Source organism: Rhinolophus sinicus, chromosome 1 (genome assembly GCF_057876585.1).
Source record: "Rhinolophus sinicus isolate RSI-liver-muscle chromosome 1, RSI-T2T, whole genome shotgun sequence".
In the NCBI taxonomy this organism is placed as follows: Eukaryota; Metazoa; Chordata; class Mammalia; order Chiroptera; family Rhinolophidae; genus Rhinolophus; species Rhinolophus sinicus.
The window spans coordinates 129,302,401-129,374,489 of NC_142501.1; the positions used below are offsets into that span (position 1 = coordinate 129,302,401).

Below are 72,089 nucleotides of genomic sequence, written 5' to 3' on the forward strand. Positions count from 1 at the left end.
ACAACGGCAGATAGAAAGGCTACTGGAAACAAAAGTCAATTTCCCGCTTTGGAGGAAACAAAACAAAACAAAATAAACACCTAAAAAAAAAGGCAGCAAGGAAAGTACAAATGGATCCCAAACCCCACATGAGATTAGCCTTCGTTATCAATAGAGACAAGCCTGTGAAGGAAAGATAGTGCCTGAGCCAGCCATGAAGGCTAATCTCTCCAGGAATTACAGCTTCATTAACTTGTTTGCAGCATTTCTTGGAAAGAATGAACAGAATTTGAACTCTGACCATTTGAATATTATTTCTCCTTATCTCTAAGGAAAACACACACACACACACAATTTACCTATATACAGTGACAACACTGACTGATAACTTGGATCTTGTCATTTATTGGCGACTGCCTTTTGTATCAACTTCAAGTCCATTCCTATCCACTTTTAGGGCAGACACAGTTTTCTCTGTTCTACTTCCACCCACAACGTTCCCTTTTCCCCCTTTATTTGCTCTTTAAAGGGATCACTGGTGAAGAAAGGGTCACTAGGAAGCACCCCTTTTTCTCCTCTCTGATTCTCTTGTCTGGCCCCCAGCATTCCAGGGACAGGGCTATTGCTGCCACCTCTGGAGATGGGATTGTTCTGGGGGGCTCACCCTTGATGATGGTGCCATAGGAAGGAAAGCAGAGGCTGGAGGATTCTCAGCAACCTCAAAGCTCTTTCCAAAGCAAAAGTGAATTTCCTGGACCGTGTGTGTGTGTGTGTGTGTGTGTGTGTGTGTGTGTGTGTGTGTTGATCTGGGGAGGAATGAGGTCAGGTAAGGACCACAAGAGAAGCAAAAACCACACTTTCCACATTCACCCCTTCCACAGAGCCTCCCTTAGGCAAGGTTCCTTAGCCCAGGGGTTTCAGTTTGTAATTTCAGGAACTCCCCCTTTCTAACATCCCACTTCAAGCTTTTGAAAACGTCTAAAGTCTGACAGTGCACAGAGTGGAAAGAGCATGGAATTTGGGGTTGGGAACTAGGTTCCACTACCCATGCTCCTTCTGTGGATGTTAAGACCTTCGGTGAGGGGATCACCTGTGGCGCAACGTCAGGGAGCCTTGGACCCACGGGCAGGATCGTTGTAAGGGGTCCAGAACTCCTGGTGCACAGGGGTACGCACTGAATGCTTGGGGTTTGGGAGAGGGGTGAAGATGCGAAGGGGAGAAGACTGAAGGCTTTTCCCCATTCAAAAGCAGGTAGGTACCCTGGGGAAAAATACTGCTCAGTTATCCATCCCTGAGATTGTTTGATTGGCACTTTCCTCCTCCCAACACGCTGAGAGCTGAGAAGAAGTGGAGGAAGGAGTATACTCATTTTCTAGAGCTGAGTAACAAATTCCCACAAGCTGTGACTTAAAACAACACACATTTTTTTATCTCACAGTCTCGGTGGGTCACAGATACTGGACACAGCTTATCTAGTCCTCTGCTCAGGGTCGCCCTAGGTTGAAATCCAGGTGTCCACAGGGGCCATGATCTTTTCCAGGCTCACGGTCCTCTTCCAGGCTCACCTGTTGTTGGCAGAAACCAGTTCCTTGCAGTGGTAGGACTGAGGTCCTACTTTCTTCTTGGCTGTCGGTGGGGGTCACTCCCAGCTTTTAGTGGTGACCCTGAGGTTCTAACCACTGAATCTCTTGCAACATGGATGCTTAAAGCCAGCAGGAGAATGGCTCTCTCTCCAAATCTCCTGTCAGTCAGCTAGGAAGGGTGTTTATACACTGTAACCAAAGTGACCTATCACTTTGCCAGTACAATGTAACCTGCTCCAGACCATAGCTATCTATTATATTCACTGACCCCACCCCACACTCAGGGATGAAGATTACACAGGGTGTGAACACCAGGGGCAGGACTCTTGGTGCCATCTTCGAATTCTTAGAATTCAGCTAACCCCTGGGAGAAATCAGGTCTGCAAGGGGGGAAACGGGAGGGAGGCCCACACTCCGCATGCAGCATGGATGCCTCCCAGCTTCTACATGTTCCTTTAAAATGAGAAGGAACTTAGAAGGGGATTGGGCCTTCTATATTCAGAGTGGGCCCAGCCAGCTTTATTCCCTGACTTTCCTTTAGAATCATGAATGTTTTAGTGATTTTCAAAGATAGACTACATTGAAGAGGTATTGGGGAGGGGTGTTGCTTTGTTGGTTCTTCTCTGAATAATGTGAGCCCAGGCCTATCTCTGAGACATGTGGCATTATCTGTCAGTCAGGAATCAAGAAGCTGGACACATATCAAAATCCTACCGGCCCGCGGAGAAGTTATCCCTTCCTTAAAGACCTCCTTATCCTTAAAAACCTCCTTAGGAAGAGACTCCTCAAGTTGCTGCGGGCCCCCGTTGCGTGGGTTGGCATCTCTCACTGGCAGGACACACTCTTGTGTTTGACTGAAATCCTTCAAGCTGAAGTTTCTTCTTTTTGTACCCTTGGTGAAGGCAGAGAAAACGAGTCATCAAACTGCAGAGGGAGAGAGAGAAAGAGGCAGAAAGAGATGAAGAAACAGAGAGAGACAGACTTGTAAACCATCCACCCCTCATTTTAAAGGCTGAGAAAATCTCCGGCTTGGGTTTGGACATGTCCGGAGACAAAGATTCAAGCCAGGCTCATTTTCCTAGTGCCAGGGGACAATTGAAGCAGGGAAGCAGAAATTAAGGTTGGTGGTGAGGCTTTCAGGCAAATGCTCACCCCTTCCGAACAGCAGCGCACTCAGCCCTCCTGAACCTTGCAGTTCTGTCCCGGGCTGTTCAAAGCCTTTCTCATCCACATATTGAGTAGGGTTGCTTGGAGTAAAACTATTCTGTGGGAGCTATTATCTGCATGCTTAAAATGTGCTAGACTCTGTGGGAATCCAATAAAAGGCCAGACATAAACCTGTGAAAAATTAAATGGCAGGACCAAATGCAAAGAAGATTAGACAGGAGATACCAGGGGGAAGCTAGTGATTAATTGCCAGATGGTGAAGATTAAACCTTTTACAGAGTTCAGAAGAAGCAGTGATAGCCTCCTGCTGGGGTGCTGAGTCAGAGGCCGACTTGATTAAAAAATTTTTGCATGGGTTCAGCCCTAACTAATTTTTTTTCCTTAACGCCTTCCATTCCCCTTCCCCCAGGTCTTCTGGATGTTGAAAAGTACAGGTACTTTCCAAGCAGAGTTCTAAGAAGAGTTGCTAGTTGGGGGCTCAACCTAAATTGGCTTTCAAAGGACAGCAGAAAGCGCAAAGAAGTAGCAAGTTTTTCAGTTTTATTATACAGAGGGTGCCAAAAAAATGTATACACATTTTAAGAAAGGAAAACTATTAAAATTATGAGTCAATATATACTGATAACAAAAGATGAATACAAGTCACGTTTGACTTCTGCAATTACAAGATGTGCTCAAAGTGGTTACCATTAGTGTCCAGACACTTCTGATTACAGCAAACTACTGCTTGAGCAATGTTGACCAAAGAGTCCACCTGTATACATTTTTTGGCACCCCTGAGATATATATATATATATATATATATATATATATATATATATATATATATATATATATATTGTGGGGACAGAGCCCCAAAGAGCAGTTTCCAGGCTCTCGGCCTCATATAGAGGGGTGCTGGCTCGGGTGGTAGATGGCTGTCAGCTGTGGCTGGTTGGCTGTCAGCTGTAACCATTGAGCCATTGGCCACTAATATAACTGCTGCGGCTACGGAGGAGAGTCGAGGAGAGTGGAGGAAAGTCGTCGGTCGGTTGGGAGAAAAGAGGACAGCAGGTCGCATGTCCAGTGAACCCAGCCTCCAGTGAGACTAAAGTGGTATGACTCCCCTACCTATAGCTCCGTGGGTGTTCCTTTTTGGCCTCACCATGTCCTGCATTCTTGTGTGGGGAGAGGGAGCTGAGACCCCGCAGGCCGCCCCGCAGGACACTTGTGTTTTTGTGCAGGGAGCGGGAGCAAAGACCCCGCCTGACACACCGCACGACATATATACCGTGTTTCCCTGAAAATAAGACCTACCCCAAAAATAGGCCTCAGTTAAGATCATCAGCCAGACGGATGCATTTAGTACGTTATGACGATGTTCCAGAAGATGACATGACTATGTTTGAATAAATGTAGATTGTTGTACATTAAAAAATAAGACATGCCCTGAAAATATGCCCTAATGAAGCAAAAATTAATATAAGACCTGGTCTTATTTTCGGGGAAACACATATATATATATTCAATAATATATACACACATACATACATACATATGTATGTATATACATATGTATACAATTTTTTTACTTGATGTGGTATCTTAGTTTCAGCAGGAGATACAGAAAATTGTACATTGCTAACTTTCCTTTCATTAATGACTTCCTTGTGTGTAAAATCAAAGCGCTTAATCACTCCCTGTTAAATGCAAGCTGATCATGGGTTGGCAATGCTGTTGAGTCTGACCTAACCTAAAGATACTTGAAAAGTCATTCAAAAAGTATTTAGTAAGCCCCTACTTAGAACAAGGCGGACCCTGAACTTGTCATCCTAGAACTTTATTGGCAGAGAGAAGAGTAATAGGTAATTACAATACAGTATATTTTGATTATCCATTGCAGTGTAAAAACCTATCTTGAAACACAGTGGCTTAAAAACCAATGACTTTTGTTTCTCACAGTTCTCTGGTAGACTGAGCTCAGCTGGGGTTTCTGCCTCCTGTGCTGTAGCAGCTGCATTTAGCTGGGAACTGGGGGGAGTGGTCGGGGGCTGGGAGGTCCAACATGGCTGCTCATCCTTCAGGGTCTCTCATCATCCAGTAGCCTCACCTGGGCTTCTTGAGAGTATGATGGCTGGCTTTCAAGAGGGTGTGTTCCAAGAGCATAAGCCCCAGTGTGCAAGTCCTAGCCATTATTTGTTTGTATCACTCTGACCCACAGTCACAGCAAGTCACAACCAAGACCTCAATGTGGGAGGGACCACATAAGGTTATGAAAACCAGGAGATGTGGTTTTTGGGGGGACCACCAACGTAACCATCATCCACACAATGTGATAAATACTACTAGAGCAGTACTAACAGTACCCATGGGAGGTGCCCTTAACCCAGACTTAAAGATCAAAGGGGACTTCCTAGAGGAACAGACATTAACTGGAGACTAAAGAATGGGTAGTCATGTCAGGGACATCTATACTTTTGTCTGTTGAGCAACCACACAACTTGTTATTTCTTGGAATGCCATTTGTAGGATTTGTATTAGGTATACAATGCACATCAAGCATTTTTTTGAATTTTGCAAGATTTACTCAACTGTTAGAAAACAGAGCCATGAATACACTTTTCACCTGGCCAAAGCTACGAGCAAGGCTGACTGATTGCCACCACTTCTCTCCCACTTGCTCCTAAGTTCCCAGCAATATTGACTCTAACTTTGATTCTACGTGTCCGCATTTCCTGCTCTTGCTTTCAACTTGATGGCAGTGGATTCCTTCAGACTAACCACGTCCTTGTGTTGATGGTTAAGCTTCCATTCTTGTAAGATTATAACTTCCTGATTTCTTCACTGATCTTCCTTGGGATTCGGAAACACATGTAATTTCCCCAAGAGTGGCTGAGAAGGAATTCTTGCACAGGAAAACATTGCTATTGTGGCTGGAAAAAAAAAAAGAGCAAAAGGGGGAGAGAGCATCAAAGTGAGGTAGAATTGCTAGGCGCCAAAAGAAGGAGGGTCTCATAAGTCATTTTAAGTTAGAGCTTTATCCTAACAGATATAAGAAATCACTGAAAAGTTTTAAAAACGGGAGTGACATGATCAGAACGGCATTTTAGAAAGACCTCCAAGGCTGAAATATGAACAATGGATTGGAGTCAGGAAATCTACTTAAAAGGCTGATGAAATCCAAGAGGGAGATAATGTTGGTTTGAACTTGGGTAGGAGCCATGGTGATGGGGATAAGTGGACAGCTTTGAGAAATACTTAGAAATAACATTTGATAAGCCTTCGTGATTGATTGGATGTAGGACATACGGAATTGGGTAAGTTTTTTGCAATCAGACTTTGGTCTCATGTATAATGACCTGCTCAAGAAGATACTACAAGTCCTGAATGTTGAAAGAGAGCAGAGGTAAATACCACTTATTTTTGTAGACGCTCCTTAAGTTATTTCATTTTGTGCACTCTCTCCCTCCCTCCTTATACAGTATCTGTCTTAACCTTGGAGTTTCTTAAAGAAAAGTTGTCTTTAAATATATGATTTTCTACCATAATACTCAAGTATCTCTCAGAGACACCTTTGTTCCATCATGTCTATTTTAGATTTTAAAAGCACTTTATCTCATTCTTCCAGCAAGACCAAGCCAAGACAAATCCAGAATGGAATTCCAAACTAAATAAAAACAATACAGAAGAAGTCTTTGCATAGGGCCACTGCTAGCCTATATGACACCATTGTGCATCTGAAAAAGGCACTAATTCTGCTTGGCTGATGCAGCCCCAGGTGGTTTAGTTTTTGTGGATTGATTTGCTGATTGATTTGCTGATTATTTGATGGGATGGGGCAGTGAACAGCATATTCATGATCTCCGCCCTCTGTTGGGAGACAGTCTTCCATGATCTCACACATTTCTGTACCTCTTTCCAGCAGAAGCACTATCTTTTCAAGGATGTTTATATAGCAAATAGCCTGGACGATAAAGACAGTGTCTTCTTCCAGAGAAAAGGGTAATTTGTTTACTCTGCAGTATAATAGAGCTAACTCCTTCCAAGCCCAAAGTCAGGTTTGCTTGCATCTCATTATAAAAAAACTAGGGCTCCTTAAGCACAGGGTTTCTCAGCTGTGAGGTGTGGCATATGTGGCATCCATCTAGACATCTCCATCTGGACTTGAGGAGCAAGGGGAACTGATGCACAAGCATGAAGCTCATGCAGCTTCCTGTGCTGTAAAGTCCTTTGTCAGACCCAGGAGTCTCCTGTCCTCTGCTGGCATCCACTAAACTATGGTAGGCCAGCTCGTTAGCTTGTAAGTAGAGTAAAATCTCAAATCCTTCGACATTCTGCACTCTCATGGAGCTTACATTCTAAAAGGGGAAGAAAAAAACATGGAAAAAAGCAAAGTAATGGTAAATTGTCAAAGTAACTAGAAACAGATTAGGGTTAAAGTAGAGAATGTGGGGTACAGCAGGGAGTATAGACAGGATAGTGAGGGAAGAGTTCTCAAAAGTGGTGCCATTTAAACCAAGGAGAGGTACCATTTCAAGTGTCTAATAACGGAGGAGTTAGGCAGAACCAGCCACGTAAGAGGCAGGCCCAAGTACTCCAGCCAGAAGAAATTACGGGCACATGCTGAGGCATATGGGGAACAGGAAAAAGACCAATGTGTCTGCAGGAAGGCAGTGAAAGAGAACTGTGGTCTGCGATGAGGTAGGGGAAGTGAGCATGGCAAAATTATGCACAAACCTTGTGTGGTGTGGACTGGAGTTTGAATTTTCCCAAAGCTTTTGAGCAGGGAGTGAATTGACCTCGTTGTGTGTGGAGCTCAGAATGACCTGGGAGAGGAGTGGAGACAGGGACAGCCAAAGAAACACTAGGGGAGAGAACGTAAATAATGCATATTAGTATCTGTGTGGCGGGAGGAATACCAGTGTCAAGGAGCTGGTCATCAAACATTGAAGACACGTCAGAAATGCTGTAGTTTTTAGAAATGGGCCTGCCTCTTTGGAAGAAATTCAGGTTGTAGAAAAACATCTATAGATGCATTATATAAAACTAAGATTTCCCCAATGACTTAGTTCATTCAGCAATGACTTTATTTTCATTGTTTGATTTTTCTCTTGGCAATGCTCCCAAACACTTTTCTCTGACCACGTTTCCCTTCTTTGTCAATAACTAGTGACTTATAAATAAAAACTTTACCCTGGAGAAGTTGCTATTTAAGAGAACTCAGGAAATGAAGAATTCTCTACGTTGTTTCATAAGCTTTAATAGCAATGCCCTTAGGATGAAAGTGTATGTATTGGTTAGGTTAAGACTAGATGCAACAGTGTTAAATCTAAGACATGAGTAATGCGGGCTAACAGGGCACTCGGCTCCACATGAGCATTCAGGGCCTGATGGATGAAGGCTCAAGCTCTTGCAGCTGCACCATCAGGAATACATGCTCTCTGGGAAGGGAAGAAAGAGGGGGATGAAGCACCCTGGTTTTTAATTGTCTCAGCTCAGAAATGGCATATATCACTTCCATTTATTGTCTATTGGCCTAAATTAGTGATCTTGCCTTAACTCAACAGCAAGAAAGACTGGGAAAGATAGAAAACATGTGGAGTGTTTGGTGAGCACTGTTTCTGCCACAGTATATCTATAAAACATTTAGGAACCAAAAGGGAGAGGAAATTACATGGAATTTATTAAGTGCTTTCTTAGTGTCAGGGATTTTGACTTTTGTCCCCATATTCGTTTTTTATTGCTGCATAACAAATCACCACAGACTTAATGGCTTAAAACAACAGCTCTCAGTTCTGTAGGTCAGAAGTCGGGGTGGGCTCAACTGGGTTCTCTGCTCAAGGTCTCACAGCTGAAATGAAAGGGTCACCAGTCTGAACTTTTTCCAGGGCCTCTGGGAAGCATCTGCTTCCAAGCTTATTCAGGTTGCTGGCAGAAATAAGGTCCTTTCCAGCGGAGGACTGAGGGTTCACTCTGGTCCTCGTACATAGCTCCTCCATCTTCAAAGCAAACAACTGCACATGGAATCCTCCTCATGTTTCAAATCTCTCTGGCTTCTCCTGCTCTCAGCCACAGAAAACTCCTTTTTTTTTTTTTTTTTTTTTAATACAGGAGAAGTTATGATATTGTTAGACCCTGGTAGGTCTCAGAAAGCTGGGGGGAATCTGGCCCCCTGCTTCCCCGGCAGAACACTCAGGAGCAGAGTAACTGGCTGGCTGGGCAGTAGGTCTAGCCCGGGCTTTGTCATACCTTAGAGCTGTCTGAGATCCTGCGTGGAGCAGAGACAGCAGCACTGTATCTGCATCTTTGAGTGATGTGGAAGTGACAGAGCCACCAGAACTCAGGGGTTTACAGAGGGGAACAAAGGATCTCATCACCGGTACCTGCATGGATGAAGGACAAAGTCCCAGATGAGGTGCCATGCATTCTAGGAGGTCTCTACATGAGCAGATGACAGTCTGGGCCAGAAGCTGCCCACCCATTGACTCATTGGTATAGCATAAGGTCCCTGAAATTTGGTGTGATATAAGCCACACCCTCAGAGAAAAGGGTAAGTTTCCATCATCCTAACTGGATGTGATCTGGAAACAGAAACCAAGCTGAGATGCAGATAAATGGAAGATGCTGTATTTTTTGAACAACTTACTTTTTGCGTGGTTGGTACATGCTTCATCCCTGGGAATTGTTAGATTGTGGTCCACCCTGGAAGACCAAGGTCATCTCAAGCCCACAGTGTACTCCCTCCTACAATGTCATCTTTCTCCACTGCAGGGAGAAAAGGGGGCTTTAACTTAATGGGATGTGTTTATTCAACAACTATTTATTCATCTGCTAGGCAGTATTCTAAGCACTGGAGATATTGCAAGGAATCAATCAGCCGTGGAGTTTACATTTTAACGTTGGGGGAAGACACATGATAAACAAGTAAAATACATAGATTTAGATTGTGTGAATGCTACAGAGGAAAATTAAGCGGGGCAAGGAGATTGGGAGCAGAGGAGTGGATGTGCAATTTCAGATAGGTGGCTAGGGAGGCCCCACCAAGAAGAGGACATTTGAATGGGACCTGAGGAAGTGCAGGAGGGAGCCTTGCAGATATCTGGGAGAAGGACCTTCAGGGAGAGGACACGACAAGAGCAAAGGATCTGAGAGGGTGCACACCTGCTATTTGGGGACAGCAAGAGGACTAAGGGTGTAGAGCAGAGTGGGCCATGGGGAAAACTGTAGAGGATATGCTCAGAGAAGCACCAGGACCCAGCCCTTTGCAGGCCCCTATGAGGATGTGGCATTCAATCAGAGTGATACGGGGACTCCATTAAGATTTGATCTTTGGAAGTAAGAGAGGAAGGAACTGGGAGAAAACAAGAAGACTAGGGAACATCTCCATGAGTAGCATCCTGAGGTGCTTAGAGAATTAAGGGAGCATTTAAGACTGTTCCTAAGACAGTAATCTCAATGTTTTGCGATACTTCTCCATTTTCCCTTCAGGAGATCATGTTGATGACCAGAAAAGTTACCGCATGTCAGCCCTTAGCAAACCAAAATGGCCTCCTGCTGGCCTTCAGTGGTGGCAGCAGGCCAGGCATTTGTCTTTGGCCCAAGGATAGCCTCACTCACAGGAGGGTTGGAAGTGGGGCAGGGTTCTATTTCTTCCCATTTGATTCCTTCCCCCAAAGGCAGCAACCCTCACAGGTGAGTCCAGGTGAATGTCTTTGACAGCTAACTTTAGGTAGCGCCTCACAGGGTCCCTCACTGGCTTCTCCTCAGATTTCCCATGCGGGAAGCTGTCAGGTCACCGCTACTGCCCTGGGAGGGCATTAGGAAGAGCCCAGTGCTTTTCTCTCCTCAAGAGTCATTGGACCTCCTACCATGTGTCCCCACCCACTTGTCATCTCATCCCTGTATCACTGTGTGGGCCGTGTCCATGGTCCTGAGTGGCTCCATCTTGGCATGCTGCTGCAGCCACATGGAAACACCCACATTCACGGGAGTGGGTGTCTTATATGGGTTGTGCTGTGCTGGTGTGTGAGTTCAGGAACACCTGTGTGCCTATTCGAGAGTATCTGGTGGAAGTTGCTACTTTATACCTGTTATAGACTGGATTGTTTTCTCTCAAAATTCATATGTTGAAGCCCTAGCCCCCAATCTGACTATCTGGAGAAAGGAACTTTAAGGAGGTAATTATGGTTAAATGAAGTCATAAAGGTAGGGTCCTAATCCAACAGGACTAGAATCCTTATAAGAAGAGGAAGAGACACAAGGGAGGTGCCTGCACAGAGAAAAGGCCATGTGAACACACAACGAGAAGGCAGCCATCTGCAAGCCAAGAAAAGAGAAACCAAACCACTAAAGAAACCAAACCTATTGACACCTTGATCTTGAACTTCTAATCTGCAGAAACTGAGAAAATAAGTTTCTGTTGTTTAAGCCTCCCAGTCTGTGGTACTTTGTTATAACAGTCTTAGCAAATGGATAAAATATCCCTGCATTTTTATGATGGGATATTGAAAAATGGTATGAGAAAGGCATTCTATTTTGACATTCTAATTTACAGTGAGACAGAGAGAGGCTGGATTGGGAATGAAAAACAGGAAATAGGTAGGACAGGGACAAATGCTGTTCAATTTTGTCCTGATCCCACAGGATCTCCAACCTATGGGTTGCATTCTGTGTCCTTTCCCTAATGATCATTAGGAGGCTACAGCAGGGCCAGGTGTTCTCGCATGGCCTCTCCTTTGCCAAGATGTCGTTAGCTAGGAGCTTATGCAGTTCCCGTTGCAGCTAGAATTGTCCCTAGGCCTCAGGCAAGCATTTGTGGTTGAACACCGACTTCTCATTTAAGTTGAAGATGTTGGCATCCCAGACAGGCATGCGTTATGCTGGGACTAGGCACAAATAGCTCTCTGCATTGTTCAGCTACAGTACAGCACCATGTGCCTTTCAAAAATAGTAGTGCTGTGTTTGAAATTTTCAACAGAAGACATGTAAGGTGTGTATATACACGTGTCGGCCACGCCCTCCTCTATCTTCATTCTAAGGAGATACTGAATTAGAACAGTTTGGAAGGGAAGGGGAAGGAAAGACCATTAACATGCAGACACACCCACACACAGCCCCGCCATGTCACTTCCCAGTGACATCCTCACAGTTCACACCACCCAGAGACGGGGCTTCAGTAAGAAGGTGTATTCTCGAAGCCACTAGGATTAATCCACAGAGGAATTTGTCTGAAAATACATGGGTAGGCCTGAAACTCAGCCTTATTGGTTGAGATCAGCTGAAGAAAACTACACTGGGTCTGAGATTGAAACAGGAAGAGAGGGGAGTGATTTTTCTAATCGACCAGATATGCCTTTCAAAGGCAGAATGTCACCTATCCAAGCTACCTTCTTGGAGGGGAACAGGGAGGAGGATGCTGACTGCTGGAGCAGGTTCACCCCCCAACCCCCACCTTTCCACAGACTTGACTCAGTTCAGGGGTACAGACTCAGAGTGAAAGAGGACTCCAGGCGTTCCGACCCTTGTTAGGGAAAATAGTGGTACTTGGAAGTGACAGCTGGGATAGCTGGAATTGTTATGAGAAATTCCAAGAGGGCCAGACGCTTCTAGGGGAGCCTGTGAGTTGAGATGGGAACGAATGTTCCATCTAGGGAAAGAAAAATGTTTAAAGAACCCTGTCACTCCCAACCGTCAGCTCCAAGTTCCAAACAGAAAAAATGCTATTTGCCTTGGAGCAAGAAAGTAGAGGCACAACTTCAAACACTCTGCATCCGGGAGGTGGTTGGCATGACTCCTACAACGGCTCTGAGACCTTTTCACGACTCAAGCTACCTTGTTGCTATACTATCAGCATCACCACAACTGCTTTTGGGATCAGTTCTCCTCACGCCCTGGCTGCTCCAAAAGAAAGTTGTCTTCTGCTATGGTTAACCACATGCAAATATTTTACCCGAGGCTAAGGGTTCATTCCCGTATCTACTCTGCAGATATTTTTGCCAGTTTCCTTCCCCTTCCTCACTACTATTCTGTTTCCTGCTGTTTTCTTCCTTCTGCTTTCTAAGCAGAGTCCATTTTGAAGTGCTTATTGTATACTAGATACTGTGTTAGGAACTGTGCAGACTTTCTCTCATTTGATCATAAAAGTCACCCAGAAGGAGACAAATTATCCTCAATTGACAGAGGAATAAATGCAGGCACAGAGAGCTTGTCTACCTTGACTGAGGCTGAACAGCCAAGTGTCAAGGTCAAGAATGGAGCCCAGCCCTGTCTGGCCTCCCAGCCCTATGCTTCTCTAGGCCTGCACTGCTCCCCACAACTTTTCTAGGTCTGCCTGTGGCATCAGGGCCATGCAGAAAGGACTTTGGCAGAGTGTCCGGTAGTGGCTTCATGAGTCCCAGGCAAGCCTCTATTCCCAGATCCCAAACCTTCCCTTGTGGACTTTTGCCCCTGTACCAGAGTTTGGGACTCAATGCCCAGCCTAGGGCCCTGCTGTCCTGGGGCTCTGGTCAGTCACCACTACAGCAAACTGGAAGATTTTTGCAAAGTGAATAGTAACTTCTCTGAAAGAAAGGTTAGGGTCGGGACCCAAACCCAGGCACAAAGGTGAAAGTAGCCCCAGAAAGAAGGGGAATGGTGACTTCTAACAAGGTCAGAGAGAAAGTTGACTCTTTAAGTACATTAAAAAAAAAAAAGAAATCTTAGCAGGACCGGCCAGCTCCCACGTGGGAGGAAAACACCTGGAGCTGCTCCAAGTCTCAGACACACTTCTCACGTCCACACTGAGTTCCTTCATCAACACTCAGTCCTGCAACGGCCGAGGGTCACAGGCCCCTGGACATGGGAGGGCAGTGGTGGCCCCGGCCAGGAAGGGCTCTCCACTAACAACCCGCCATGGCAGTGCTCAGTTAATGATGGATCAGAGCCTGGAGTCAAATATTAGGAGGAATCTGGGTCCAGGTTGGGTCCTGACCAGAGTTCGTGCGTGAATCTTTGTACACTGAGTCTCACATGTACCCAAACTCTGTAATATTCAGCTCCCCCAAAGCACAGTGTCTCCTCTAAACAAACCTTCATTTGTACACTTCCTTTACCCTCAGCCTAGTCTCTAGTCTTGCCTATCATCTTCTTAAAATAAGTGAAAAATGATTTGGGCAACTTCCCTAATTAGATAGGAGTTAAGCCCAGGGAGGGAATGCCAATTAACTGTGGGATTAGTGTTACAGTTAGATCCTGTGGGAAACAAATTGATTTTCTGTGCACGGGTTGCAAACAAGCGCTCTCTCGTTACAGGTGAGCACTTGGTGCAGCCTCTGGCTGCGCTGAGAGTTAAGGATTCAGACCCAAAGAAATGCACAGACTGGAACAGGCTATGGAGCGCCTAGGGAGTCCAGTTTGGAAACGATAATGAGGCTTAAAGACCTGGAGATGGTAACCTCAAGGTTCTGGAGGAGAAAAGGGAAGAGAGAAGGTGTACATGGAGGGAGGGATAGAGAGAGGAAGAAGAGGGAGGCTGGAGGAAGGAAGAGAACAGAAAAGGTTGGGAGAGAGGAAGGAGGAGAAGAGGGGAATGAGAGACTGAATCTTGCTCTTGAATCCACTGGTTTTCAGCATTCATTCCAACAACAGCAGCTTTTACCAGCCAGCAGGAGGCAGTTACAGATGTATAAGGCAGGGGCAGCATGTGGGAAGGTCCAGCCCCGGGATGTATTTGTTCAGGTGCCCGTTATATCCCTCAAGACAATGCCCGGTCACACATGGTTATCAGCTGGCTGGAGGATTGCCTCCGTGGAAAGTGGCAGCTGCTCCTGATTAGACTTTGCTTGAGTTTCTTGGGTAGGGAACCTAGATGTCAAATGTAATGAGTGTCTCTTTGGCTCACCAGGTGAGACAGAAAATGGAGAGCTTGTGAGTGAAGAGGAAGCTGATTGAAGCAAATAAACCCATTTCTTTAGGAAAGGCATCAGCTGTGAGGATGATCTACTGTCTGGGTGAAGAGCAAGACTGCTTGTTAAATCTGTGTGCTAACCTTGACCCGGAGAAGTAGTCGGATCTTCACAGCTGTGGCTGATTCAGACATTTTTCAGTGACATGGTCCACGTGATTTGCTGAAATGTGGTGAAGTGGTTCAAGAAGCACTAAAGACTTGCCTTTCTGGGGAGCTGCAATAGTGCTTCTGACGTTTCATATACGATATTGGAATATATGCATAGAAATTTAAAACCTTGTAGAATGTTTTAAAATTTAAAGAAAGGCTTAAGAAATGTCACTGTGAAATTGTGATGTGAAGGTTGATAGCACAATCGCATTAAGAAAAACAGGATTGCCTTATCTAAAGCTTCACTACTTCCTTTCCAAACCATTACTAAAACCCGAAACAAAACGGGACTCCCTGTGACTTTGGCCTTCCTGAAGTGTAAACTTGGCCAATCTGTCCAGCAAATAACACGCAGTTTTTGTTTGCTTTTGGCTGAGTGTTACTGGGCAAATATCACAGAAATATGACACTTGTTCCTAGGATGCAAGGCCTTCTGTGCTAAAACCAGACAGTCCTGGGCAAAGCAGGATGGTTGGCCAGCATTTGTATAATGCACAATGGCCATCCCTAGGCTCTCCACTCTGCCTATGATCAAGGCTGAGTCAAATCTTTCCATCCTCAATACCTGAATCTCAGGGCTTTCCCCTCGGAGGATCTCCGTGGTCCCAAGGTCTATCTAAATGCCCTCCTAGTGAGCACTGTGACATGCTGTGCACTTGTGCTCACTATTCCACGTATGTCCACAGACTACAGCATCAGTGTTGCCTGGGAGCCCTGTTAGAAACACATAATCCCAGCCCCAACCCCCAAATCTGCACTTGCTAACAAAATCCCGGGAGAATGGTGTCCAAGTCTGAGACACAATCCTCTCTTCTCCTCCACTTGGTTTCAGAGGTAGACTTGTTTCTCCCAATCAGGGTATAAATGTCCTCACAAAATGAGTGGACACTCAAGCACTTTTAATTATTGTTTTGCATAGAAGTATCTGAAAGGTGAGTGAACTCGCTATGTGCTGTGCGGGTATCCCATTTCCTCTATTTTCTTCTCCAGTCTTAATCATGATGCTTCCTTCGTGTCCTGTTGTCAGTTGACTCTTCTTAGCCTCCTCTTCCTGGGGACATCCTTCTGCTTCCTGAAGGAGTTAATAGACCAAACAACACAGGCACATAAAGACAGTGCTGCAGTATCTGGTTAAGGAGTGTGGACATTTCCCATTCTTCTTGGCAACTTTGCATCTGAGCCCCTTCCCGTGTGAGAAGAATCCCCCCACCTTGAATCTTAGGGGGAGGCAGACAATGCCAGATTTATGTTTTCCTTCGTGGAGCATACTATGAGTAGTGGGATCCTAGAGTAAAACATGTCATCAAGGACTCACTAGGAGTGTGGGCACCTGACCTTGGCTTCACCCTTCATACATTCACCATGCTGGGCCTTGAAAACAGAGCTGGTTCTGCAAAGACTAGGAGCCCAGCCAACCCCTCTCCCTAGAGGTGGGGGTAGGTGAGCAAGATTCCAGGGCAGGGGGGCACTGATGCAGCTGGTGCGGCAGAGCAAGGTGCAGGCTTCAGACCAACAAGAGAGATGGTGGTTCTTTCTCTGGGCTATTCCATGGTGAGGTGCTTTTTTGTGGAAATGAGGTTCCTGAACCTGGTTCTCAGATTTTCCAATTCTTTCAGCTATTCCATATACATTCAATAAATTCCATTTCTGCTTATAAGGGTTCTTTTAGAACTGACTTAAAACAGGAGATAGATGCTCATTTGTGAAGGTAACAGCCTCCCTTCCTAGATAAGGAGGGCTACAGATATCAACCAACGTGGTTCAGAAAGACTGCTTAGTACCAGAGGATTGAATCACAGAAATGATATTTTCTGCTTTCTTACTACAGTCTCTAAGTGTGGACCAGTCAACGATTTGATTACATTGGAAGATATTCAGGCAAGTCCCAAGGACCTTTGGAATATCGTACACATTGTACTTTTTAACACAGGAAGAGAAAGAGCCACAATCATTTTTTTTCACTTTGGAAACTGCTTGATCTGGCACAAGAGAACTTAGTCAATCCATCAAAAACGATGCATTGAACACCTACCATATGGAGACTTGGCTAAAACTTTGCCCAGTCTGCTTGGCAGGGAATATCCAAGCCTAGACTAACATCAACCCACAACTGGAATCAGTTAGACTAATTTGTAGTCTGCTTTGGAAATTTTTGGAAAGTTAAATATCTTTGCAAACCTTTCATTCACCCTGCAGTTCTTTGTGCTTCTTGTTGGGTGACTTGAGAAGCAAGAGATGGAAGGAAATAGTGTCCCCTAAAAAATCTATTCATTATGACCAGAGGTTCATTGTTAAAAGCAAAACAAAACAAAAGCCACAGAGAAAATAATTATCCTCTATTGCCCAGAATTAGCTACAATTAGCTTTTCCAGTGGAAATATGACTCATTGGCAACAGGCATCTGATGTCCACAATAGGAGAAATTCCCTCTGGTCCTGCACTTGGCTTGTTTGGGCCTGGAACATACTTAGAAAACCTCATAGGAATGGAATCAACCCATTGGTGGAACAGATACTATTGGGGAACTTACAGGAGGATAGTATGACAACACCTAGTCCACAGTGGGAGTCAAAGGACATCTAAGATCTGACAACAAAACGGGCGTGCTTTACCCCTTTCTAGACAAAACTAGATTTTCCTTCCTATAAAACAATGTCAGCTCATCTCAACAAATACTTTCTGAACTCATTCAGTTGAATACAGCCTTAAGCAATGGAAGTGGCATGTCTTCTGTCTTTTTCACACCGGGGACTGGCTGTTCATAGAGTTTGCATCTTCGTGGTACTGAGACACTAGTTACAATGGAGAGTAAAAAGGTTTATCAAAAAGATTCTTTTTTTGGAGCCCACTGGAAAGACAGAACTGATGAATAATTTGAGAAGTTTTGGTAAATATTGTATTTGGCTATTGTTGAATAACATACAATTATTTTTGTAACCTTTGAAACAATCAGTTTTGGGATTCTGCTTCCTGTGTGGAAATTCTGCTGTAATGTTTGGCACTCTAGCAGCCATCTTATAACCTTGAGGATGGAAGCTTCAGGCTGAGGATGGTGCAGCAGAAAGACAGAAGGAATTTGTGTCCCTAATGACTTCATGGAGCTGTTCACATCTGGAGTTCCTCTATAGGAAAGAATAACCCCTGTGTGTTTAAGCTACTGTGACCAGGTTTTTAGCTGAGTACAATTCTTAACTGATAAAGGCTTTTCATGATGGCATTGTTCAAAGGAGAAAAAAAGAATACGTAAATATCTAACAATAAAGGGTTGACTACGTTGCAGTAATACACAGTTGGCTCTTCATTCAACACTCATTCATTCATTTATAAATTAAGTATCTACTGTATGCCAGGAGCATGGGGATACAATGATAAATAAACAGATATGATCCCTGCCTTCACGGAATTGTAGAAAACCGTGAAGTGGCACAGAAAGATGTTCCTTACAGACTGTGATCATGTTACACTGTGCTTCCAATGTCTGTCCTTTGGGTAAGGCAACTTGAGTGGCCACCCTACACCCCTCCATTGTGAAGACATGTAGGGCCATTTCTTTTTCTTCTCTGAACTTCATTAAAATTCAGTGTTAAAATTTGTCTCTGATAATATCGCACGGAACCTGTGAAAGATGCTTCCAATGCATGTGTTCTTTCAGGTGTGCTCGTATGGGCCACATCTTAACACAAGGTGTAGAATGGATTGGATTTGGAGCAAAACGGGGCATGGCTGCCGTCGCCAAGGCTACTGTAATCGTCGGAGTGAAAAAGAATTACCTGATGCAGTGTAAGTGGGAATGAAGAGAAGGGGACAGATGTACAAAATGTTACAGAGAAGGAATGTAGAGACGGCATAGACCTTTGATGTGGGTGGCGAGGTGAAGGGAAGATTTGAAGACAATTTCAAGTCTCCGGTCTGAAAGACAGGAGAGCAGTGCCAGGTTTTGGAACAGGGAATACGAGAGAGGTGCAGTTTGTTGGGATGAAGATGAATTATCAATGGAGAAAGAATGGTGCAAAACCACAGCGAAACAAAACCAATTCAATTGGCAAGCACCCTGTGAGTACCTGCTCTGTGCTTAGCATGATTTTATAACCTCACTAGGAAACACTGTTGGGAAATAAGCCATCTACATTCCCCCTCTGCAAGCGATTTCTCTTTCAGATAATCAACTTTTGTTCATTTTAACTATTTTCGATGGAAAATGTCCAAGCTGGATTATAGACTTCCTAACTTGTTGTAAGATCCATTAAAACAGTCCTCTTGTTCACTTACATAATCCCCACCTGGTTCACAATGCTTTGAATGTGGAAGTGCTCTGATTGAATGAAGGGATTTAGCCTTTCAGACGAACTTGGGGACATTGGTACACACATGGATTATGTCCCTGTGATGCTTTAAAACTTCGCCAAGTGTGCACAGTGAATTCTGCAGATACACATCTGCGGTGCTGGCTCTGTCCTCCCTGGGTGCTTCTCTTGGCCAATATGTAGGGTCCCAAGCCCATGCTTTGTAATAGGGCTTTGCTAATTCATGGAACCCTTTCAGTCAGCCTCTTTTCTTTCCTCCTCCTTCTCCTCTCTCTCTCTCTCTCTCTCCCCCTCCCTCTTTCATCTTCATTTATTTTGACATCCAAGGTTTTATTTCATACACACAAGTCTTCCAAGGTTTTATTTCATAGACACAAGTTTGCCAGAAGTCCAATCTTCAGATAAGTTATTTCTAGATGGTTTTATATTTGCCCTCAAGTAGTTTAATATTTGGTTGAAGACTTTGGGCACAAAATACAATGTGAGAACTGTAGAAGATAATCTAACTCAGTCAATTGCATGTATTAAAGTGTTCGTCAGTCTTTCGTCCCCATCACAATCTGTCTTCATTCCCATTGCCCATTACTTTAGCCTTTGGGGCTCTATGTCTAGTCTCAATGGGTTTTAACGTTTGTACTCTTTCTTTCCTGGAATGTCTTTCCCTTGCATCTCTGTCCATCAGAAATTATATTTAGTCTTGAAGAAATTATATTTAGTCACAATCCAGGTGACACCTTCTTCAAGGTGGCTTTCCAAGCTCCAGCTCCAGCACCCTTCTCTGTGTTCCTTTTCTACTCAATTGGATCTCTCCATATGGATCTTTTCCTTGGTTGTCTTCTTTGGAGTGTGTGATGCTGTGTTTCTCTCCCACTAGATTATACCCGAGAGGCAAGAGCCATGTCCCCAACCCTTCCCTGAGTAGACGGGTACTAGTGCTGCTGTGGTGGTCTGCTAGCTGAAATCTTCATATGGGAAGAGACTATGTCTGTTAGCATAATCGTGCAGAACATCGAACACAAACAATGCAGCATGGCGGAATTTTGTTCACTCTTGCTCTCCAATGTCACGACCAGTAAGAAATTGTTTCCAGCAGGATAAGCCTTGGACGTACTAAATTAAGTTGAATTTCTTTTGTCCTATTCCTACTACAATAGGCAAAAATAGTGTGACATTTTGATTCTCCTCAGTAAAGTTCAAGATGTTTTACAATTTAAATGAGAAAGCCTTCAAAATCATTTTAGTGGGACATTATGCATCTTGCTTTAATCTAATACAATATTCAGTGTAAGTGACTTTTTGGCTTCTTTGCTTGAGAATATGGCCTACAACAAAAATTATAATACAGGTCAACAAAGTAAATTGGTGGCTGTATTTAAAGATTTGTGGGACATTGCCCAAGAAATCTTAGCGGTAATGGTGCCAATATTTTTAAGGCTGCCCAATCAGTATGGGAAAGGTCAGCAAGCAGATCTCTCATAATTTGCACTGAAAATAATCTTCACGTCTTTTTTCACAATGACTACCACCTATTCGATAATATGGACTGAAAACATACCTCAGTAAAAACTTGCAAAGGTTGGCTGTCTGTTATTTACTTAATTAACTCTAATATTTATCGAAGCTTACTAGAATTACAGGCATAATTCTAGGCACTTGGGATACAGTAATATACAAAACGGATAAAAATATCTGCCTCATGCATCTCTTTTGAATGGATCACCCAAGCACTGTGCTGGACATGTTCACGTTCCCATAAGGTACATTTTATTGTGTGCATTTTATCAATGATAAACTGAAGCAGGGTAGGTAGCTTGAGCAAGATTAAACAGTAGTCAATAGGCAAGTCTGAATCCACATCAGCTCTTCTGGTTGGAAGTGTTACCTCTGCTGTGTCACATTTCCCAAACTTGTATCCCGCAACTATTTCTCCAGGAGGTTAGTGTTTCATAAAAATTAATATTCCAATATGTTAGGGAAATTCTTTTTGTCACAGGTTGGGTTCTCCTCGAAGCAGCTGCTGAGATACAGTTTTTCATGGAAGAGAATTCTTAAAGCATGTTCTTAAGATCAACACCTGGGGCAGGGAAGGGAAGGGAGGCAAGGGAGTAGATTAGACAGGGAGAAGGGGAGGTGCACTGCAATCTTAGGGGCAGCCTCAGCTGATGCTGCAGAAATTCTGAAGCTGAGATGACCCTGCAAAGCTATACTGAGTTGGGCCAAGACAACGAGGCTTCTATATCCCCATGCCAATCAGCTTTTGGATGTGGTCTGTTCCCAGAAAGGAGCATGACCTTGGACAAGGTAGCTCTATTCAGCTGAGCCAATCCCCAAAGGGAGCCAAGAGCTAAGGGAGTGGCTCCTTGGGTCATTGTCAGCAGCTGGGGCCATAAGTCCTTCATTCCTGGAGGAGCACCTGGGACTTAAATCACAGCACCCACCAGACTGTGGTATTTGTAAGCACGAGATTAAACAACTAAAAGTTTCTTTAGCTGTCTATCTAGATAGAGCCTTTAGTGGTCAAACATGTACTGTGAACTTTCAAGAGGGTAATTTACTATGCAGACTTTCTCTAATTTAGTTAAGCTCCAATTACTTTCTTTTTTGGGGGGGTCCATATTTATTAACATTCTCTGAAAAAATATACTTAGGATGAGTGTGTACCAGAAATCATAATGCAATTGGAAAAGTGAAAAAAGAGGAAGATACAAAATGAAGTAGTAGAGTACAAATATTGACTCAAAATGGATCATAGACCTAAAACTATAAAACTCTTAAAAGAAGGCATAGTGTAAATACTTGTGACCTTGGATTAGGCAATGGTTCCTTAGATATAATACCAAAAGCAAAAGTGACAAAAGAAAAATAAATAAACTGGACTTAATGAAAATTTAAAATTTTGTCTTTCATGGAACACTATGAAGAAAGTTAAAAAAGCAACCTACAGAATAGGATAACATATTTGCAAATCATATATCTGACAAGAGACTTGTATCCAGAATACATGAAGAACAATTACAACCCAACAATAAAAAGACAACTCAATTTAAAAATGGTCAAAGAATTAAATTAGACATTTAAAAAAAAAATTACAAATGGCCAATAAACACATGAAAAGATGCTCAACATCATCAGCCATCAGGGAAATGCAAATTAAAACCACAATGAGATACCACTTCACGGCCACTAGGATGACATAATAATAAACACAGAGAATAACAAGTGTTGGTGAGGATGTGGAGAAATTTGAACCCTCCTACACTGCTGGTGGGAATGTAAAATGATGCTGCCACTTTGGAAAATAGTTTGGCAGTTCCTCAAAAGATTAAACATAGAGTTACCAACATGACTTGGCAATTTCACACTTAGATATATGCCTAAGAAAATTGAAAACATATGTCCACACAATAATTTGTACACAAATATGCATAAAAGCATTATTAACAGCGCAAAAGTAGAAATCACTGAAATGTCCATCCACTGATAAATAGGTAATGAAAATGTGGAATATTACTAGTCTATGAAAAAGATTGACATAATGTACAACATGGATGAATTTTGAAAACGTCATGCTAAATGAAAAAAGCCAGACACAAAAGGTGAATATTGTATGATTTCATTTGTATGAAATGTCTAGAATAGGCAAATCCATACAGTAGATTAGTGGTTGCCAGGGGAAGTGATGGGGAATGATTGCTAATACGTATGGGGTTGCTTTTGGGGATATTGAAATGTTCTAAAATTAAATAGTGGTGATAGTTACACAACTCTATGAACATAGTAAAAACTGAATTATACTCAAAATGGTGAAGTATATGATATATGATAATATCTCAACATAGCAGTGGGAACATAAATGAGAGGACCATGAACTTTATCTAGGAGTACTGGGGAAGTTATCAGAGCTCTCTTGCTTGCAGATTAAAAAAAAAAAAATCTCAAAATATATTAAGAAAACTTTCAAAGAAGGGAGAGAAGGAATTTATTGACTAGCATATCTGGGAAATCCAGAGGTGCCGTTTACTTTGTGGTTTCACCAGAGGAGACAAAAATGGCACCTGACAACCACAGACTCTCCCCCTCAGTGTTTAGCAAATCCAGCAGAAAGACAGCTATTCTCTTCCAATATCCTTAGAGAAATCATAGGGAAGAATTTGATTGGTGCTGCTTGGGACACAGATTTATTCCTGAACCACTCAGTGGATAAAAGAAGGTTGGGGTATTCCAATTGGCTACCCTAGGTCATGTACCTTTCCCTGTGGGTGGTTGTTTGAGGGAAGTGTTAGTGATTTACAGTCTTCCACGTGAACGACAATGCAAGCTGGATATAAAAGGAGGAATGAGTTTGCAGATCAAATAGATTATAGAAAAAAAAATGTAAAGAAAGAAAACTCTAGTAGAAGGATTACTATGGCATCCTTTCTTTACCTTTGATTTTTAATGTCATTTTCCCCTTACCATAGGCTTCTGCCTAGAGGATTAATCATATTGACATTAATATAACAGTGCCACAGTAATTTTATGTTCTACAGTGAAGATTAAGCAACCATATTCTAATAGGCAATTATTGGTATTAATGAAGAATTAATACAGACTCCAGTTTAGAACTTAAGCCTTACTCAGAATTTACTCCCTTCTGTATAATTTTGTTCAGCTAGCCTAGTCTACTCCATCTCAAGATCTCTTTTCTGACTTTCTTTTCATAGCCTCCCTCCTTGGTCATCAAAGAAATAGGCAGCTTTTCCCCATAAATCTGCTTTCCGAGTCTCAGTGGGTAGGGTGAAAATTCTTCCAGTTACTCCAGGCAGAAAGTTGAAATGACCATTAACTCCTTCCTCAACATCCAATCATCAATTATTGGCAATATTGCCTTTTCACTGCCTTGAACATTGTCCTTTCATCTCTGTTCCAATGTCAAGGCAGCAATTTACCTTTTCATAATTCCTCACTGGGCTTACCATAATAGCCTCTCCCAGTCTCCAAACTCCAGCTGCTCAATCCATCCTTCACACTGTGGCCATAGTGAACTTGTAAAAATGCAAATGGCTCCACCCAGGCTTGAAATTCTTTCCTCGAGATAGAATCGATTGTCAATTCCATTGGATATACATTACCAAGTCTTCTGAACCAATGAAGTCACCCAACCTTTGGTATGTGAATAAAAATGTCTCAAGCCCCCTTCTCACAGTGATGGAAACCCAGTGTTCTCATTTCTCTTCTTCATCTTAGAAACCTGACTCAGACCAGGACCTAACCTCACCGTAATTTACCAGTTTCTTATTGGGTCCAAATGCCTTCAATTTAATTATTTAGTATATTAAATTGGAAGGTTTGATTGACTCACCAACATACATTAAACATTTTCCAAGTGAAACAGATATCTTTGTAGGACTTGTAAAAAGAATTAACCAAAATCTGGTTAAACTCTCAAGACCCTCCCTCACTCTGAGGTGATTAAATAAGTCAAAAGTGGATTTGAAGAGGAAAGATTTGTGAGAACAATTTCCATGGAGAGAGCTGTGCTAGGAGCCCGCCCTCCTCCAGTCTGTGCCATCACCTTGAGTAGAAAGCAGGTGGCCCAGGAAACTACTCAAGAAACTTTAATAGGTGTCCCTTGATTTTGGGGGTTAGGGAACACAGCAGAGTAGACTGGTATCTGACTATTAAGAAATCTAAATAGATGAGACAGGCTGGCTAGCTGCTGAGGGGCAGTTCTGAACAGAAGTGAAGGCTCTGGGATCAGCTCACATCTCTGGATTTTTTTGAAATAGATGAAATGAGAGGCTTGCCATGGACTTGATGTGGGTAAGCTAGAGATGTCATCTTAGAAGAAGTTATGAAAGCCTCATTTTAGGGGCTGCAAAAGGAGTAAAGGACTATTGAACCAGAGAAACATCCACTCACATAAGAGATCTCTGGGGCAGGATGGGGTGTCTTTATAACTCACAAAAGTGTCCCACCAGAGAAAGAGTTTTCAATAACTGCCAACATTCAGGAAGCACAAAGCCATATTTTGGCAGTGTCAGTTAAGGAAAACTTTCTTACTCCTGTGACATGTCCTTCACACTCCCACCCCTGAGCCTGCACTAGCCTCAAAATGACAAAAGCTGGGGGAGCGAGCGAGACAGAAGAAACCATTTCCCAAGAAGCAGGCAACCAGCAGGAAGGGAATTAACACTGAATGAGGCTGGAAGTTTTTACTATTCCATGGTATTGGGCACCGAGAATGGGGACCATATGTTATAACTTAAAATTACTATAGGAATTTTATAATTTAAGAATAATTTTTAAAAAGTCATGGCACCGCTCAAGTTTTTAATTCAGCAACAGAATAACTTCCCCCACTGAATAAATCTTAAAATAAGATTGTACTGTGGTTATATCCCATAATCCCACTTGTTAAATGTATGAGTTACATTGAGTGGGTGTGGCTGTTTTCTAACGTAAGTTCATTTACAAAAACAGGTGGAGGGCTGGACTGAGCCAGCAGTCCAGAGCTTGGGAAACCCTGCCCTAGACTGTAGGCTGCTTGAAAGCAGGAAGTTTGCTTGGTTATTATTTAATCTGAAATACTCTGCACATTGTAGATAATAATGACTGGATGAAAAAATAGCAGGAGTTCCTCTATTACCCATTATGCAGAACCAGTTTAACTCAAATAATTCCTTTTGTTATCTTTTCAAAAAGTCCCAAGAGAAAAGAGTGAGTCTCCTTAGGGAAAAGAACCTGAACTAAAAGGCATTTGATTACAATCAAAAGAACTTCTACAAAGGTGAGCCACATGGTATAGGAGCACCTCCAAGCAGGTAAACTTATACAGGTTACAAAAAAGACACATTCTAGCATGTCAAATTCTACACATAGGCTTGTAACTACTCGTATGTCACTAAAATGTAAGCTTCCCATTGGACACTCCTCAACTTCTTTATCTTTTAAGATTGACCTAGCATGATGTCCTGTACATGGGGGACAAAGATAAATGAAGAAGAATAAAAGAAGAATGATTCTATTCATAAACAGCCAAAAGGATACTCAGAAATGCATGCATAATTGAAGACAGGTCTTTACCAAGAAAATTCTGTTTACTAGAAGGTGTGGTAGTGGAAGAAGGAATACAGAAGTTGGGATCCAGCTAGCATAAAGAAGCACCACCTGAGGCCCAAGAGGTAGTTTTATCATTTGAAGGTTAACTGAATTTATTTTAGTCTGGGTGGAACAGCACAATATTTTGTTAACGATGTATATTTTTTGTGTGTGTAGTATTTTCATTGACCATGTTGATAGTACAGATATTATTGGTACTGACCTCCAAAGGTCTCTGGGCTGTATAGAAATGCTAGGTTTGTGCTTGAATATTTTAGATCCAATTAAAATTAATTGAATACCTACTATGTGTCAAATATTGTGTAAGATATTTCCACACACATCATCTGGGCAGGGAACACAGCATAGCACCTGGAAACACAGTCCTAAAGCCAGATAACTGGGATTTGACCACTTGTTCCGTCACTTACTAACTGTGAGACCTTGAGCAAGTAACTTAATCTCTCTGTGCCTCAGTCTCCCTATCTGTAGGATGGTGAAGAAAAACAGTTTCTACATTCAAGTTTGTGGTGAGGATTAAAATAATAGAATGTGTGTTAAGTGCTTAACACTGTGCCCGGCACATAGTAAGCTCTCAAAAAATATTAGCTATTACTGTGTTTCCCAGGAAATAAGATCTAGTTCTAACCACCAGTTCTAATGTGTCTTTTGGAGCAAAAATCAATATAAGACCCAGTCTTATATTATTTAAGACCCGGTATCATATTATATTATATTATATTATATTATATTATATTATATTATATATTATATTATATATTATATTATATTATATTATATTATATTATATTATATTATATTATATTATATAAGGCCTGGTCTTATATTATAGTAAAATAAGACCAGGTCTTATATAATTTTTTGCTCCAAAAGACACATTAGAGCTGATTGTCCGGCTAGGTCTTATTTTCAGGGAAACACAGTATTATCATCATATTCAATTAATCCTCAGAGCGTTGCGGTGAGTTTGGCGTGATTACCCCATCTTACCACAGAGGGAGCTGAAGCTCAAGCTGTAACTTCCTCTAGGTGCCGAGGGGCCAGAAGTCTAGGACAGCTGGGTCAAGTTTATTACACCAGGAGGACGGACTGGGTCGAACAAAAGCTGTCATACGTGCATCTCTAGCCTTGGTTCCAAATGTACTTTGGAAACTAATCCAATCTCTGCATGGCACCATTCTCATCTCAAAAAGTTAAAATTGTGTTTGTAAGGACCTCCAAGTAGAGGTTCCATAGAAGTGTTAGATTTTTCCTCTATAACAACAACGACAACAAAAACGTAGTTTTCAAAAATAGCATCGCTTTGTTAGGACGTATAACAGTCATCTTTTTATGTAGTGTCCCTGGCTACTATTCAAAGCCAAGCCCACTATCCTTTCATTGTTTTTTTTTTTTTCTTTAGATCAGGAAAGACCTGAAATTTGGCTCTGAAAATTTCCTTAATTTGTAAGAAGAAATATTCCCCTGGAAGTCCAGCTGTTATGACCAAGAAGGAAAAACAAAGCACTAACAAGAAATGACCAGGCATTGAAACCACGGGGTTTTCAGAATTAAATTGTTGAATTTATGTCACATCCTTTCTTGGCCACTCTCTAGCTCTATCTGCCAAAAGTAACACAAATTGTTGCTCCAAGCAGAAATCTTCATAGGTAGTGACACTGATAATGTCTCCCCATGCAGAGCCTCGCGGAAGCATCTGGCTGAGGCGTAAAGGCAGGGATGTGCTGAATCATCCCCCGGGGAAGGGATTTCTTTAAAGCCCTTTCAGACAGAAGAATAGTCACCCTCTGACCTCTGAACAGCTTTCTCTGGCAATTTCCACAAAGGCTGCTTCCAGAAACATTTCTTCCTTTGTTTCATTCCCATCAAAAAGCACTTATAAGAGACTGATTCACCTCTAGGGAAACTTCAAAGATGCAGGGGAAAAGTCATACATATGGTCCATATAGTCTTGGGATCTTATAATTAAGACACAAACACATGTAAAAAAGATACATAGACAAGGAGAGGTATTATATCAACAAATGGCCAGACAGTAAATTACAGTATTTATATCTTATCTATCTAAACAACTTATTCTTTTCCAACTTTCTATGATATATACAATAGTAAGCAAAGATAGATATACACATATACATATGTATGTGTATGTATAAGTGCATGCACACATATGCACACATGTATACACATACATGTAGACCTGATTATGCAATTTGCAAGGCTCAGTGCAAAACAATAATGTGGGTCTCTTGTTAAAAAGTTATATATATATTTTATCATATAATTATATATGCATATATTACACATATATGCATATATTTCTGATTAATATTTATTTTTAAAGATGATATTCTAATCTAGGTCTAGGTATGACTTTGGTTGAATAATTATTTTGCCTAATTATAGTCTGGTAAAAAGGAGCCCAGATATTTAAAATATAGACCAGTGTTTCAACAGTCTATCTAAACTTAAAGCTTTTTCAGGTATCCAAAAATTGTCCATTAATTACCTTAATTTAATGTTAATCCAAGGATTTAATTTAACTAAGGATTTTGAGAATTATATTTGAGCTGATACACTATAGAATATAGCAATAGTTGATATAAAAATTGTAAGAACTGTAATTCAAATTAGATGGACACATAATTTTACACTTTTTAAAATTTTTAACATTACACAGAAGTAATGCTAGCTTATCTAATCAGTAAACCTGAAAAAAACGCTCAGAAAGTTTACATTATAATTAGTGTCTTTATGAGGAAACAAATCCAAATTCTTTTTCTAATTGAAATTTATTGGGGTGACCATGGTATACAGAACTACATAGGTTTCAAGTGTACAATTCTATAATACATCATCTATATATTGCATTATGTGTTCACCCAGAGTCAGTTCTCCTTCCATCACCATATGTTTGACCCCCTTTACTCTCTTCTACCACCCCACTCCCCACTCAGGTAACCACTAAACTGTTGTCTGTGTCTATGAGTTTTTATTTCTTTATTTGTGACTTCACTCATATGTGGGATATAAAACTGAAGGTAACAAAGGAACAAGACAAACAAACAAATCCAAATCTTAAAGTAAAATGCATACTTGTATTATATTCTACACTTACAAAATCAGGAAAAATTCCTGTAGCTGTTTTTTAAACCAAAATTATTAAACCAGTTTGATTTATTGAGCAATTTATCTTGCTTATGCACAGTTGAATTCTTAATTACAAGATTGCTGAACTAGCAGTTTCTATGAGAAAGCTTTTTTGTTGTTTTTTCCTTAAAAGACCAGCACATCTAAAGCATTAGAAGTTCAGTTTCTTTAAAGAAAGAACTATTCAGGGACTATTAGATACAGCAAGTGTTAATAATTCTCTATAAGCCAATCTTCAGGGAACTCCTTCAAGATAGTATATCATCTAACTTATCAATATTCTCCAGAGGATGGAATATATTTCACACAGACACAATGAGACATATTCGGTTGGTGCAAAAATAATTGTGGTTTAAAAGGTTAAAAATAATTGCAAAAACCACAATTACTTTTGCACCAATGTAATAGAAGTTCTCAATTACATACTCACAGACCCACCAAGAGCCTGCAGATGCATTTCTACAGTCCAAGCTACAGGTCATAATAAAACTTACCCATTCAGATCTCAAAGAGATGTTCTCCTTTCCAGTGGGCAGGAATTTTTTTCATTGATTTGACTGCAAACAGTTAAACAACAGCAAAAAAGACTAACAAGTAGAGTCTCCCATCATCCACCCAACCCAACAGGCCATGGCGAGTCACCAAGCAGTTAACCCATAAAGACAGATTCCCAACCCCTGCTCTCACCAAGGGGGCTCTGAACAGACTCACAGACACACAGGGGGCTCTTTCGATGCAGGGGAGACCAGCTAGTGACCAGATACCCACCAGGCTTGAAGACATGTGGCCCAGATCATGAGTTTCCTGATGCCCAGGGTGACTCTCTAGTCTTTGCCAAGGCCAGCTAGTGATTCAAGACAAGAAACATACCCACGGGTCACTGGATCCTACTGTGAAAAGAGACTGTAAGTTGTACAGACTAACAGAGTTGGCCAAGATCCAAAAACAAAAGCAAAATCAGAGAATCAGAATTTTAAAAGAAGCAAACAAAAAACCCAGAAATCCTGAAAATCAGGGAGTGAACAGAGATATAGTTCTTTTGCTGCTGGAAACTCATTTTGGGAACTAGGACAGGTTGTTCCACGAGACTCTTCTCAGGCAACATCATTTAATTGGCTCCACCAATTAAACTGTGTTTCTATGGACTAATGTCTAAAACTGTCAAATTTCCAAAATGTTAAAAACATGAATGCATAAAAAACGCATAAAGATGAGTCGAAGAATTATCTAACTCATTAAAGAAGAAACAAGCAGATAAACAAGCAGATTCTGAGAACATTTGAAGGACAGTATTTTCAGCCATTGAAGAAAGAATGCAGAATAAGACAGTTATTAGATTAGATTTTTAAAAATTGGTTTATGTCCCTCCATAACCATACCCTTTGGGGTTATCTTTTCTACCAGAAAGAAATAATTTGTATTGCTTTCTGGCATGAAACTCCAAGTAACTTCGGTGGATCTAGGTTCTAACCAATAGTAAATGGTGAGCCAAGCAAAAGATGGTGCAAATAGGATGAGGAGGATTTGAGCCGGTGAGCCTGGTACGAGAAGGAAGATGGCTGAGAGGGCACAGACATAAAATGGAATGTTCTCATAAGACAGTTGACACTAAATAGGGATTTGCAAGGCCAAGGGTAGTACGGTGTCCTGAAAGAGGAATTGGGCTGTCAGGGCTGAAAACGAAATGGTTGTATCTTGACCTAGAAGCTGATGAGCACAGAGGCCCTCACACAGGACACTCAGAATGGCCTGCAGATTTTATTTCCTCCGACCTCCCCTCTTGCCTGAGCAACTGACACAGGTTTACAGCAAATGGACTTCTAATGTGTGGTCTAGAAAAGGCATTCACCACACCATGCTCCATCACTCACGGTGAAAGGACACCAAACTGCTGCCTCCTCAGTGGTACCCCATGAGCCTTCCCTGCCTCGAGGCTCTCTCATGGCACAGTGAGTTTGCTTCCTGCTTATTCCATACCTCTACTCTCACTGCAATACCTGGTATCAACCAATACTCTGCAGTTCAAATTCACCAGCTGTCATGCAGAGTGTCAGGCACCCCGTCTCTGGTCCCGCTCCCCACATAAGAACACAAGATATAGTGAAGCCAAAAAGAAACACCCACAGAGCCATAGATAGGGGAGTCATACTACCATATTTTTGCTGGTGGCTGGGTTGGAGACACAGGAAGCAGGAGCCACACTATCCACAACCTGTCATCCACTTGTCTCTGCCAACCAACCTCACTTGCTAGCTGCAATCCCCCGTCCTAACTGCAATCCGCTCTTCCTAGCTCAGCCACCATCTTCTTGCTAGCCCCCATTTTCTGCTAACGTAGCTATGGCAGTTATATTAGTGGCCAATGGCTCACTGGTTACAACTGACGGCCAACTAGCCACATCTGATGGCCATCCAATCACAGTTGATGGCCATTTACTACCTGAGCCAGCACCTTTCCACGTGAGGCCGAGAGTCTGGAAACTGCCCTCCTGGCTGTATCCCCACACCAGCACTGTGCTGTTGGGACAGAGTCCCAGAGAGCAGTTTCCAGGCTCTCGGCCTCACGTGGAAAGGTGCTACCTCGGGTAGTAGATGGCCATCAGCTGTAACCAGTTAGCCTTTGGCCACTGATATAACCACCGTGGCTGAGCTAGCAAGCGCGGATTGTAGTTAGCACAGCCGATTGCAGTTAGCAAGTGAGGTTGGTTGACAAGGAAGCGGATGGTGGGTTGTGGATCGTTTGGATCCTGCTTCCTGTATCTCCAACCCAGACGCCAGCGAGAATATAATGGTGTGACTCCCCTATCTACAGCTCTGTGGGTGTTCCTTTTTGGCCTCACTATATCCTGAGTCCTTATGTGGGGAGCGGGAGCTGAGACACTGCCTAACGCCCTGCATGACACATGGTACAGCGAGCAGGGTACGGTGCTGGCCAGTACTCTCCGAACGGTGGAGCAGTTTGTGCGTATGAACACTCAGGAAGCCCGTGAGGAGCAGTGCCTGGAACAGGAGGCACAGTCTGCTTGGGAGAAACTTGACCCCTCAGTGAATTGGTGGTCCTCTCGAGCCTCTGGATGGCATGCCGCCCTATTGGCCATAGCAGGCGTCACCTGCCATTTGGTGGTCTGCTGCTGCTGTGGCTCCTAGAGTTATGGACGTCTTGCACCGAGGCCTCCACCCAGTCGGACACCTGGAGCGGCGAGCAGGATTCCGGCCAGGTAGGAATGGTGTCTGACTCTGGGCAGGAGGACAAGTGGCCTCCACACAGTGTATGGGGCCCGGTGGCCACTGTTTTTGGGAGCTGGACCCCCGTAGAGGGGTGGGAGGATGTGCACCATTCTCCAACCAGCATGGCCCGGAGAGGGCAAGGGTTGTTGCGGCCGTGTGGGCTGGAAGGTGTTTGCTGAGACAGCCCAGATGTGAGACTTATAGTCCCAGGAGGGAACGCTTGCTGAGTCCTTGGTGGAGGATGCGGGTGAGGTCAAGGTCATCTCTCACCCCCAGGTTGGGGAGGACTTGGAGCCCTCGCCCTGAGGAGAGGGTACACGTTGTGAGGCCAATGCGCAGCCCTGGCAAATGACTGTGGTTTATGGGGAATTGCCTTCCATCCCTGATTTGATAGACCGCTTGACTGTTTACTTGGGAACATACCACCATGTAGTGGAACTGGAGGATGTTTGCTTCCTGTGTCTCGCCAGGCCGCCTGCGAGACTGGTGCAGGAAGACCCCTGGTTGGGGTACAGGCAGATGTTTGCTTCCTGTGTCTCCACCGGTCGCTGTTGAGAATATGTGAGAGCCCTGGCTGTGCCTGGGAAGTTTGGCTGTGCCCAGAAAGACTGGTGGTACCCTGAGAAAGCCTGGCTGTGCCCAGCATGTTGCATCCACCTCCAGGTTTCTAACACAGAGCCCCTCGCCGAAGATGCTTGTCGCATAGATTGTGAGGTGAGACCCTGTAGGGGAAGATTGTGGGGACAGTCCCAGAGAGTAGTTTCCAGGCTCTTGGCCTCATGTGGAAAGGTGCTGCCTCAGGTAGTAGATGGCCATCAGCTGTAACCAGTTAGCTATTGGCCACTGATATAACTGCCGTGTCTGAGCTAGCAAGGGCGGATTGCATTTGGCACGGCGGATTGCTGTTAGCAAGTGAGATTGGTTGATGGAGAAGTGGATGGCAGGTTGTGGATCGTGTGGCTCCTGCTTCCTGTGTCTGCAACCCAGCCACCAGCGAGAATCTAGTGGTATGACTCCCCTATCTATGGCTCCGTGGGTGTTCCTTTTTGGCCTCACCATGTCCTGCATCCTTATGCGGGGAGTGGGAGCTGAGACCCCGCATAGCACCCTGCATGACGGTGCCCAAGAGGCGATGCCCTGCTGCTCCCCACCTCACCCCATTGTGTCCATGGCCCTCTCTCTGTCTGCTTGTCTGATGCTTTCTGTCATATCTCAGTCCACAGTCCCTGCCCTTGTTAGCCTCTTCCTAACACTTCTCAACCTGTCCCTTTCTCTCCCAAGTACACTCAGCTGCTTTCCACATCACCAGGTATCTCCTGGCTCTGGGTACCTCCTGCTCCCACTAACTGCCCACTCAGTGTAATCCCACATCCCGTATGTACATCCCAGGTGTAATGCAGGGACTCAGCTCCTGTTCTGGCAGGTGAGCGCAGGATATGGTGAGGCCATAAAGGAACACCCACAGAGCCATAGATAGGAGAGTCATACCACTACATTCTTGATGGCAGCTGGTCGAGACACAAAAGCAAACATCTACCAGTACCCCAACAGGGGGTCTTCATGCACCTCAGTCTCACTGGCGGCTGGGTGAGACACGGAAGTAGGATCTACACGATCCACAATCCACCATCCACACTTGCTAACCCCACTTGCTAGCCACAATCCGCAGTCCACTTCCCTGCCAAACCACCCAACCCCCCAGCGTCACCACGGTAGTTATATTAGTGGCTAAAGCCTAACCGGTAACAGCCGATGGCCACCCAGCCACAGCTGATGGCCATCTAACAACCAAGCCAGCATCTTTCCACATGAGGCTGAGAGCCTGGAAACTGCTCTCTGGGACTCAGTCCCCACACCAGTATCCCGGAGTACTCTGTTTTCAGCTTCTCTGTGTTCTAAATCCTCCTCAACCCTAAGCCTGAAGGCCTGCCCCCGACTCTGCTTTATGACCACACCTGGTTCTTAAAGTGTTCAAACACTCAGCAGGTAGCCTGTGGATTGGACCTATCCCTGGGGTTATTCAGGACTTTGGACCATATTTAGATTGTCTCCATAGCTACAGCTTTCCCAGGGTGGTTTTAAGACCCATACATGACCCAAGGCTGGGGGTGGGTGGCAGGGACTAAATATGAACCCCTCTCTGGGCTCCATGTCCAGCTGCATCTCAGGGCCCTGGGGCTGGATCTCTGGAATCAGCTCATCCGCTCAGGTTCACAGACTCACAGAACAACCCTACATGAACCTCAAGACAGCTTGAAAATTGATCCAGGTTTATTTAATCTGCCTTTCCAGTTGTTTGAAAAGCCTAACATATAATTAGGGGAGGTCTTTGTGCCCCTCCAAAGCCTTTAGAAAACCCCACACAAGCCAGAAATCTGTTCACTGCTTAGCAGGGCCAACAGGTAAACCTGAGGGAAAAGTGGATAATTTTGTGTCCTCCCTTCCACGGCCTCCGCCGACTTTTCAAGCTGCTAAGGGAACCCTCAGGGGGCATGAGCTCCCACTTTCCTTTAACTTTGGCTCTGGGCAAATGGCAAGCCAAGTACCGATGACCTGGGAGCCTTTCGTCTGATTCTGCCCTAACAAATCCAGAGGCCCTGGCGCCTCCTTCCAGTTTTTCCCCAGGAAGGGCAGCCACCGATTCACAAGGAGTTGCTGGGTTCTTCTGAAGAAGGGGACAAAAACTTACAGCCAGCTGACCGGGGTCTGAGTCCCAGCTCTGCATCTGCTGCTTTTCTGAATTTGAGCAATTCATGCTTATCTTATCCATAGTGTGTATAATATTAAGGTCCATCATACATCTCATAGAGGTTTTCTGAGGACCATAGGTGATTTAAATAACTCTGCACACAATAAAGCATTAGATAAATGTTAATAAATAAAATATTAAAATTTGGGTGCATCATTAATACATCTAATTGCAATACCACTGTGGGGACAGAGCCAGGAGGGCAGTTTCCAGGCTCTCGGCCTCACATGGAAAGGTGCTGTCTCGGGTAGTAGATGACCATCAACTGTGATTGCATGGCCATCAGCTGTGGCTAGTTGGCCGTCAGCTGTAACCAGTGAGCCATTGTCCACTAATATAACTGCCGTGGCAACGCTAGCAGTAAATGGGGGCCTAGCAAGAAGATGGTGGCTGAGCTAGCAAGAGCGGATTGCAGTTAGCAAGTGAGGTTGGTTGGCAGGCAGAGAAGTGAATGGCGGGTTGCAGATCGTGTGGCTACTACTGCGTGTGTCTCGTCCGGCCGCCAGTGAGACTATAGTGGTATGACTCCCCTGCCTATGGCTCCGTGGGTGTTCCTTTTTGGCCTCACCATGTCCTGCGTTCTTATGTGGGGAGCGGGAGCTGGGACCCTGCAGGCCACCCTGCACGACAACCACCTATTCCATTAACACCTGCCATGATGACACATATCTCTTAACAGGGTCTCAGTTTCCCCATAGACTACCTTTTCTTAACCTCACAGAGTGGGACACTTGTTTACCTACTTCTTTTGCCTGTGCAAGACATGCATTTCTTCCTGAGGATTTTTTTTGTCCCTTCTGTCCCCTTCCTAAAATGTCCTCCACAGAGTCGCGCCTTGGACTGCAGGGCACAGTTCGGTAGCACCGAGTGCACCTCCCCCCACCCCACATCATCCTCCACCTGAGGCAGGTCCCTCCTCAACCAGCTGGCCCTCAGCTCAGTTCCAGCGTCGCCTGCAGCACACTGTCCCATGGCGCACAGGCGTTTCACCAACAAGGGTTCTGTGATCCAGTAGATTTGGGAAAAGCCGGGCAAAGTTAATATGGTTTTGGTTTGCTTTTTCAATGGTGAGACTTTTCAGACTTTAATATGCTAACGGACACCACCTATTTCCACGTGGGGTGGGGTGCAGTATGCCGTGTCCCAAACCTGCTTGGCTGTGGAACCCCTTTTCCCAGCACAGTGTCTCACTGGGTCCGTGTGCTGTGGAGTACCACCTCGGCCAGCGTGTGGGATCTGCACACTGACGTGTCCTCTGCAAAGCACCCCAGCCTGAGGACAGAGGTCAACCTGCCTGACACGTTTGTCATTGACAGCTCTTCCAGCTCCACGTCGGTGCTTCTCCCATCCGTCACAGTCACCATGCTTACCTTCCGCCAGATGGAATCCCATCATGCAGGGAGGTTTCCTCCCACACACTGACTTCCCGCAGCTGCTCTTAGAGTGCCATCCGCTCATAGGCCGAGGCAGAGTCCTTCACCTTCCTGCCTCCACTGTCACACACGTGCAATCACCAAGACCAGCCAGGAGAGGCCTCCTTGGCCAAACTCAGCAGAAATGCCAAGGATGGTGCGGTTGGGCCCAGGGACACAAGCAGGATCAAGTCCACCGGTCCCTCCAGCTCCACCTTCCCATCTGCCAGGGGGTCCAGGCATCGGGATTCCTCGGTGGCCCTGGAAGCTCCCCCAGAGAAGCCCCAGTCTTTAACAAACAAGGGATATTTATAGGCATTCCTCACGTTGTTATACTTTGCGGATGTTCTGTTTTCATCCACATTGAGGCAACACCCTCCACCAGCAAAAAGGTTACGACTCACTGAAGGCTCAGATGATGGTTAGCATTTTTTAGCAATAAAATATTTTTGAATTAAGGTATGTACCTGTTTTTTTTTGTTTGTTTTTTTGACATAATGCTATTGCACACTTAATAGACAACAGTATAGTGGAAACATAACTTTTCTATGTACTGAGAAACCAAAAATTGTGTGTGATTCTCTTTATTGCAGTGGTCTGGAACTGAACCTGCAATACCGCTGAGGTGTGCCTGTACCATCCCACCGCAGGCCAATCAAGAATGCACATGTCTCCTGGGTATAGAAAGGGAATTCCCCCTTGCTTTTCAACCCAGTTTGGGGATTTCAGGCTCACTTGGGGAACTGGTTTTTTCCTTCAATTTACTTCTTCACTTCAGCATAGCCGATCATGTGCTGGCTGGTGTGCCAGGCAATTTGGTAGATCCTGAAGGAGGCAAGGCTGCAAGGATAAAATGTCCCTGGGGAGCATGACTTGTACTTGGAGGACTTGGGGACACATGGCTTCTTTGTTTTGCCCTCTGTGACAGAGATTCTAGGAGCAGCCTTATTTGTTAGGGGAACCAAAGCCTGCTCTGGCAACCAGGGGTCATTGTCCCTGACCTGCTGTGACCCCATGCCCAAAGGGTTAAGTTTGCAGTGAGTAGTCTGACTGTCCTCTGCTGATAACCATGGCAGGGGGCAGAGAGAGTTTACTGTGAAGACCTTGTTACTGGCTTTGCATTTATAACGTAGTAGTATGCGTATTCTTTTCTTTATTCCCAAATTGAGTAGGCTTCACCCCGCAAATCTCGGATCTGCCCTTGGTGAGTGAGAGGCACATGCTTCTCCAGTTAGGTTTCATTCTGTGGAAACTTGCTGGACCAGAAATTGGTCCTGAACTTGATGTAGCAATGGCAGATGCGCCTAGGAGCAGCTCTCAGCCTCGGTGGTGAAGACCATTGCTTGGGAGGGCACTGGATTTCCTGAATCTGAATCATTGAGACAACCCCAGCACAGCCATGCACTGGGGGACAACTGAAAACCCTGCTGCTGATGCCCTTGATGACACCCTGAGTCTACCTGGCTGGCGGGCCACTCCAAGGAATAAGCCACTCTTTTCCTGCCTAAGGTCATTTTCAGGAAAACTCCAATAAGCATCATGAGTCTCCCAGACTTTTCAACTTGTCACTATCAGTGTTTATTTCCCCCAAAACTTGTTTTTTTCTTGACATCAGTGCAACTTAACATGGAGCTCCTACATCAAGCAAGAAAAGTGAAAGATGGAGACACAGGCAATGGCCAGTATTCCCAACGACAGGAGGTTCCAGTCAAGTGATCGTTGCATCTGACCAGCTTGGGTGTGTCCTTTGGCTCCAGCATTCATACCAGTTTCCTGGGACTCAGACCCTCTTTGTGTTCTGAAACTTCAAAGCAAATGCTTCCTGTCTCAGGAATGTCAGAACTCCCCTAGATTCCCTTTAAAGTTCTCAAGAATCCCATTCCCCACTTATTGCTTCTAAGATAAAACAGAGTTCTCCGTCCTTTTGCTATAAAGCATGTGGGACAAGAAAAATCCAGCTGAAAGCTTTAGGGCTGTAACTTATTTGTGCTTTTTCCCATCCCCTTAGGAACCATAATAAAAACTAGCACATGCTATTGCCTAACAGAACAGCCGATGAGCGGGAGTTGTACTCCCTGGTGAGGGACAGTGCAGGGGAGACAGACGTCTCACAGGGAAGGAGGGAGCCCCAATAAAAAGGCAAACTTTGGAAAAGAATCCCCAGAGCCAGGCCCAGTTGGTGGGAAACAGATGTGCCTGTGACCAAAGGAGATTTGTGAGCCTGGTCTCTCTCTCCCCCGCGCAGGACAGCCATCCCAAGCGCCAGGCTGGACATGTTCACGGAGAATCCAGTGTGAAGCCAGCAGCTTGGGCCTGCTGGGAGGGGAACTGCTCCTTCAGCTTTCAGTTACTGCTGGGCTTATGACGCTCCTAAAAATTCTTAATTTAAAAAAACAATCTAAACAGGGAGCACAGAAGGGGCCTCAGATCCAGAACTTTGAGGAAACAGTTGAGAAAAAGTGTCATAAAAATGTGTCCATCTCTGCTTTGGGGAAAACAGAATTGATAATTTTATCTTTTTGCCATTAAATCTTCTCCCTACAGAAAAATAAAAAGGTTTCATGTAGGACATCATTCCCCAGCAACCCGCCGCCTGTCGGCTCCTTCACTGAACAGAGGGTCACATTCAGGCCTCCCCCACCCACAGGCCACTACACGGTGTGGGCTTCTCTCCAAGTCACTCCTCAAGAGTCTGGGGCTGAGCGCTGCCCTCTCCCATGGAGCCCGAGGTCACCATGCATGCCAGCGAACCCTTGTCACTTCTTGCAGCTGTATCCACATTTAAAAGGCTTCACTCTGGTTCGTGTTGTCTTTCTGAATAGATTATATTTTGATAAGCATGGTGACACTCTCCTGATTTTTCTCCCAGTGTTATATTGCTGAGATGGAACCTGGGTCTCAATCCTGTCCCGAACCCATTAGACAATTTTTATGTTGATTCAGTTCATGTCTGACTCGGTAGGTAGGTTTGGTGGATCAAGGCCAGAGTAGTTTGTTTAACGCTCATGAGCAATCTCCATTAGAGACAGAGGCACTCTGAGCCCAGAGAGGGGCTGACTTCTAGGCTCTATCTGTCTACCTCCAAAGGCAAAGCTCTAACCACTGACCTATACTGCTGCTTTCTCAGCTATCACTTGACTTACAAGCACAGCAGAGGGAATAGAGTTATTTGGAGAGAATCATAAAATGTTAATGCTGGAAGAGACCACTGCACTTTCAGACTCGCGCCATCTTCATTACACAACTGGAAAGAATGAATGCCAGATTGGCTTGTTCAAGGTCAGCTAACTTATTAATTGAAGACAGAAGGATAATGTGGAAATCAGACTAGTTTGCCATTTTGTGATGTCTCTGGGCAGAGATTTTATGAGGAAGATATTGGAAAGCATGACTGAAATTTGGGACTGAGAATTGTACATGGATTGAGTTTTTCTACACTTCTCCTTTTCCCACATGGTGAAAATATTGCGAGTTGACTATGTATAAGCACCCTGTAAAAATATGGGATTCCTGCATGGCAGGCGAAATAAGTGGGAAGGCTGGTCCTCTTCATAGTCCGGTGGCTTTTCACATATTGTCTCTTGTGACCCTCCTTTACCTGCCCCACCAGTGACTACTGAGGCGACATAGTCCCATTTTAACTTGAGGCTCAGGCACTTATTCCTAATAACTGGCCTCCTAATTGACTTCTCGATTACCCTAGCACAGAGTAAGTGTGGCCAGAACTCAAAGGTGTGAGGTGTGACTAAGATAAGCCTGGACACTTCCTGTACTCCCTCTCTGCCACCCTCTGATGGGGACACACAGGTTCCCTCTTCTGTAATGTTGACACCACAGAACAGGCATGGTTGGAGTGAAAGAAGCGCTCTTCACGCTCAGAGGAGAAACACATCCAGTTTAAACGTAGGTTGAGTCACCTCTCAAATCTTGGACACAGTGTCTGAGGTAGAATCCAGCTTTTTCTCCTCCTTCAGCTGATCTCAGGCTGCTCATTCCTTCAGGTCAAGGTCAAGTTCTTCCTAGCCTTGCTCCTGGGCCCTTTGCTGATGAGCCAGTCACAGTGATGTGTCCCCCCACCCCCTGCCCCATCTCCTCCAACTGTCTGTCTCTCTGAACTGTTCTGGCATTCAGCCTGAGTTAGCTGAAAACTTTTAAATTTTATTTTGTTAGTTTCATTTTATTCTTTTCTTTTATTTTTGGCATTGACAATCATTACACTTCAATTTGGAGCTCCCTGATGAACAGAACCTGGCACATCTAGTACCTGGTGTGTCTTGTAACTGTAACAGCTGAGAAAGGTCCTTGTGGACGATCCAGCGGTGACAACAAAACAAATCAATCTATGCCGTAGTTTCTGTGTCTTGAAAGAGGAAACCAGTGACACAGGTTTCTAAAGAGTCTGTCTCTCACTAGAACATCAGTACTAAGCAAAAAAAGGCAAAAATAGCTTTTTATAGATGACATGGTGCTGCTTGGGGGCTGGCGAATGGGCGCTGGGCCAAGTGAGGAACAGGAAATGCTTTTTCTCTGTCTCCACTGCAGGTCATGAAATTGTTCTTGTTACTCTTGCCTTGGGGAAGAGGAGGGCGTTTATTGCCCAATCAGGTCGGAATCCTCTCCCACGGCCTCTGATTGAACTATGGGCAGGCCGGCAGGCTAAGAGGGGCCTAACACAGCAGTAATTTGGCCCTTCCTTAGCCAACTGCCCCAGGAGGAATCAGACCTGTTGCTCAGGCCTTTCAGGCAGGACTTTTGGCCCTTTAATCAACAGTGTGGTGAATCCTAATTCCACTGACATTTGTCAAGAAGACATTTCATAAAAAGTCCCCGTTGAGAAGGAATGCTGACTGGACTTGAACCACTTCTGGAAACACAGGTAGCTGCATAAAATCCCTGAATGTTCCTGTCCTATGACCCAAAAGGGTGCCATGGGCTGGGCTGGGCTGGGCATAGGAAACCAGGTGCTGAGGGAATGGCATGGGAAGTTCATGGGGTGCCCTCTGGTCTTGAATGGCATGTAAAAATGGGGCTCCTGTTTGGGAGTAAAGGAATTTGGTTGTTCTTAGTACAGCTGGATTAAATTATTTTGGCGTTTTGGTGTGCAATGAGCCCAGCATGATGTTAGGTGACACTTAACAACTGAAAAAATACTTATCACTGCCAGAATGATATTTAAGAGCCAGGGCTCCTTTGGGCATTCATGCAGAAGACACTGATATAACTAAACATGGTCAAAAAAGGCTGGTAGAATTTGCATTCTACAGGTTTAGTAAACTAAGTACAGGTGGTGTGTGTGTGTGTGTGTGTGTGTGTGTGTGTGTGTTTGTACATCCCAGGACCAGGGGATGGCATACGATAAAATAAATGTGAGAAGGTTTGGCCAGCTGGAGACAGAGGTGTGACTGTCCAAATGGGGTTAGAAAGGTGGAGTTTGTCAAGTTGTGGGGTGTTGAATGCCGAGCAAGGGAGTTTGGTTTTCTCCCCACAGCCAAGGGAAAACCACTGGAGGCTTTGGGACATGGAATGGAATAACAAGATGGGTGTTTTGGAGAGCTGACCTGGATGAAGGGGTCAGAGTCAGAAGGCAGAGGGTTAGAGGGCTGCCGCCATGATTCAGGCAAGACAGTGGGACGGCACTGCTGGCCGAGAGACTGCCCGGCAACGGACGGAGAAGGCAGGTATTTTGGAGGAAGAATCAGTGTTGAAATGGCCCTTCCTGCCTGATCCAGATGTTTGTTTCCCTTTCCAGTCAACTATACACACCAAGGAATGAATTATAAGAGTTTTGACAAACTGTTACTGTAGATTTGTTAGTCTTCCTTCTAATCCCTGTAGTTTCCCCATTGTCTGTCCTATAAAGTTCAAACTGTTCGGTTGGCCTTCAAAGCCGAGACCAGTGATTTCCACACTTTTTTTTTTTTTTTTGAAGCAGCAGGACTCTTTCTTCAAAGGTGATATCCCTCAGAAAACCAAGATGTAAAACAGACAAAAGCAGAGCAGCTCTGCTCAAATCTGCCCACAGGCTTAGCACATTCTGCCACTCCAGTCAGCAGGACCCAGTACGTTTTAGTTTCCAGTCCTTCTGCCACCGCACCCAATCCGTATCCCCACCTGCATAGTCTCTAACATCCCTCCAAGAAAACCCCAGGGCCTCGAGGGGCGCAGTTGGATCCCATTTTTCTACCAGGCCAGTTACAATCTGCCTTTTCTCCTGCTGTTTTTCACACTCACCAGAGTTCTTTACCTTCTGCCCTAAACGAACTTTGAACCTTGGCAACCTGCTGCTCTTGTCCCCATCCTGACATGGTGTCCTCATAGCACCTCACACATTTCCAAACCTCACCAGGCCCAGCTCATGCCATCACCTCTGCCATCATCATCACTACCATTGTCACCATTATCATGACCATCATAGTCATTATCACCGTCACCATCAATATCATCACCGTCCGCCAAGAAGTTTATTACACACTTACTATATCCATTGTATACAGATTATATCATTTAATCCTCACATCACCCCAGGTAGGTATTATGATTTCCCTCACCTTACAGAACACAACTAAAGCACAGAGAGGTTAACTAACATGTTTAAGGTCAACCAGCCATGAAGCAGCTGTGCCAAGATTAAAACCTGGACAGTCTAACACAAGAGCCCCCACAATCAATGGGTACCCTACACAGCTTCCCCAAATATATGCATGTATATTGGTTGATAGAGTAATTAGGTTGAGGACTGAAGGAATACAAATAATGAAAGAGAAAATTCATTCAATCATTCAGCAAATATGTACTGAGCTCCTACTATGTGCCACGCACTATGCCAGGCTGCAGGGAGATGCTGATGAAAAAGATAGACACGGTCTCTGTTCTCCTTGGTGCTTAAAGTTGGGGGAAAGCAATCAAAGATGACCCTGAGCTTTCCAGTGAGAGTGATTCAGAGGTGGAAAGATAGTGCCACTGAGAGGGAATTCAGGAGGAGTGAGCTTAGAGGCAAAAAGATGACGTTGGCAGGTGGTCTGCTGAGCTTCAGGTGCCAGGGTAAAGCAAATTCACCAATAAAATTGTTCAGGAGGTTGTGGAGATACTGGCTGGGAGCTCAGAGGGACTGACGTGGGAGATGTGAACCTAGGAATTACATAAATAATGTTGACAGCTGAAGATAGGAGACTAAGCCAAGATTGATATAGAGAAAATTAAGTCTAGAGACAGGAGCCAAGCCTTGGAGCATGTTCCAGAGAGGATGGACCCTCTCAAGAGAAGAAATGGTCACAAGCTGTCAAAGAAGCCAGGGACTGAGGTGGCCTGAAGGAGAGGGAGAGGTGGTCAACAGCGTGAAAGGTCTCAGGGAGAGCCACAAAAAAGAACACAAATCCTTTCCAATTGACCTAAGGGAAGTTTTTGCTGATTTCTAAGAGCACATTTTCAATAAAGCAGTGAGGATATGGGGGACTTGGGGGAAAATGGGTAGTAAAGAAAGGGCAATAGCCATTTCTTAAACACACCTCACACTGAGAAGTTGGCATGAAAAGAGAACAGTAATGGTCAGTTAATGGAATAAAATGCTGAACAAAATCAGTTTTACTAATTTTGTGACCTGACCCAAATTTGAATATGTTTAAATGTGACAGTCATTGAATTTAAATAGAAACGTGCAAACTCATGCTAACTAAAATGGGACCCCCAGAGTTGACTTACCCAAATCTCCTGGGCTCCTACCCAAGTGAATGGTGGTCTCTGCTCTCTAGTTTCTGTTTGGGATCATGACTGAGTTTTGTTCAGCAGATTCTCTCTTCTTTTTGTAACAAAAAATTTTTTAAATAAAAGAAACAATCTAGCTAATCCCCCAAATGTGTTATTCCTTGGGGAAACATTTACATTCTCATGACCTCAAATGCTAAGCCAATAAAAGCAGCATCAAAAACCATTATTCACTGTTATCAGCAAAAATGCAGAAGGGAATGGAAGGCTCAAAGAATTTCAGCATTTTGGGGGTAGGAAAAATGACTTTTTTGCCTTTGCATTTTTATCTTTTCTGCCACCATAATTTAGATAGATAGAGAACAGGCCCAGGGATAGACTGGTACCCATAAGGCTAAATAGCTCATTTCCCAGAGGATTTGGGGAACATACCATCAGGACATCTTTGCAAAAGCATGGCAGGCTCACACCTGGGCCAGGGCAGAGCAGAGGAGTGAGTTGTTCTTGTGGAAAGAAATTACTAAATTTAACACCAGAACACATTAATTTGGGAATCATAGAAATACAATCTTCCTAGAATACTCATCACACACTGATCTCTGTTCCGATTCAGGACCAGAAACTAAAGCAGAGAGCAAATAAGAAACAGTGGAATAGTGACAACCTCAGGGTCACAGCCACTCTGAGGAGAGGCTGAGGCAACTGAGGTCATTTTGACTTGAAAAAGGGGAAATAGAGAAAAGATATGGATCACATGAGTAACTGCTCGCTCTTTCTGTTAAGAAAAAAACAGGAAACAATGGTTTAAACTCCCATAAGAAGGCTTTAGTTGGAGATTAGGAAAGAATTTCTAACCATTTGGTTTATAAACATTAAATGTGTTGCTAAGGGTCATTAAGATTACTCAGGTTCAAATCTTACATCCTGCTGTGTGCCCTTGAGCACATTACTTAACCTCTCTGTGCCTCAATTCCCTCCAAAGTGGGGATTTAGCAGTACCTAACTGTTGTAAGGATTTCACAAGTTAAAGCATTTAGCAGAGGAGCAGACACATCGTGAGTGGTAGTTAGCATCGTCTCCATCATGACTGTTCTTTCTCATCATTGTTATACCTGGGCGAACTCTCACCTCAATCCACAAGGTCAGGTGTGAAGGAAATGTAACATTTTTTTTTTTCTAAACTGAATTTAATATCTATCGGCCCCCATTTGGAGGAAAATGCATCTCTGGCAATTCGGGGTCATCTCTTTTCTTTTTCTTTTTTTTTTTTTTTTTAATTAAATTTATTGGGGTGACAATTGTTAGTAAAATTACATAGATTTCAGGTGTACAATTCTGTATTACATCATCTATAAATCCCATTGTATGTTCATCACCCAGAGTCAGTTCTTCCTTTTCTTTGTGGGGGGAGGGTTGATTTCCGCATTGCCAAGGTGCTTGGAAGGGCACTTTGCTCACCATCGTACCACCAATGCTGCACAGCCAAGCTGTTTGGAATGGGAAGGAACTGGTGCAGTCTGGTCCTGGGGTCATCATCAGTCCACACTGGCAATTTCAGAGATCTGGGTGTAGCCTCAGGCCTCGGTCCATGCAGGTGGCTGCCACTCTTGACTCCATAGGCCCAGCTCTCTTTCAGCTACTTTCACGGCTTGCTTGGGGACAGGTGGGAATCCTGGGAGGCTGCCTAGAACCTCATATGGCTCGAGACTCCAAGTAGCCCTACCTGTTTGGGGATCTTGTCAACTCCCCAGAGCTGGGTCTGGGAGAAATGAGACCCAGGATCCCTTTACTGAATGACTCCCCAAGACATTTTATTGCCCTTCCATAGGCCTTGGTCCAGAGAGGGCGGGGCGTGGGACCTATTCTACTTGAGACCCAAACCTTACCCTCTTCTGAGTAGCTCTCCTCTGTGGATGACAAGGATAGATGAGGGACTAAAGCTTTAGCTAGTTCACATGACCCCACAAGGCCCTGAAGACATTGGTCTCTCACTTTACCCTCAAGAGAAGGCACCTGATGTGGTCTTCTTGTTACTTCTCTGAAATAACTTCCTGCTGCCTACACAGAAGGACTGCAAGAGCCTTCTACTCTTTACTATCACAAGAAGGAATCTCACGGAGTTTACCACAGGCAAACAAGCTAATGCATTATACTTCCATGAAGTAAAATGGCTCAGGTATCTTCTGGCCAGAAACATTGCTTAATTTCATTCTATTTATATACCTAAATAACTTACAGAAAATACATGCTAGACAAAAATAAAGTGTAAGACTGGAGCAAAAAGAAAATGAGATGAACTGAGACGTATTCACCCCATGTGCCAAGGAATGCCAACATGCTTCAGGACAGCCACAAAGAGGACGCACCTTCCCAGCAGCCAGGAGATGGGAGTCTCCCCGATACTGAAATTCCACCCATGGGTCCTCAGGAGGCAGACACTGTGTAATATAGTGAATTAAGCCTCGGTGATATCTGTATAGGAAATAATACAGTGAGCTGCCCAAGGCTACTTCTTACAATACCCTGGCTTCGGACCCAGAGCATCCTCACAAAGGGAATGTCAGTAAAAATAATTCCACTGAGGCAAGTACTGTGCAACCCACACACATCTTTCTGTTATTTCGATAAATAATAAACAAGCTAAATAAGCCAAAATAAGGTTCATTAGTTTTCAGAGAGGTGAACAAACTACATATTATTCAGACAGTCCTTCCCATATTGTTCCTGTCAAGTATTTACCAACAGTAGGCTCAGGTTAGCATGGCCAACTGTCCTATTTGCCCAGGACTGAGGGCTTTCAGTGATAAAACAAAGACAGTCTCAGGCAAACTGGGACAGTTGGACACCCTGTTTCAGAATGATACTTCCTGCCTCAGTCTTGGATCATAGCTCATCTGTGTTGCTGGTTAAATGCAAAACTTTAAAAATCAGATGATCTAATTTGGGTTAACGCCTTCTGAGAACTGAGGAGCCGACAGGAAGTAGAGCAGCCAGAACTCCACCAGGAAGGCGGCCCGGGTAGGGCCTAAATTCTCCTCCAGAAGTGTCTTTTCTCCTGTAATGGACAGGTCAAGGCCCCACAATATACCCAGCTTCCTGTTTTGTCCATTCTATGTGCTCAATAAATTCTGGGATCAAGTTGAATTGGGGTGACTCGGGGCAACGTTCCTCAGCCTCTTCCAGCTCCTTTTGTTCATCTTCCCTTAGGCACTTCTTTGGGGTGCACTTCTCCTTTATTAATCTATTTTTTATTCTACTCTCCATTCAGGGGTGAGCTCTGTGTCCTCGCCCTAGGGCCCCTGGAGATGCAAAGGCAGAGTTCTCTTCTGTGGGTGCCCAATGCTTGTCTCCTGGCCACGTGAATAATGACCGAACAGCCTCCCCTGGCTCCTGTTCTGAGAAATCTCCTCAGTGGGTTTTCCCTGCTCTGAAAGCAGGCTGTGATAGTGCCGGGGCTGTGTCCTGGTGAAATTCTCTTCTATTCCTGCTTCTCAGGGACCCCAAAGATCCAGGGTGCTGGGTTATGACCCTGGGGTGTTAGGATAAAACAGGATTTGTGGTCTAGTTGACCAGACCAATAGACAAATAAGTACGTGAATCTTCTTGACTTTCTTCTGAAGACTTTGGAAATGATTTTCAATGAAAACAAAATAAAACAATAACCATAACAATAAAAATAAGAAACAAAACAAAAACACTACTAGAATTCAGTTTCTCCTGCTTAAGCCAAAATAATTTAGTTCTCAGAAAATTATCTCCCATTCCCTGGCTCTCATCCTCCTCTTTCTGGAAAAGAGAGACAAATAATCAAAGAAGTAGGTTCTCTAACTCCTGATTTATTTATCCTGTACTTACAGGTGGGTCACTCATCTTTTCGGTACTCGAGTTGTTTCATCAGTAAATAAAAATAATCATACGATAGGAACGATTTGAATACTGTTAGTTATGTGCCAGGCATTGTTCCAAGCACTTTGTTTATAATAGCTTGTGTGATCTTCCCAATAATCTTGTGAGGGGCATGCTCTCCATTTTACAGATGAGAAAACTAGGACTCAGAGAATTTAAATAATTTAACAGCTGCTAAATGAGAGACTGGAATTCAACCCTCACTGGCTTCAGAATGTGTGAACTTACCATTACTCAATGTTGAATGAATAATGGATGGATGAATAGTGGATGGATGGATGGATGGATGGATGGATGGATGGATGGTGGATGGATGGTGGATGGATGGTGGATGGATGGTGGATGGATGGATGGTAGATGGATGAGTGGGTGGTGGATGGTCAGATAAAGGCACTGGGCCCAGCTCAGACACCTCTATCAGATATACATTGCATCACTATTTAAAATTCATGCTCTTAACACCAATTGTAGCTCCCCATATTCTTCTGTTTCAAAATGAAGTGGAGGATTGTCCATTAGGAGGACAACAGACTCTGAGCTGAGGAAGAACTTGGCCTCTGTGTATTACACCTTCCTTGGAAAAGGAACATCCCCCGCCAGGAATCATTTAAGTCTCCGTGGAATGGAAGCAAAGACCTTATGTTTCTCCAAAATGAATTAATCTCAAGAGAGTTCCTTGAAAATCTTGGATATAAATTGCTCCTTTAGAGCCAAGACTAACACATATCTTACATTAAAAGTGAAAAGAATATTCCTAGTTACACCCCAAAGAAATAGATTATTGCATCCAGTCAACAAGAGTTTATCTTAAACCTCCAAAGAATTATATGCACCTCCTTAAATTTTACTCTTTAATTAGGAGACCAGTTTGAGGTTGGCCAGATCTCTGGCTTTGGCCTAGCAGTCACCAAACCTCAACGATAGGCCTGTTTTCAATCTTGGTGATATCAATCTCTTGACAACCAAACATTTCTTTAATAAAAGCATTTTGTGTGCCTTTCTTTGATCAGACTCCTTAAGATTACTTAGATAAGGGGAAAAGAAAATTCTATGGATCTAGAAAATCAAGTATGATTGAGTGCTTACTCTACTGCAGAATAGCTCACATGCCACAGGACACCATTATCTTTTAAAAACTTACCCTTGGTGAGATTTTCAAAGATGTGTAGATTTGCCTTTTTCTGGCTTTGTTTAGGAGGTGATAATTAAGTTTTATTTTCTTTTTAATTGTTCAATGGGTGGCTAGAATTAACATCATTAATATTTTCCAGTGGTCTGGAATTCAAAGGTGCCCACGTGAATTGAATTCTTATACCTCCACTGTAGTTAGCTCATGTTCTGAAGAATTCTGCATAGTGAACAGCACTGGGCATAAAACTGATATATTATCTGGGTTCTATTACTCAGAGCCACAGAAACTTGTGCAAGCCACTATAGCCTTCTCAGCTTCAGTTTCTCAACCTCATTTTGCTACCTGACCTGCAGAATGGAGCTAAAGCTGTCCGCCATCCTATCTAAGTATTGTAAAGAACGCATGATCATCAAAACTAGTGACAAAGTGTAGCAGTGAACACAGGCAAGTACCAAGGAAGAAGAGTTATTCTATTAAACAGCACAAAGCATGAGTAAGTAACCTTTGCATCATTATAGTCACATGGCTTTGAACCTGCAAGTTGGGTTATAAATGATCTTCATGTACTTAACAAATTCCTCTGAAAATACCAGTGAGGCAAACAACAAAACAATTTACCATGATGTAAAGGTTATACTAAAAATGAGTTTCTCTTTCTGGTACTGGTAGAGCCTAAATGCCCTACACTGAGGTTTTGGGGGTTTTATCGCTAAAACCTGCCATAAAAAACCAAGCCCTTACTCATGGAGTAATCAGGAGTAGGTTGGGCATCACAGTATTATGAGGGGACATGGGTGTTGTTAGGGGACCATTGGTAGCCTTTTCTCAATTTCACTTCTTTACAAAAGATTTAAAAAAAGGAATTAATGAGGGTGGAAGAACTCAGGATTCTGGGTAGTTGTTATTTCCAACAGAGTGTAGAACGTCAAAGAATCCATAAACATCAACTCCACCCATCTCCTTCCTCCCTGTAAATAAAATTTCCCCCAGAGATGGCTGCCTAATCTGCCCGGAGCAAGTATGCTCTTAGAGCCATTCAGTTTGCTTCCCTGGTCCTGTACCAGACCCTGCAGCCTGGCCTTCTAAAGATGATTTTGAGTGTCTTAAGCACTATTCAGGAGTTCAAATACTCTGATCTCAGCGATCTCTTCAACTCTATAGACTCTCTGTCCACGTCCTAATGGCCAAAGGAGATGCCCCAGCTTCTCCTTCACAGTTTCTTGTCACTTGAGTGTGTGTTTATGAATAGCCCTTCCCAGGGAGCCTTGAATTGGTCCAGCTTATTAATTGCCAGTTTCTCTTTCTCCAGCTTAGAGAGTGAAGGGTTTAGGAATCATAACACATGAGAGAAGGATGAAGGAGGAAGGAAAGGAAGTCTTAGTGGGGACAAGATCACGGACACTAGGCACTTCAGGGCATTCCCATGAAATGGGAATTAGATTTATCTGTCATAACATCAGGAACAGAGCCGGGACTAATGAGCGGAAGTTATGTGGCAGCAGATTTCTGACTCAGTATTATGGAAAACAGCCTTGAGCACCCAGAATAGGCTGCTTTATGAGACAGAGTTCCCCAACACTAACAGTATGCAAGTGGAGATGCTCTGACCACTTATTAAGAGGGGATCTTGCACTGAACAGAAAGGTGGTTTAAGGGCTGAACTCAAAGACCTCCTCGGCCTTTTCAAATGGAGATACCAAGATTCTAAGTTCATTAGTGAGTTTTCTCAGACCTGGAAATTCCCCCATCGTTTCTCAGGCCCCAGCTCCCCTTCACTCTCTGCAGAAAGCCTGGAGTAAGAACATTTCACATTCCTCAGATGTCATTGCCCCCACCCAGCTGAAAAGGTGAGTATGATAGACTTCCACCTGAGGGATGAGGCTTTTGTTGCTGTCCCTCTGGGCAGAAGTAGGAAACCAGCAAACTTTGATTTTAGCATTCTTTCATTTTCTCAGAAGCCCACCTCCCTTACACAATCTTTTTTCTTCTCTTAGATCAAAATGGTTTGTTGAGTTCATCACATCTTTCCTGAAAGTATTTAGAGACTAACACAGGGCCTAGGACATAGTAGGTGGTCAATAAATCTCTTTTGAAAGAACGGATGAATACATTTTAATAGCAAGAGAAAAGAGTGTACACTGCTTGACCCAAACGTCAAATATCTTAGTCATTCCAGGCCCATCTGTAAAATAGGAATGAATATGCTAATGAGCCTTGCTTTTGGGTTGTTCTGAAAATTAGAGGATATAATGAAGATAATATGCTTAGCAGAGTGTCTGACACATAACGCAGGTATAATAAATGCTAGCTCTCTTCATTACTATTATAATTGTTATTACTATTATTTTAAACAATATGATTGGGGGACAAAGAGATACTTAATATTAGAACAGAACTTCTTTCCTATTACCCTTTATGTCACATCATGTCACATCATATCGCACCATTGGAAACTGGCAAACTATTTCATGCTGATTTTAAGGAAGAAAGACCAGGGCATCAGTTAGCAAAGGGATGCTTTGCCTTAATTCAGAGGGTTGGATTCCTCAGAGCACCGGGACTGATTCTCATTGCCTTGGTTATTATAGAGGCCTCTGTGAGATTGCAGCTGTAGGATCACAGAAGGAAATGAGTTTTGGGTTTCAAGGGGGACCAGGGGTAGTCTAAGACCATATAGTGAATACCTGCTGAAAAATGTCCTAAGAGAATGAGTCTGTGATTTAGTTTTCCAAACGTACTTACTGGCAGATGAGAGAATTTGTGAAAATCAAAACATATATTCTTAAAATCTTATCAATTGTAGCTGTGGTCCCTGCCAGTCACTCCCAGTGGGGCTGGGCCTACTGCTGGGGTGTCTCCCTTCTAGGCAAAGCTTCTGTGGGTGCCGCGTCTGTTAGTCCTGAAAGAGAAGGAAGATGGAAGGCAAGAGATCTTCACCATGAGAGACCTCTTGCATTTACTCTGTAGTCATATCTTTCCTTTGTTCTAACATTCTAGCAAAGGGAGTTTCCTGTTTGTAAACAGTAAAACTAAAGAACTCTGCTAGGTGGGTGGTTTGGGAGGCAGGAAGTGATTAAAGACTTGGTACAGAGTCAGACGATTTATTGTCATTTTATTTAAAAATACAAAGAGATTCTATTATTTGCCAGTAGCCACAAAGGTTTCATTCGCTAAGTGATGTGGCAGCCTATAATACAGGTCCCTAATTACCCATGAACCTATGTGCCCTGGTGAATCAGCCTCATAAATTAGTTAGTCACAGTCATGAATATAAGCATAGATAAAAGCACTTGATAGAAGCTTCAGGGCAACCTGGACTTATTAGCAAGTTGTAAATCAAGCCCATTCTAAATAGGAAGGTAAGGATAGGCTTTTCAAGCTCCTTTCCAGCATAACTGATTCCCCATCCTGCTGTGACACAACCCACATCTGGTAACTAACTGCAACCACCAAGTACAGTTTGCCTTCCTTTCCTTGTGAATTCAAGATGGTGTGTAGATGGCAATTCTCAAAAGAGACTTCTGGAAAGGTAAACCGTGTTCTCATTCTTCAAACAGAGGCAATTGAAGCATGAATATAAGTAATTTACTTATTTTTAGACTGTCATGTAATTAAAACCACATCTCAGAGCAGATCCTGTATAGTCACCTTTTATTAAGTGTAGGTGGCTGTAGCATTATTGTTCTAGAAAACAAAAGTTGTTTTCTTTTTTACCTGAATTTCCCAGAGAGTGCGTCTCAGGAGTCGTTGCTGTTTAAATGTTCCCCATTTGATGTGAATGAAGTGTTTAATGTAAATTCTATGATGAGGTAGTTAATTGTGATTTGCAATAAACCCTTTGTCTCTGACTCACCCGAGATGACTGCCATCTGACATCCTGTTTCCTTCTTCTAGACATTGGCCCGGGTGCCGTCATTGTGAAAATAGGGCATCACAGGTATATATATATATGAGTTCAGTGACTGTCATCAGATAGTCAGGTAGGCCACTGTCATACAAACAGAAAATTACGATGGTTATATTATTTAATTAAATGTCATATGATGGGACACTTAAAGTGACTCTAAGATTAAACTCTCATTTGGGGTTTGTTTGATGGCTACCGGCCACTACCACCAATTTGGAGATATTACAACAAAACTCTGCTGCTGACAAAACAATTAATCATTAATGATGAAAAATTTTCGACTGGGACCAGAAGAACATCTGGAGGCCATTAAAACTGGAAAGTTTCCCCTCTGAATCCTGATTGCTAAAGTTAGAACCGACTACCCAGAAACCGTGGCCCTCGTGCTAACTCAATGTTTGCGTTTCACTAAAAATGATTACAAGGATTTATATCTTTCTCTGCGTGGCCCAGTGCCCATACCTACAGCCTCTAACCTTGCTGGGCATGTCCTGGTGTGCAGCACTATTTCTCTCCTGTTGGGTGTGGAAGGAGGAGCTTCCTGGAGAATAATTCCATATTCCTTTTTCACATCTAAAGGCTCATTAGCAATCTAAAGGCCACGCCATCCTGAGATAAATGAGGGGGAAAAATAGGATGCAAGACCCAACAATGAAAATATTAAAATATAAAAAATTACTATGCTGGGGTTTGCTTCTAAATATCGGATACTGTCATGCATCACATAATGGTGTTTCAGTCGATGACGGGCCACATCTAGGACGGTGGTCCCATAAAATCGTAATGGAGCTGAAAGATTCCCATCACCTGTGACGTTGTATAGTGTAACATCTTAGCACCATGCATTACTCCCGTCTTTGCGGTGATGCTGGTGGAAACAAACCTATTGTGCTGTCGGTCATATAAAAGGATAGCACGGACAATTATGTACATAATATGTTGATAAGAATAATACATGACTATGTTACTGGCTTATATCCTCACTATACTACTCTGTTATCTTTGTTTTAGAGTGGACTCTTTCTACTTATTAAAAAGTTTGCTATAAAACTGTATGGCGTATTACGCTGGCAGCAGCCTCGTAGATCTCATGTTTACCACGTCTCTGGATTGCATCCTTTTCCCATGTCGTTGATTTTATAAATGTTGTTTTGTGAAGTTAGTGTAGCCTAGGTGTAGTGTTTATGAAGGCTACAATAGTGTACAGTCATGTCTGAGGCCTTCACACTCACTCACTGACTCACCCAGAGCAACTTCCAGCCCTGAAAGCTCCATTTGTGGTGTCTTGTGCAGGTGTACCATTTTTTATCTTTTATTCCATACTTTCACTGTACCTTTTCTATGTTTAGATATGTTTAGATACACAAATACTTACACTTGTTGAAATTGCCTACAGTATTCAGTGCAGTAACATGCTGTACAGGCTTGTAATGTAGGAGCAGGAGGCTGTACCATACAGCCTAGGTGTGCAGTAGGCTGTACCATCGAGGTGTGTGTTCGTGCACTCTGTGATGTTTGCACGACGGCAAAGTCACCTAACAACGCATTTCTCAGAACATATCCCCGTCATTAAGTGGTACATGACTGTAAATCTATATGTAATAAAAGTGGCGAGTTAAAGGTTATATAATTTCAACTGTGTATTAGTTTGCAGTTTGGTAAGTGAGAAGCTCCACACAGGAATCACTGAGTTAAAATTAAGGTGTCAGCAGAGCTTCATTCCTTTCTTGAGGCACTAGGAGAAAGTCCATTACCTTGTTTTCCCACTTTCTAGAGGCTGCTCACATTCCCTGGTTTGTGGCCTCTTCCTCCATCTTCAATGCCAGCAAAGTTACACCTCTCTGACCCTTCTTCCACCACTGCATATGCCTTAACCACTGCAGGAAAAGGCTCTCTGATTTTAAAGACTCACCTGATTAATTTGGGCCCACCCAAATAATCCAGGATAATCTGCCCAGTTTAAAAATCCTTAATCACATCTGCAAAGTTCCTTTTCCATAAAAGGTAACATATTCACAGATTCCTGGGATTAGGGTGTAGACATCTTTGGGGGCCTTTATTTTGCCTGTCAGAAGCTATTTCCAGACTCCCAAGTAGAAAAGATATTTGAAAACAAGAATTCGTCAATCACTTTCCCTTTTGTCATTCTGTTTAGAACTGAATTTTGCCCTAAGAAATAGGACAGAAGTTTTCAATGCCTAAAGTCTTAGACATGGAACATTTCACAAGTTTCACTATTCCACAATGAATCTTGGCTAAACATTTTCCAAAATTTTCAGAGATTATTTCAATTTTACGGGTAAATATAAAATCTATCCAGTTTTACTATTATATATTTCCTGAGACCAATATAATGGTTTTTATGTACCAATCATAGTTCTTTTCAAATGATCAAATGTACCTTGAAAGTATTTTTTTAACAACTATAAGGCCAGCTGAGTTGGAGTCTGGACCACTGGTACGAATGGGCTGAGCAATGTCAGTCAATGTCCAGAAATGGCTGATGGGTCATATTCTGTCTTTAAGACGGTGGTTCTTATTGGCAAGAACATCCTTTTTGGGGCCCTGACCCATGTTCTCTCATCAAGCAAATGACTCATTCCAGAGGCACACACCGTCCCTAAGCCTGCAGCCTGCCACATGTCAGCCCTGGCCACAGAATGACCAAACAAAGGTAAAGGCACTGCCTATAGTCCAGACCTATGCTAAGAGTCTTACATGCACTATGTCACTTAACAAAATCCTACAATATGGGCTGTAGCAATCACTCCATTTTACAGACAATGGAAGCAAGACTTAAAGTGATATGAGTAACCTCCCAGAGCTGGTGAGTCATTGGGCTGGGCAAAGTCAGGACTAGGGAGGCAAGTGAGGAGTTGAAGGTGGGTACAAAGTGGAAAAGGGAGCCCCAAAACTCAGCAATTAGGGCAAGGAATATGATAATGCAGTATTTTAGAAAATCAAAATTGACGAAAAAATCCATAATGAACAAAATACCAAATTCTGAATAAAGACAGGATCTGACCTTGTACTTATAGGACTTAGCCTTACTCACCTGACCCTGATCCCAGCCCTGTCAAATCCTGTCCCTGCCCTGGCTGAGATTTGAACCCAAGACTGGCTGAAACCACAACCTATGCTCTCCCTCACTTATCTGAGTCCTTTGCTAGCAGGGAACTAGGCTGTACCTATATTGTTTGTCAACAGTGGTGACAAGTGACCCTTGGGAAAGTCATACCCAGGTTGTACTGAGAGGGACATCTGTGATGGCAAGAAATCATGTGAAGTGGCTCCTGGTCCTTACTGTCAGCCAAGGAAATGCTTGATAGAATAAGTCCTAGTTTAGGGAGAGGGCATGTCTCTGAGAAAATCAGCATTAATCAGCCTATGGGCAGATCGACTTTGGTGAAAGTGCCATGGCTCAGTTCAGATGGACAGAGAGTCCCCCCTGGCAATCGGCTATTCCCAAGTGATGGTGACCTCCTCCTTCCCTGCCTAGCCCACTCCCTGCAAGTGCCACTGTGGACTGGGGACCTCTGCTTCTCCCAGAATAGAAATTCCTTTGCCCAAGTCAATTGGAAGGCGATCCTTCTTGCCTCCTGCAATGCAAGCATCTGCTGAGCAGCTGTCAAACAATGCCCACCACTCCCTCCAGCCCAAAGCCAGCGGCAGCCTCGTCAGTACAGGACAAGGAAGCAGCTTCTGCAGCTGTGAATGGGATGCTTGAACTAAATTCTAGCAATGAGGGTACAGTGAACACACTCTGTGGAACTGTCATTTTCCCTGCCTCTTCTTCCTTTCCCAGCCACATCTGAACTTGACATCATAGTATTTCTTATAGCATCTCCTTGTATACCTCAGTTAAAACTTTAGGCTCTAATTCCAGCATCCAAGCATTTAAAACATGTTCCTTTCCTGAAATGCCATCATGAAATCAAGCAGGATGCTTTGCGTTGACATGAAGCAGCCCTCTTCCTGGAATCTGTAGAGACAGCGGCTCACCCTTCGCGCTCTCTCCCTCTCTAGCTACATGTTCTACTTCACTCTCACTGCACTGCCACTTTCTCTGCCGAACGCTTTGTTAAAAGCATAGCGCAGCTATTTAAAACAATCCCTTTTCTTTCTTCTTAAAGGTACAAACACGAGTTTCTCTGTATTTTCTTATCCTAGGAATATTAACAAATGTATTTTTCATTTATTCATTAACAAATACATGCTGTTTACCAAGAGTCAAGTTCAATGCCATCTTGTAGGTTTTCCGTACAGCAGCTCCTCCTCTGGGAGAGTCTAGCTGATGCTCTCTCAAAAAATCACCTGACCTTAGCTATTGACAATAGTCAAAGGGGACCTGGTTAGTTTAAAAGAGAGAGAGAATGTCCTAATCTGTCCTGAAGGCAGCTGAGTTTAACAACAACAAAAAAGGAGAATGTCCTTTTCTGAAGACAGCTGAACACTTGTTCTAACTAATACCAGTGATGCTTGCCATGAAAAATAATGAATGAAAGTAAGGAACGGAGGTACACTCACTTCTAGATTGCATTTTAAATTAACAGTTTTCACAGGACTTATTAAACAATAATTAAACAATAATAATACTCAAAACAGAAACTTTGGAAAACCCAAAATAGCATTTAAAAAAATCAGTCATGTTATATGTCAATTATATCTCAATAAAGCTGGGAAAAAAAATCATAAGTCAAATATCTAAGGTAACAATTGATAACATAATTTGTCTGAAAGTGAGTTCTTTTAATATTTGTCCCCACGCATGTGAAAAATACATGTATTTTTTAACCAAAAATTGACTCATACTCTTCCCATTACAGTATTTCCTGTGCTGATGAACATGAACCTAAATAGAAATGTGATGGTTGCATTCTGTCTTTTGTATTCATCTTTTGTTATCGGTATATAAATATATTATATATTACATATTATATATAATATATAACTATATTATATATAATATATATTATATGTAACACATATTATATATATATAACATATATATTATATATTATATAATATATAATATATTATATAATATTATATATATTTTATATATATATATATACACACACACACACACACACACACACATATACATAAATCAACACCTCCACACTCGCCAGGGAAACTTACCTTCCAAGAAGGTACCTCGGTTAGGAATGAGGCGATTTTTTTCTGAGAGTCTCAGAAATTCAGCGTTGGAAAGGATTGTTGAGGAAAGCCAGCCACTCTTCCACCTCAGCTGTTATACATTAGCCTCCTCTGTAAGCTTCTAAACTACCATGCCAGGCTCACCCCACTCTTGGAGATTCCGATTTTATTAGTCTTGGGTGGAACCTAGGCGTGGAATCACCTTAAGGTTTCTCAAGTTGTTCTAATGCGAGCCAAGGTTGAGAGCCATTGAACTAAAGGGTTTTTTAAGTGAAAGAATTTTGCAAATTTTCACTGGGTTCAAGTATATGTTTGCTCAGGCAATGACCCGAACAAATTCTTGAGTTTTCCCACTAATTCTTTGACTTTATGAAAAATATGCCTGAGAAAACTGTGACACACACTTGATGCACTTCGGAAAGGAAATCATGACTTTGTCCAGCGCTTTTAGTAGTGTTATGGTGACCAAAGAATGGTGGCCCTGATGGCACCACCAAGGTTGCAGCTGGAGGGAAGAAGATAGAATCACAGTGAGTGTGGCTTTGCAGTTGCAACTTGGCCAAAGGTGGAGAGAGCCTCTGTGTGGCCCAAGTCTTAGCAGACAGGGCAATGTGAAATGGGGACAAAGGGTTTGTCTTTGGGCCCACATAGACCTAGGATCAAATTCAAGTCCTGTCATCTATTATTGTGTCACCCTGAGTAAATTCTTTATTTTTCTGGTTCTCATTTTTTTCATCTGTAAAATAGGCTGTTGTGCAACGTCCTCACCGAACAGTAGTGAGGTTTTTACCGAGATAACATGTGTACAGTGCCTACACACTGACCAAAGATAACTGCCGCTCTTTGCCGGTACCGAGAGGGCTTCATGCATGACCTTCTGCACACTGCACTTACTCCTTGATTTATTTTCACTGTGAGGGCACCCACATGTCCTGACAGCTCTCCAGCTTAGGACAGCTGGGTTCTCAGACCAGTTTTTCCACTCCCTAAGGGCACAACCTGAGCATGTCACTGCTTTCCAAAGCCCCAATTTCCTCGTTTAGACATCTCAAGGCCCCGCCCAACTTCAACAGTCTCAGAGGGAGATTTTTTTCCCTTGCTTGGAATTTTTGATATTTAAATTCAGTGCACCATAAGAGAACATTCCATCGCACCATTAAAAAAAAAAAAAAAGCTGTAATTTATGGAGTGCCTGTGATATGCATATGTATGTTATAGCATCTAAAGTTCACGGGAACATGGGAGATAGCTATTCTTATCCCCGTTAGTAGGTGAGGGAACGGATTCAAGTAAAAATATTTTATCCAAACTTACACAGTTGGCACAACTGAGATTTGAACCCAACTTTATTCCCAAGTCCTTGTTCCTGACATGTCTAATTCTGAAGTGCTGCTGGTTATTAAAACAGGACTGATTATTCAAAGATAAACTATTCATTCTGGCTTTTTTATTTTCCTCTTCTTTCCTGTTCTCCTACTTCTTAACAATTGTTTTGGCTCCTCCACCAGAGTATTTAATTCCTCCACCAGAGTATTTGTGGAAATGGGAAAAGCCCTAAACTCTTAGTGATTTTCTAGAGTTCTCGGGGTGATCCATGTTAGTACATCCTACTAAACTCAAAGTAAATGTATCTGCAACTCACCTTTATTTAGTTAGATCCACAAAATGTCCAGAGTTACCCAAACCCCACCCAAGAGGAAAGGGAGCATGAATGGAAGGAGATGGCAGTCTTAACAGATTTCAGCTAAGATACTGCACTTTTCCAGGTTTACACGACATCAACAGGCAATGACATAACTAAGGCCCATCCCAGGGCCGTGGAGGGGGTCCATTCCAACAAGGGGCACCTAAGTGTTAGCTTCATAAGCTGCAGGTAAATCCGCCTCTAGTCCTACTTGCTCAATGGTATTTTAAAATCAGAATGGTGTTTGTTTACACATGGCTGCAGATGCTTTCAAAGTTTTCATGGAAATGATTGCTGTTCAACATGGCCTAATTTTCCTGTTACTGCTGTCATACATGACAGAGTTTCCCTTCTCACCTTAAAAAATTGAGAACTATTTGATTCTAATTATTTTCATCCATCAAGTAAACAAAGAACATGAGAGCTAAAACGATACAGAGCTCTCCTAATCCACAACATGGATTTTCAAGGATGAAAAAACTGAGGCCTAGAGAGGCTGTGTGCCTAGGCAAACTCTACAGAGATGGGCTCGTGCCCATGGAGGAGTGATGACAATTGACTCAGGCAGCACTTAGTGCTAATTCTGCCCAGGAAAGGCAGACTCACAGGCACGCTTTCCATTGCCGGGGAAGTTTGCTCTAGCTGGGCAATTTATATATAACACAAGATGGTATCTAATTATCATGAAATCATTGTCAGTGGCAAGAAGTGTGATCTTAGCCCATTCAATGCTTTTAACATTTAATATAAAAAGTTTAATAACTTCACCTACCAAATGTGAGGCTCCCACCACTTGGCCAGCCAGTGCTCCTGAACCAATGGGGCTGTCAGTTATGCTAAGAAGTCCCTTGGGAGTTGAGAATGATACAGTTTGAAGAAACTTCCAAAAGCCCTCATTTTTCATACAAACTTTATTGTTTTGGGCCAGAAACACTACAAAACTTCACTGTAACAGGTAAAGTGTTCTATAAAGTACAAGTACATGCCTCTGTGTGTGTGTGTGTGTGTGCGCGCGCGCATGTGTTTAAGTAGGACAGAATACAATGTTTCTGAAAACCGAAATACAAAATAGTAGAGTTAATCCTAGGAAGAAAATGATCAACCCAATACACTACTTTTCAAATTAACTTCATCCTCTAACATAATTTTTCAATCAAGTTTCTGAAGAAATTTTCATACATGCAGAAACTCTAGATGATGAATTATATCAATATTCAACTGCAAATGATGTATTGTTTCTGGTCATGATTTTGAGAAGGAATCTTGTTCATGAGACTATGAGGGGGACAAAGAAGAGGTGGGGGAGGCACCTTCCCTCCAGCCTCACGGGTTTTCAAATATTTCTTCTTCTTTTGAAAGCCATGAGATCAATCTTCAAATGAAATGGTACAATGAGCTCCACAGAGAAACACAAAAGAGGGAAGCTGTTCTAGTTAAGTCAACGGTGAAGGTCCTGTCCTTCCGTTTTCCCATGACACACACAGGGACACACAGACATGCTCCCTCATGTTCTGGTCCTTATGACATCTCTGCATCCTTAGAAGGCCTTGAGACACAGATTTTTAAAACCTAGTTAATGGGCACTGCAAATGAAAGCAAGTTCCAGAGCTCAAGGAGTCCAATAGTTTCAACTTGCAATCATAGACATGGTCGAGAGGAGGAAGGAGATTTTTGCAAAAGCTTATTTAAAATTGGGAAAGATGAACAACTCCAGAGCAGTGCTGTCTGATAGAACTTTTACAAATGTTAATAGAAAATTTCAGAAATGTCCTTGACCTGTGCTGCCCAATACATTAGCCACTAGACATGTTTGGACACTAAGCCCTTGAAATGTGGCTACAGGGACTGGGGACTTAATTTTTAAAGGTATGTCGTTTTAATTAATTTCAATATAAACTTACATAGCCACATATGACTAGTGGCTACTATACTGGACAGCACAGTTCTCCAGACTTTCTATTCTGTAGGTAAAAATACAAGTGAAGACTCTTCAATGATGTGCATGTCTACCCTCCTTGGGGAAACATCTAAGGAAGCAGATCATCCCACTCTTCTTACTTTCCTCTCTATTCCACCAAAAGAAAGGTTCACACAAGAACCCTTTTGTGTTAGATGCCTATTGCTTCTGTAACAAATTACTACAGACACAGTGGCTTTAAACAACACAAATTAATTCTCTTCGAGTTCTGGAGGTTGGAAATCCAAGATGAGTAAGCCTGGGCTAAAATCAAGATGTTGGCAGGTTTGTGTTCCTTGTGGAGACTCAAGGAAAAAATCTGTTTTCTTGACTTCTTCACATTCTAGGAGTTGTCCACATTCCTTGGCTCATTCCTCCTGTGTGTATCTTCAAAGCCAGCAGTGCAGAATCTTCAAGTTTCTCTCTTACTTTGCTTTCATCGTCATGTTTCCGGCTCTGATTCTCTCTGACTGTGACTGACCCTCCTGATAAGGATTCTTGTGATTACTTTGGGCCCATCTGGATAATCTCCCACCTCAAGAACCTTAATTTAATTACAGCTGCCAAAGTTCTTTTGCCATGTTATATGACATATTCGGAGACTTCTAGAATGTGAGCATCTTTGGGGGGACCATTATTCTGCCAAGCACATCTTTCTTGTGGGTTAACTTGAATTAAGGCCAGTACCTTTTGTTAAATTCATTAAAACTCAGTTTCTATAAGGTAGTGCTGGTGGTAAGGCTTTACCTCAGTTACCCACAAGTGTGTGGAGGTTGTCTCAGTGTTCTTTATTCTAATCTGGTAGTTCTCCAAATTTAGCCAGCATAGAATCACCCAGAGTGCTTGTGAAGACAGATTGCTGGACTTGGACCCCAGAGAATCTGATTCAGTAGGTCTGGGTGGCCCAAGAATTTGCATTTCTCAGCCAGGTAGAATATTTTTAACAAACATCCACAAATTCTTTAACACTCCTCCTTCCAAAAGGTGGGTGGAGAATCATTTCCCTCCCTTTGAGCCTGGGCAAGATTTAGTGACTCCATTCTAACTCTATTTGATGAACGTAGTGTTGTGTGATTTCAGCACAAGGTTCTAAAAGCCATGACAGCTGCTGTGCTCTAGCTCTCTCTCATATCATGCACTCTGAGGAAGGCCAAGCCCCATGTCTTGAGGACACTCCAGCAGCCTAGGGTGGAAATGAGGCCTGCTGCCAACATCCAGCACAAATTTGACAGCCCTCTGAGGGAGCCACCTTGGAAGCTGATGCTCCAACCCCAGTCGAGCCTTCATATGACAGCAGCTCTGGTGACACCTTGACTGCAATCACATGAGAGTGCAACCAAGCCAAGATCTCCCTGCTAAGTCACTTCTAAATTCTAGACCCACAGAAACTTCAAAAAATAATATATGTTTACTGGTGTTTAAAACTATTAAGTTTGGAGGTAACCTGTTACACAGCAACAGATAACTAATACATCAGGTAATGTTGATGCCACTAGTTCAAGGACCACATTTTGAGAACCACTGGTCCAGCATACACACTGTGGGAGGCATAGGCAGTTCTGCTTGCACTGGTGTTCTCAGGAGAAACAGAGGAGGGTAATGTTCTCAGGTTTATATGGACTGCAAATTCACACTCTTTTCTGCAGACATATTCAGTTACCACCAGGCATTCTTTTCTGGAAGTTCTTTTATAATACTAAGAAGAATAACAGCAATATGTCAACTGAGAGCTGGACTCCAGAAGCCCATTTCTGTCTACTCAGTCATAAAAAATATTCTGCACATGGGTGAAGCACTAGACAGGTTTAGGGAGAAGAGGAAATGATGAAAAGATTCGACCATTGCTCTCTGTCACATTCTTTTCAGTCTGGATGTGAACAAGATGAAGAAAGAAAACAAAACTCTTGACAAGAGAGGGAAAGATAGCACTAGGAGCCAGGAGAGCAAAGGGGTGTCCAACTGTTAAATAATGAGAAACTGAAGCTTCCCTCATTGTGTCAGAGAAGCCAATTACTGAGCCAAATGTAGAGGAAATGGGGAGTTTACATTATCTGAGATGTCAGTAAGAACTGAGTGGACACATTTCCTGTCTGGTTCTCCCCGAAGATTAGCAAACTCTTCAGCAAAGATACTTTTTCAGGGGTTTCGTTTGTTGTTTACTTTCCCAGTTGGCAAATGTGGACCAAGAAAGGAAATAAGGCTCCAAGAGTGAGGGAAGGGAAGTGGTAGTGAATACAGAGTGCCACAGAGAAAGGCAGCCTGTGCAAAAGTGTGCGATGCTGGCTCGGCAAGATGGCTGGCTCCAGTTCGGGTTGTGCCAGGGCAAGCTCACCAAAGAGATTCATGTCAGTGACTCCCATTCTATTTGATGGGGTTTCTCTGGCTTTTCCATTTATTTTATGGGAACTTAAAATATGACATATGATTTCATTTATGTGAAATTCTCAGAAAGGCAAAACTAATCTAGAATGACAGCAAGACGGAAGTGGTTGCCTCAGGCCAACATTGGTGGTGGTGGAGTGGGCGGAGTGACTGCAAAGGGATGTGTGGGAATTTGAGGGGTGATGGAAATGTTCTACATTTTTAGTATGGTAGTGGTGATATGGAAGTATACATTTTTCAAAAATCATTGAACTGTACATTCAGAATGAGTATGTTTGATTGTATATAAATATACCTCAATAATGTTGATCTTTAAAAAAGTGTGACGTAGGAGTCCTCTGATGAGGTTGTCAGTGATTAGTTTGGTAAAAACAAGGGTTACCTGGTAGAAGAGGGATTTGACTAGATTAGATTAGATGTCTTCAAAGAGTGGATAATCACATGGAGGGGATTCTATGCAAAGAATTCAAGGATAAATTGGAGGATGGAATATATATTAGTTTCCCAGGGCTGTCATAAAAAGTTTCCACAAACTGGATGTCTTAATACAACAGAAATTTATTGTCTCACAGTTCTGGCAAGAGGACATAAGTCTGAAATCAAGGCATCAACAAGTTTGATTTCTTCTGGAGGCTCTGAGGGAGAATAAGCTCCCTGCATTTCCTAGTTCCTGGTGATTACAGGCAATCCTTCATGTGCTTCGACTTGTCACTGCAAAACTCCAATCACTGCCTCCATCATCACATGACCTCCCTCCGTGCTTTTCCATTGTCTGTCTGTGTGTTCTCTTCTTATAAGGACACTTGTCCTTGGATTTAGGGCCCATCCAGATAATCCAGGATGATCTCATTTCAAGATCCTTAACTTAATTACATATGCAAAAACCCTTTTTCATATACAGTCACATTCAAAATTCCAAGTGGACATGTATTTTGTGGAGCCACCATTCAACCCACTACAGAGTGGATAAAGTTTAAGTTTTTTCTAACTCTGAGATTCTAGAATCCTACATTATTTATACTAAAGTGTAATATTCAACACTTTCCTAAAAGGAGTTTTTGAAGGGGCATGAACCTCTACTACCTAGTTGGAAGATGGGGAATGGAATAACAGGGAAAAGAAGGGCCAGAAACAGAAGACAAACAATGTTAGAGTTTGTCTAAAGCTAACCCTGATGCTCAATCTATTTCTAAACATTTAACCATGTGTCATAATATTAGGTTGGTGCAAAAATAATTGTGGTTTTGCAATTTTTTAAAAAAATCTGTTAAACTGCAATTACTTTTGCACCAACCTAATATTACTGTGGCCTGAGTCTTTCTTTCCACATACTGAAAGGGAGAAAAACTTGACCATGGTCAGAAAGCCATTCTTCCTATGAGTCTAGGAAGCATAGGAGACATTCTACAGGTTGTAGAGTTCTAGAGTTTTACAAGTGTCCAGATACTTCCTTAAATGGTCATGCTCTGCTCTGCCCTGCCCTGCCCCAAATCTGTTTTGAAACTGTGATCTGAGTTGTTTTTGCTGCTACCTTGTAAACTTCTCAATCACATAGTCCTCAGCCTGATAGCAGTAGAAGCTCCGGTTTCCACTGAGCTCTTTGATGAATTATAAAATCTCAAAGTATTTGGAGAGGAATGTGATCTTATTCTAAGAGTCCCCTTTACTAATGAGGAGGCTAAGGTCAGTATGTTAACAGTTGTAACTCTTCTTGAAAGATAGATGGGACATAGCTTGTACTAATCAGGATGCTTTAGGTTGGAAGTAATAGAAACTCTAACTCAAAATGGCCTAGAAAATAAAAGGAGTTTATTAGATCTCACAAATATCAGTACCACAGACTGAGCATGCTATAATGTAAATGTGTCCTTCCAATCGATCACCACACAAGAAAAGTGGAGATCTTCTCGTTTTAAAGATAACGACAGATGGTAGCCAGTGGAAAGCCAGTGTGATGAGATGGATTTTCTCTCTGGCCCATAGATTCAGTCTCATTAAATCCCATGGGCACTTGTGATGCTCTATTTTCCCATTAGCTCTAATCAGCACCTATTGTTTCTTTATGGATCATTTTATTTTCCCCATCCATATTATTCTGGTGACTCTCATTACATAATTGATTATAACCAGAATCTCACTAGAAATGGAGAAATAGAGGATTACAGTAATTAACCTCATCCTTCAGGCAGGCTATTTCCTATATTAGATGGTATTAATGTCTTTATTTTATCACTGAAATACAGATGCTTTTTAAAAAATCAGGTTATCTCCTGATAAACCCGTAAGTTGAAAATATTGCAATTTGAAAATGCATTCAATACACCTTCCCTACCAAATATCATAGATTAGCCTAGCCTGTCTTAAATGTGCTCAGAACACTTACATTAGCTAGAGTGGGACAAAATAGTCTGACACAAAGCATTGAGTATCTCATATAATTTATTATGTGTATCACTTTCACACCATTGTAAAGTCAAAAGATGATAAGTTGAACCATGGTAAGTCAAGGACTCTCTGTAATCAGGTGAAAGTTGAAGCTTTGGATACATTATTCTAAGATAGCCTTAACTCCCCATCAGGCTTTTGTAACAGAGCTCACTGCCAGGTATTATCAGTGGAACCCCATGTAGCTTTCAATTCGCAGAGAGAAGAAGCATATTTGAGCCACTTTGAATGTCATTAGCAGTCCTTAGGAAAGCATCCAGGAGCCACTGAGAGGGCAGGACAATGGGTCGGAAGCACACACCAGGGTGGGGTGTAGGGAGGAGAGTTACAGCCCACAGGTAGGGCAGCCTGTGGGATCATCAGGGCAGTAGACTTTCCAGGAATCCTGGGTGGTTGCACAATAAACCTATGCTGAACAAGAAGCTTCTCCAAGACTTGGAGCTGAAAGCTGCCCCAGACTTGGCTACTTGGTCATGCCTCTGAGAGCCCAAGAAAGAAAGAAAGTTCTTGAGGAATATATTTCAAGCCCATTCCATGGCTCATGGCAGAAGGAGAGTCTAAATTTAGATCTCTGAACCACAGTTTCAGAATCAATGTTCTTAAGTGACATAACATAAACAGGCCTTCAGGAGAGAGGGGCTAGCTCCTCACTCATGTGTGCATTCATTCATGTGGGGAGAGACTGGGCCGAGTACTTCTTACCTGCTGAGCTCTGTGGTAGAGGAAGGGGAGGCTGCAAAAAAGAGCAAAGCTAGCCCTGCTTTGAGAAGCCTTCAGTCCAACAGATGTGGATGTCTTCATGATCACAGAGAGGGCCAAATGCTGAAAGGTTGTACAGCAGTGAAGATGAGACGGTAATATGGAAGGAAGTGAGGGTTGGCAAGATCAGACAGACTGGGCGGGCAAAGATTTAGAAAGAACAGAGCGGCGTTGTGTGGTTTGATGAGGGAACCAGCACCCTGCTTATAGTGATACAGTCCTTCCTTCACCTTCTTGTCTCACCTGACCTTCACAGCACGCTCAGCAGTGAGCATTACTGTCTCCATTCTGTGGATGAGGACCCTGAGATCAGAGAGGTTAAGTGATAGACATCAGGTCACATAGCCAATCCAGGCAGCACTGTACCTCAGTCACAGCAGCCAGGCTGCAGAGAGCCCGACAAAGAGTGAGCAGGAGTCTTTTCACCCAGAGCAGGCATCCTGCCAAGTCCAAAAAGCCAAAGTGTTCTGAGTGGGGGCTGCCTTGAAGGGGAATGCAGCACCGTGGCCTCTGACCTGGGGGCACCTGGCCACTCCCTTCCCTTGACAGCACTACCTGCTCACACATTCACTAGGCAGAGGAAACAAACATCTGACAGCACCACATCCCACTGTAGGTGTCAAACACAGTGCCCATGACAACCGAACAGAGGGCCATCAGCAGCCAAACTGCTGCTGAGTGGAGACAGGGAAATGACAGCAGTGAGGCTGCCCACCTCGCTGAGTACTTACTCTGCATCAAGCACTGTCATGGGCCAGGAGCCTGATTAAGGCGAGAACTGAGCCAGCGGAGAAGGGAAGGCTCTGAATCCAGGTGTCGGACACCAGTGCCCAAGTTATAATTTCCCCCTCAGACACTCAACTAACGCATCCCCTCAGGAGAATTGGACTACTGAACAAGTGTCAAATGTATGGCAGTAGAACACAAGCCTCTCAAAGGCAGGACATTTTGTCTGTTTGGCTCACTGATGTAACCCACACTTCTAGAACAGTGCAGGTCAGATGGTAGACTTAACATTTGTTCAGTAAAGAACCACAGAACCACTCTGAGATGCTGAGTTGGCCGAGCAACTTGCTCCCACACATTGACCTTGCAGTTTGAAATTCAGACTTTTTCCTTCCCAAATTCTAACAGTAAAGTTCTTTAATGGTGTCATTTTACATGCAGTCTCATTGGCCAATGAGTTTCATTCCCAACTTAGTTCCTCTTACACACTGGAGAAGCCAGGGAGGTAGGTGACATACTTATTGGTCCCAGATAGCAGCTGGGCCATGGTGGGCTTTGTCCGGCTAGACCTCCGTCACCTTCCCCTCAGCCAGCTGCACAGGCTCACCACATATCCTCCTCATCACTTCATCTAACCTCCAATAATGCAACCCCTCCTTTCATGTGACTCAAGTTTTAGGCCCTACTTACTATATACTATTGTAGCATTTTTCCATATCTCCATTGTGACTGATATTAAGTTTCCTCATAAACAATAAGACATGTAAATATTACATCCACAAATGACAAAGGACCATGGCATTCAGATGCTTCCCAGGGCTCTGCCTGCTGCCTCAGAACGGCTCTGGCCTCACCTGCTAGGTGTGTCCCAGTGACAGTGAGGGTGGAAATTGCCTTGAAAGAATAAATGCCCCTGGACAGTAGAGAGGGTTTCACCACACTGGCATTTTAGTAGATCTACACAATTTGCCAGGTGAGTTTGTTTTTCTCTCTAGACAAACGAGGAGCCAAAGGGTGATTTTTCTGACTGTGCATTCTTGGCATTTTTTTCGGGCTCCTAAGTAAACAAAGTGAACACTGCCAGTCTTCCCTGGCACTGTTCAGGACTGTTTAATGAATAATGAAGGGGCCACAGAAGTCACCTGACACAAGGGTTGTCAGACCTTTTAGGCATTGGAGTCCTTCTTTCAAATACAAGCTTACCCTGAAGTCCATCATAGGATATTATTTTATATTATATTACATTATACTATATTATATTATATTCCTGCAATGCTGTGGGTGAAGGCAGATAGGGCCCCACCCCTAAGCCCTCTTTGGCCAACCAGCACAATTCCAGAAGCACTGCCAAGATTGTAAACAAAGGGACTGAGAAGGGAAGGGACTTGCCCAAGGTTACATAGTGAGTTAATGACCAAGCTGGGCACAGCACCCAGGCTCTTGGCTCAGGAGTCAGCACTCTCTGCACAGCCCAGCACCAGCTCAAATCTGCTTTCTAACACTGGGCACTGAGACACACCTGCCTGGGATGAATGCATGGAGAGAATGCTCCCTGCCTGGTCCCCAAGGCTCTGGGCAGCCTGCCAACATGTGGATACACGCTAACGATCACACCTGGTGACTTATTAAATGTGTAGCTTATGACAAAGACTGCGATGATATAAAATCTGAGCTCTAAGATTGCGTGCCCCTGGCTTCTCCTAGTTGAGCCATCTGACATACAGCAGAGCTCTCACTGCCCTTGACTTCCCATATCTCAACAAACCTTTACTCCTCAAAATGTTCTCCTTAATGACAACAAACAAACATCAACAACAAAAAAACCCCCACAATCTTCTGTCTCTGTCTTTTATTTATGGGAGGCAGATTGAAGACACACCTTACAGAAAGGACACAAAGCCTGCATTCACTCCGTGCAGCCACGCCCCAAGGCCCAGCATCCTCCTCTATAAAGGCAGCATGTGACTGCATGATCTCAAAAGCTCCCTCCAGCCCCAGCATGCTAAGACCCTAAAATAAATGGGAAACACAGCAGTTTTCCTCTCTCCAGGGGGAAGAGTCCTCATCCATAGTACCTCCTAGGAGGCAAGGAAAGAAATGAAACCAGAGGGAGGAGCCCAGCCCTGCCAATGCCAAGTAAGCTCCCGTGAAAAGAAATGCTGTGACGAACACAAAAAGAGCTAAAGAAGTGCCTCCAACCGCCAAATATCCCTGTCTCAATAGTCCTTTATTTTTTTCACCTTCTCCATTATCTTTCTTCTCTTAGCTGACTTTAGAAAAGCTGTCCATCTACAGCTGGAGCCCTGGCATGTTTTTCTTATCCCTCTGTCCTGCCTGCCTTGTCTCAGCTGATAGCCTGATGTCAGAGGCTGAAATGGGAAGCTCCTCTCCCTGATCCTGCCCTTTCCTCCCGCCCCCTCCTGCTCCCCTCCTTGCTCCCTTCCCCTCCCCCCTGCACACTCCTCCTCTCTCCTGCACCCCACCCCGTGCTCTGAGGAAGATCACATGGAGAGTCTGGCTGGAACACTCAGTGGTGCTCAGAAATCCTAAACACTGTGGCCTCTGCAGTGCCTGCCAGGGAGAACGGGGAGTCCTCGCTCAGGCCAGATTCGAAACAGGCAAGATGGAAGAAGCCTTATTAGGTCATCCAGCCCAAGAACAGGATGAGCCTCTTTCTTCTGCTCACCAGCCCCCAAGAATGAAACTCCTGACCCAGACATCTGCGTCCCTAGCCACTAACTCCCTGTCCTCCCCCCGCACCCCTGCCACACACACCCCTCCTTTTTAGGAATCTGCGCTCCTCCAAAGACCAACAAGTCCTTGTCTGGCTGCGTCCCATTCCCCTCCACACCTGGAAAGGAAGCAAGCCCCGGACAACTGCTTCCCCAGGACTCAGTGGTGTTTGTCCCAGTCCTATCTCCTCATTCCTGGCTTTCTCAGCACGTAGCGCCCCTTCTTACATTCCACATCATGTCCTTATTTGTTGCTTGTGTTGTTTGTCTCCTGCCTCCGTGCACTAACAAGTAAACTCCTTGAGGAAGGGATTGGCTTCGGTCAGGTCATACATGTATCTCAAGTACAATGTCAATGAACATTTATCGAATGAATTTCTTACACACAAAGACAACTCTCCAGCCCGTATTCCCTTGCGTATGCCTGCAGCTTCTTTTTCTCAACTGTTTCTACTGATACAGCCACATTATATTCATGCAGAGAGGAAGGAAGTGATCTTTGTCATTTTCCTACCTTGTTCTATCTGGGGGTCGACAGTCTCCCTCCATCTTCTTGGGAAAAGTGGGATGATTCTGAGTCAGTCCTTCACTCAACTTCCTCTTGCCAGGAGTGGGCAGGTTTCCAAGGGCTGCACACCATTCTCACGACTCACAGAGTATGAGGAAACCTCAGCCACGCAACAGCTCTGAAAGCCCCTATTCCAGCTTGGAGGCCCTGGCCTCCCACTTCTGCACTCAGGTATCTTGAACTATTAGCTCCCATCTGTCAAACCTGCTCCCAAGGAAGAATCTTACAAACTCTGCCATACTAAGGCATGAACGCTTAATAAGTCTTGACAAGTTCCCCCCCCAT

The 72,089-nt window shown here is 43.4% G+C and overlaps 1 long non-coding RNA gene across 2 annotated transcripts; it reads right to left on the reverse strand.

Moving 5' to 3' along the window:
- Positions 1–4,656: 4,656 nt before the first annotated feature.
- Positions 4,657–58,685, reverse strand: LOC109447284 (uncharacterized). Of its 2 annotated transcripts, XR_016018340.1 has the most exons (4): positions 58,534–58,685; positions 53,338–53,472; positions 52,227–52,383; positions 4,657–5,641 (listed from the first exon to the last, which is right to left on the reverse strand). It is a non-coding gene; the product is annotated as an uncharacterized LOC109447284 (long non-coding RNA). The 2 variants fall into 2 exon arrangements; XR_002137342.3 differs by lacking the exon at positions 4,657–5,641 and having other exon boundaries at positions 43,188–52,383.
- Positions 58,686–72,089: the final 13,404 nt, after the last annotated feature.